Here is a 55,091-nt window from a genome sequence, read left to right as displayed (position 1 = left end):
TCAATGACCTGACACGGGATCTAAACCTATCAAAGGAATCAGCACAGCTTCTGGGTTCTCGTCTTCGTGAGAAAAATTTGCTAGCACCTGAGACAACATTCTTTTGGTACCGAGAGCGTGAAAGATAATTTAGACAGTTCTTCACAACCCAGAAGGACTCGTCATTAGTTTACTGCAACAACATTGCTGGTTTGATTCAATCAATGGGGCTGGACTATATTGCTACTGAATGGAGACTGTTCATCGACTCTTCCAGCAGAAGTCTCAAGGCAGTCCTCCTTCGCAACGGAAATAAATACTCTTCAATTCCAATCGGTCATTCGGTGCAAATGAAAGAAACTCATGACAACATGGATCAGCTACTGTCTGCTCTGAACTACAATGACCATGGTTGGTTGATCTGTGGAGATCTTAAGGTAGTTGGATTGGTTTTGGGACTACAGGGTGGGTACACAAAGTATCCATGCTTTTTGTGTTTGTGGGATAGTCGGGCTGATGATCAACATTTTGTCAGACAAGAATGGCCACCACGACAATGTTTGGAACCTGGTTCACACAATGTTCAGGCTCGTTCTCTTGTTGAACCAAACAAGGTCTTACTCCCACCTTTACATATCAAACTGGGACTGATGAAGAACTTTGTGAAGGCAATGGACAAGGACGGCATGGGATTTACTTTTCTTCAGCAGAAGTTTCCTCGGATCAGTCTGGAAAAGCTTAAGGCTGGCATCTTTGATGGGCCTCAGATAAGGGAACTTATGAAGGACTTAATGTTTGACGATGCACTGAATGCAGCTGAGCTGTCCGTTTGGTGGTCGCTTAAGTCAGTGATAAGAAACTTTCTAGGAAATAACCGAAGTGCAGAATACGAGAAAGAAGTCGATGAGCTCTTGAACAGCTATAAAAAATTATGGGCTCGCATGTCAGTCAAAATGCACTTTCTACGGTCCCACTTAGACTATTTCCCTCAGAACTGTGGTGACTTCAGTGAGGAACAGGGAGAACGTTTCCACCAGGATATTCGTGTCATGGAAGAACGCTACCAAGGCCGGTGGGATGTGAACTTTCTTGCGGACTACTGTTGGTGTTTGAAACGAGACGTGGTGGCTGCCCAACACAGGAGAAAGTCACTGAAAAGGCCCTTCATCCATGATTAGATTTTCTGTAATATATCCTCTTTATCTTCTGAACTATGCAAGAAAAAATTATTTCTTTTGTCAAGAATTTTTTTTCCAAAATTAAAGGGAATAAATAGCACTAAATGGCGTTTTTAATTATATTTACCGCCTCGTATCTCAAAAACGTGACCTGGTTGAACAAAATAAGTGTGATTTTTAGATTCTGCATAGCAAATTACCCTAGAATCAGTTATCAGGTGCTTTACCTTTGAAACTTCGCAGGCCAGTGTAATCAGGCTGTCAACATCCGTAACGACGACGACGACCATGATGATCTTAAAATTTGAGGTACCGAATTACTAAATATAGATTAGGTTACATAGGTTAGGTTAGAATAGACTAATTTATCACCCTTTCATTTCTTCGACCTCGGCATCTATCAAAACAAACATTGCGTATCATTCAGCCGCCGCGACTTCGTTCGTTAATAAATATGTTTAGTAACTTTTTTGTTATTGATTTCCGCCAAGAAAATAGTATATTACGTTGATCTATTATAATTTACAAAATTAATACTTTTCTATTGCTATAGACGATGTGTGCTCTCTGTCGCCAGTACATAAACTTGTGTCATTTAATCTGGCTTTGGCGCTTAATAGAAGACAAGTTAAAGAAATTACTTTTCGCTCTACAAGGAATATGGACTGTGACACCTTATTATTATTAATTTGTGATAAGATTATGGAGCAACAAAGTGATTTGTGTAGTCATAGTTCAAGAAAAAGATAGGAGTGTCATGAATGTTTATACACTATATACAATAGTGTGATGAGGGAGGAATATGAAAAGATGTGTCCTTTGACATCGAAGAAAATAGTAGTGAAAGAAGATTCTCCATGGTTTAATGATGAAATTAGAAGGGCAAAAAATGACAAGAAAAAGGAGAGATTGTGGCGCAGGAAACATACTGATCAGCGTAGAGTGGCTTATACTCAGGCACGCAATTATGAAATGAAACTTATCAGTAGGCGTAAACATGATTTTTATAAAGGTAAAATTGAACAGGCTGGGCCCAATATGCATAAACTTTATGAGGTGCTAGACAATCTGACGGGCAATAAAAAGAAACACAAGTTGCCTGAGGGATATTCTGATAGTGAATTGGCAAATTAATTGTTATACTTTTTTGACAACAAGATAACGAGAATTATTTCGGCGATCAGTAATAATAATTCGGTTGTGTTGGAGAGTGAACAGACTTCAGAAATAAAATTAACTGCGTTTCAAACAGTGAGCGAGTCAACGGTCAAGGATGTAATCAAGAAAGCAAAGTTTACTTACTCTGCTAATGATCCCATGCGAATTAGCTTGCTTCATGGTAGTGTGAATTTTGATAGACTAACGACTGTGATTACGAACATGGTGAACTCAAGTATTTTGGAGGGAGTATTCCCGAATTCTGAAAAGCAGGCCATTGTTAAACCGATATTAAAAGGAAATATTTATCCCCAATCACTCAGTTCGTTCCGTCCAGTATCGAATTTGACGTTTCAATCCAAAGTACTGGAAAGTGTTCTGTTAATACAACTAAATGAACACTTGAATGAGGTTGGGGCGATTCATGACAATCAGTCGGCATATCGTTTTCTGTATTCTACTGAAACTGCTTTGTGTTCTGTAGTGAGTGACATGCGAGGAATTCTGGATAGAGGAGAGTGTGGACTATTGATTTTGTTGGACCTAAGTGCAGCTTTTGATACGATAGTGCACGATGTATTGCTTCGAGATTGTGAACACATTGGCATTGAAGGTGCTGCTCTCTCGTATCTAAAGAGTTACCTGGAAGGTAGAACCTACTGTGTACAAATAGGTAATGATTTTTCTAACTCGATACCTTTGACTAGGGGAGTGCCTCAAGGTAGTGTGCTGGGGCCGGTACTTTTTTGTATATACACTGCTGACTTATCTATAGTACTTAAGAAGCATGGAGTTAAGTTCAAACTGTTTGCTGATGACACTCGGTTTTATATGTCTATAACAAATATACATGATGCCGAAGATCATCTTACTGCTATACTGGTTGACATTAAACATTGGATGGACTCTAGAAAACTGAAATTGAACGAAGATAAAACTGAGTGTTTGTTTATTGGCCGTGAAATTGACTTCCAACGTCTGGGTGTTCGAGTATTGAATGTGAACAATTCAGACATCACAGTGAGCAAATGTGTGAAGAGTCTTGGGGTGCTGTTAGACAGCGAGCTTATGATGAGAGAACAGATAAATCAGACGATGCAAGTAGCTGGTTATCATTTGAGAAACTTAGCGTTTGTAAGGAAATACCTTGATGAGAATTCTATAAGGAAGCTTATTTATAACCATGTGTTGGGTAAATTGGACTACTGCAACTCTTTATATTATGGTCTTCCTAACTACTTATTGAAGAAACTTCAATTAATTACGAATAGAGCTGCGAGACTGATATAGGGTCAGTCTAGAAGGGAATGGATAACTCCAGTGTTAATACAGCTGCATTGGCTCCCAGTCAAAGCACGCACCATGTATAAACAGTGTGTTATGGTGTATCAGGCATTGAAGTTTAGGAGGCCTAATTATTTGTGTGATATGCTCGTGGACTTCCGAATAGATAGTGATATAGCCTTGCGACACAGTATTGAAGTGAATAGACTATTAGAGACAAGGTTTTATAGATAATCTGGGCGTAGAGCGTTTGTTAATAGTGCTCCCCGTTTCTATAATAGACTTCCTGAAAATGTTAAAATGGCTGAAACTACGACCATCTTCAAGAAGAGACTGAAGACACACTTCTTCACTGCTTCGTATGACTTGGAGAATGCAGTGATGAAATCAGATTCTGGACTTTAGATATTCTACGTGGGGGGCTTGGAGAGCCGTCATCGGCTGAAAGCCCCTAGAAGCCATCACCTAAATAACCTAAGTAAGATGTGCACAACTAAAATTTTACCTTTGAATTGACGGAAAGTGTGTAGTATCATGTCGTGGATTTGTGCTGACTGATTCACCTGTGCTATACCTGAAATTATTTATATGGCGCCTACGCATGTATGATTTCTGGCATCAATGGTTATTGATATTTCTAGTGATGTGAATGGGTAGTTTATTATATTTACATTGTATACTTGCCAGTTTGTGCTGCCTTGATTTATCAATATATGTGGTCAAGGAGAATTGCGTTTTTCTGTTCACTCCCACCATCTTGTCATTGCTGCTGAGCTTTGCGAATCCTGGAGTTTATGTATAACTTGAGTGGGTACCAACAGGAAATGTTAATCAATTTACTGCATAAAAATAAATAGGCACATGGCAAATATAAACTCACCAGTGATAAAAAACTGGCTACAGACATGTAATCTTATTTAGGTTATCACAGTTTTCCTTGATGCACTGACCCACTCGACTTCAGTACACACCTGTTGATAGCGTTTAGCCACTTACTATGTCTATTTCCACTTAGTGGCAATTTTAATTTTCAAGTGACTGTCCTTGACACTGGAGGTATATCCTATGATCCTACTACACAACAACTTTTGGACATGTTTACATAACATGGGACTTAAGATCTAATTGAGCGCACCTCTCACGTTTGTTGTTTGTCCCCCCCCCCCAATCAAATATGGCGGCCCGGTTCCCAAGGCCGGAGATCTGAATATCCGACCGCGAGGATGGAGTTAAACCAAAATAGGAATTACAGAATGAACAAAAATAAATCCTTTAATTTTGGAAAAGGGCAATTCACCGTTGTCACAGACGATGACTTCACTATCAACACAACTACCTCGCACAGAAAGCGCCTATTGAGAGAAAACACCGTATTAGGTTGACTGTTGTATACAAATTATTTGCTAACTTCAATTTTTCACTGATTTATCAAAGTGAATATTTCATCAATTACAAACAGCTCTTACCCTTCCCTTCTTGTTCTTGTTCCTCTTGTCTGTTGTCTCTCTTTGCATTTACATTTACTGGGATGCTTAACAGGTTCATATTTCTATGTTTATCGTTTACGTTTCTTTGTTCTCTGTGTGTACCTTGCGTGCTTTCTTCATTGTGGTAAATTGAGATTAATTGTCTTATTATTATTTTTATATACATGAAAATGGTGTTAAAGAATTGTATACTGGTGCTGTAGATTCCTTATATATGTGATTCTCATATGTTTTATACTTTGTAATAGGTTTAGATCCTATACAGCACTTTTAGTCATGTGTATCTAATTGAATCCTATGTAGACATCTTTTGTTTTTGTTAAGTTACTGATACGAAGACGTTCTAGACGTCGCTTGTTTGTTGACATCCGGCTTGCAATTAAACTTCGTAAGCGAAACCCCGTTTTTCAACTTTCCTCACCGACACACTGCTACAGTGGCGACGAGGATTTGTGGATTTAGTGAGCCAAAGGACTGATTTCAGTTTTAGAAGACAGAAATAGCTGCCTTTCCCTCTGATGGTGGAGAAATCGAAGGATGAAGATATACTCACCCATCGGAACCGTCCTGGCCACTCTGGATTCGTAAATAGGCTTTGTGTAGCAGGCTACGAATCAATTGTTTCAATAGGAAACTGGATTTAATACAAGTAGAATTACAATGGCAAATAACTTAGGTAAGATTGACTGTTTTGACCCCAATAAGATTAAGTGGGAGATATGGCTTAGTATGCTGCAAGCTCATTTTGCATACAATGGAGTCACTTTTGATAACAAGAAGAAAAATTCTTTATTAGTATCATTAGGAAGTGAAACGTACAGCACGCTAGCTTCGCTCACTTCACCTAATTTGCCACATGAGAAAGACTATAATGATTTAGTGAAGCTTTTAGAAGCACATTACAAGGTTAAACCGAGCTATCATCGGAGTTTGATTAAATTTCAAAACAGAGAGAAAAAATCTGTTGAAAGTTTAAGAGACTTGTATGCAGACTTGAAAAGTCTAGCCAAAGATTGCAACTTTGGGACTTTATTCGACGCCCGAGTGAGAGACCAACTGTTTATGGCTATTGAAACTGAAGTGTATTTCCCGAACTTAGTTGCAGAGAATTTGGATTTACAAACTATGTCTTCAACGGACACCTTAGAGAAAATTTTAAATTTGGAAAAAGCTTTCGTTGGAGAAAAGCTCCCGACCACTGAAGTGAGGAAAGTGGGGATTAGTTCTGAATATTCTAATAGTCAGAAAAAAGAAAGTTGTAAGCATTGCGGGTATCCACATAAAAGTGAGAACTGTAGGTTTAAGCACCTAACTTGTTCAGTTTGTAACACGAGAGGACACCTAAAACGAGTGTGCCGTTTTGATAAGACTGTGTCTGGTAAGCCACACAGTGCCCAGAAAGGATCTTTTGAAAAATTTACCAACAAGAAGACGTTTGGAAAAAAGAAAACTAATATGGTTTTCGAGGGAATTTCTCAGGAAGAGAGAGATACTGGTAGTGATGATAACCAATTGTTACATTTAGTGGATCGACCTTGCCTTCCAGATGTGGTTTGTGTTGTTATTTCTCATGAACCTATAAACAGTGTTGTAGGTAAGGTTTTGCCAGTGAGAAACAAGGTTGATATAAATATTGAAGGTCATAATGTGCCGTATGAAATTGACTGTGGTGCCAGTGTGTCGACTCTAACCTTACATTGGGTTAAGAAATTAAATTTATCTCTAGAGCCTAGTGATAAAATTTTGAAGGCTTATGGTAATAATGATTTGCATGTTTTGGGTAAGGTTTATGCAAATATATTTTATAATGGTCACAATGTAATTCAAAGTTTGTATGTAGTTGAATCTAATAACTCTAACTTATGTGGAAGAGATTTAATGCCTAAAATTGGTATTGCACTCACAGGTATAGAGGAAGGAGTTAATGTTTTGGATTCCAAGGTACAATTAGATAATTTTTCAGCTGATTCTAGATTGCCAATTTCATGTGTTGTAGCAAAGGTACACCTAAAGAGCGGTGCTGTACCTAGTTGGAAAAAAGCAAGGCCTGTGCCCTACCACTACAGAAAATTGGTAGAAGATGCTTTAGAAGAGTTAGTTGATAACAATATCATTGAACCAGTACATTCTAGTACTTGGGCAGCTCCAATTGTACCAGTGTTAAAAGCTGACAAAAAGTCCATGCGTATCTGTGTAGATTTCAAGGCATTGAACAAATGTATTTCATGTGACCAGTACCCTTTGCCTAAAGTTGATGAAATCCTTGCTGTTGTTGGGAAAAGCAAGATATTCTCAAAGATTGATTTAAAAGATGCTTACTTACAGGTGCCAGTAGATGATGAGAGTCAAGAATTGCTAGTAATTAATACTCATAAAGGTCTTTTTAAATATAAAAGATTACCCTTTGGACTTGCATCATCTCCTGCCATCTTCCAAAGATTGATATCCCAATTATTGATGAATATAGATGGAGTAGTTGCCTTCTTAGATGACATATTAGTCGGAGGAGAGACTAAAGAGGAACATGATATGAGATTAGATAAAGTGTTGAAGGTATTTCAGAAACATAATGTTGCTATTAACAAAAAGAAAACTGTTCTGAATACCAATTCCTTAGAATACTTAGGATATGTCATTTCAGGTGATGGCATAAAACCTTCACCAAGGAAACTTGCTGCTATTTTAGAAGCACCTATACCAAAGTCTGTAGGTGAAGTTCAATCATTTTTGGGTCTAGTTACTTATTATTGTAGGTTTGTAAGAAATTTTTCAAGTGTATTAGCACCTCTGTGTGATTTACTGAAGAAAAATGCAAAATTTAAGTGGTCTTCTGTTGAAGCAAAAGCATTTATGACTGTTAAGGAAGAGTTAGTCAACTCTGATTTACTAGCCAATTTTGATGGTGAACATGATGTTATTGTTGAAGTAGATGCTTCACCAGTAGGAGTAGGATGTGTGTTAATTCAAGAAATGAATGGTAGTCCAAGACCAGTTTACTTTGCAAGTAAAAAGCTGTCTGCTGCTGAGCTAAATTATTCTCAGTTGGACAAAGAAGCTCTAGCATTAGTGTACGCGGTAACTAAGTTTAAATATTTTTTGCTTGGACGTAAGTTTGTGCTCCGTACAGATCACAAACCTCTACTTGGTTTATTTGGTAGTGAGAAACAGATTCCTGTCAATGCAAACGCAAGAGTACAGCGTTGGGCATTATTGTTATCCCAGTATGATTACCAATTGTGTTTTAAATCAGGCAAACAAAACATTGTAGCAGATACCCTGAGCCGTTTGCCTGTATCAGATTCTGTTTTAGACTCACATACACCTGCTGAATATGTGAATTTAGTTAAAAATTTGGAAGATCAAAATATTTCCTATGAAAGGGTTAAGGTTATGACAAAGAGTGATCCTGTTTTGAGGAAGGTTTTCCAATGTGTTAAATTTGGGTGGATTGATAATCCTGTTATTTCTGAATATGCAGCAGTTAAAGCAGATTTAAGTATATATGAAGATGTGTTGCTATTTAGGAATAGAGTAGTTATACCAGCTGAATTAAGAAGTAGTGTACTTTCACAGCTGCATGTAGGTCATAATGGTATCAGTGCTATGAAGGCTGAAGCCAGGAATTGGATATGGTGGCCTAAGTTAGATCAAGATATATCTGAGGTTACTAAAGCTTGTTCAATTTGTTTTAAAAAATTTCAAGGTTCTCAGGAAGTTACCTTATCATGGCCTGAGACGGGTAAGTCTTGGTGTAGACTATGCAGGTCCAATCAATGAAAGTTATTTCTTAGTGATTGTGGATTCACACTCAAAATTTATGGATGTTCATGTAACAAAGTCAACAACATCTACAGTAACAATTTCTATGCTGAGAAAAACTTTTTGTAATTTTGGGTTACCTGACATTGTAGTTTCAGATAATGCCTCATCATTTGTATCTGAGGAAATGGAGACTTTCTTTGAAAAGAATGGAATAAAACATATGACACCAGCCCCATATAACCCATCATCTAATGGTTTAGCTGAGAGAGCTGTAAAAACTTTCAAGGAAGGATTAAGTAAATTTAAGGAAGGTGATATCAGAACCAGAATTTGTAGATTTTTGTATAACTACAGACGTTCAATTCATTGTTCCACAGGTAAAGCTCCAGCTGAGCTAATGTTTAACAGAAACTTCAGAGGTATAATTGAGAAAATTAAACCACAAAATAAGAAGGAAAAAGTTTTGGAAAAAGAGTGTAAGTTTGAGAAGTCTGAATATAAGATTGATGATGCTGTTTTTGTAAAGAATTATGGCAAAGGTCATTCATGGTTGGAAGGGAAAGTAATTGAAGTTCTAGGTGTGAGAAACTACAAAGTGATGTTAAAAGATTTTGGAAACATTGTTTGGAAAAGACATTCTGATCAACTTATGCCTAGATATACACCAACTGTTCCCAGTAGTGACACTGTACGTAAAGATAACTCAGGTAGCAGTAAACCTTTTGTGACTATGTATTCTTCAGGTCAAGGACACTGTCCTAATAGTTCAGAAGTAATCGATAAGGCTGATGAAAATTCCTCTGTAAATGTTGATAATGATGATAATGCAGTGAATGTACCAAGTCCACAACCAGTTAGAGGATCTAACAGAGTTGTGAAACCACCTGATAGATTGAATCTATAATTGTGGTGTTATAAAGATAAATGTTTCAGTCATATTCATATGGATACTCCTTTTTCAATAAGGGAAAAGGGATGTGGTAAATTGAGATTAATTGTCTTATTATTATTTTTATATACATGAAAATGGTGTTAAAGAATTGTATACTGGTGCTGTAGATTCCTTATATATGTGATTCTCATATGTTTTATACTTTGTAATAGGTTTAGATCCTATACAGCACTTTTAGTCATGTGTATCTAATTGAATCCTATGTAGACATCTTTTGTTTTTGTTAAGTTACTGATACGAAGACGTTCTAGACGTCGCTTGTTTGTTGACATCCGGCTTGAAATTAAACTTCGTAAGCGAAACCCCGTTTTTCAACTTTCCTCACCGACACACTGCTACATTCATGTATGATCTTTTTATTTTTATTATAAAATAAAAAAGACCACATCGGATAATTTATAGTCAAACTGTGTTAACAAATCATTGCTATCCAGTTCTTGGGAATTCTTGATACACTGTAATACAATAAGACCGCTATCAAACAACTGAAGATAAGTGAATGAAAAGAAAACACGATTGTTTTTATTAATTTTAATTTTCCTCTGCGTGCTGTATCATGACACGTCAGCAGGAACATACAGCATGACAAGCAGGAGAAAATGCAATAAACTTAGAACGAATGCATGTGAGAGGAATAGTTACACATATAATCAACCCATCACTACAAAGAAAACTTGAACACTGTATTATCACAGGATATTATGATTTATTCTCGTTTGTGTATAAAATAGATTGAAGCAAATCAATCAGTAAATTGAAATTCATCTTCTTGAGAAAATAGTCGTTCTCCATTATGAAATTTACCTTAAATCAACATCTAAACAGAATATATAAGGCTACTCCAATATGTCGTAGGACGCAGCACGGAGCGTCATTTTTTCCCCCAAGTAGCACTTTTGAACGTATCCAGTATTATGACCAAAATATTGGCAATGATTTCACACCTCGAGTCTTTCGATATGGATTCCAGGGTTGAGGTCACGCTTTATTGTGTTATCTTCGCAATTCTATACATTGTATACTTATGCCTGTGTATCTTATTGCCAAAGTATCCGAACCAAATCACACACACACACACACACACATATATATATATATGTGTGTGTGTGTATATATATATATATGTATATATATATATACACACACACACATTTTTGACAGGTTCTTCAAACACTGTTATACTCCTTGGTGGTACGTTTTGACTCGTTTTCTTGGAGGCATACCACCAGAGTCCTTTATCAAAGCTGTTGATATAAAAAACTTGATCCTTTCTAATACTTTCATTGGTCGTCCAGATTGTTGTGTGGTTACGGCCCACAAACTCATGGAAAGAAAAAATCCAACTCTTACATAGGTTGTTGGTGCAACTCTCATTATCTATGGTTGCCTGATGGCCATTCCATAACAGTGGCGGAAACTTTGGAATTGCAGAAATAGTATTGATCACTGCACATTCAAAATCAATCATCACATTGATGGGATCTGGACTGAATTGCAGATGATTACATTTATCCAAGATTGCCATGATTGTGACTTGGCAGGTAAAAAGGCATACACATATGTTACAGCAGAAATGGCAAGGGGATCTCGGATGTTGTATAATTGCTGGAACATTCTTGGAGTCGTTGCAAAAGTCCTACCTATGAACCACGTGGTATAACGGGGCTCAACGTTTAAGTGCCTGGTTGGTTGCAAATAGTATCACTCTCTCTCTCTCTCTCTCTCTCTCGATTCCTCACCCATTGTCTTAGATGAGGAAATCCTCATACCATAGAGCTCCTGTAGGTCTCCACTCACCACTAATTTGCTCAAATTCTCGTAGGGGATTTTGGATCTTTTTGTAATGCTCCATTCTGCAGACGTCGAGGCTTAAGTTTTAAAGAGTCATTTCTACAAATGGTACAACGAACTTGAAGTGGTCTATATGAGCACAACCTTTATAAGAAAATGCATTCCTCTGAGAACATTAATGAACTTACTCGTGTACTATGTGAGCTCATTTTGGTGTGTAAGTTGCCTTCTGCACACAGTTTAGAACATCTTTTATTGCTCTTGATTATCTCTATAGTGGTTGAAGAAGGACGGATTTTTCAGATTACTCAGAGAATATATATATTGTTTGTAAATACAAAAAAAAAAAAATCATCAGTATATCCCAACAACATAGTGGCTGAAGTGGAACTGATGCATCACTAGATCCAACAACCTCTCTCTCTCTCTCACACACACACACACACATACACACACAAACACGCACACGCTGCGGGTTGTTACTCTAACTCTCGTGGGCGGGGAGTTGGGGTGTGTGTGTGCGTGTAAGGTCACAGCATTACCCACGGATCGGTCATATACGAGCTTTGAGCTCTCTTCTGGGAGGGAAATAGCTGTTGATCACGAGTCCAGCACGTGATCCAAAGACCATGGTGAATCACACACACACACACACACACACTCACGCAAACAGAAAAGTATAATTGAGGGAATTTTGTCCTATTTCGCATTTATTTTATTTTATTTATTTATTTATTTGTTTATTTATTTATTTTAATTGTTTTATCCTAGGGTTTTTGTCCGGACCCCTGTGCGAAAACATTGTCACACTTCCGTCTCATCCTACGGCTATGTCTTAAACGGAGGCGTCTCCTCGGCAAACGTTTCTTGGAGGAAAGCGAGCGTCGCCCCTCGAGTTTCAGGAACCCATTTCCACGTTACGATTCCAATAGCCGCATGAACGACAGCGAAAATAAGAAAGGTGTAGGCCAACCCAATGCTATCTTTTAAGGAAGGGAACTCGAGCTCAAGCACGAAGCGAACCAACATATGTCCCGAAAGGGCCCACGAACTCGACAGAGACCGAACTGGGTTCGGGAGGAGTTCCCCAAGATACAGCCAAGGTATGGGGCCTACGCCGATGCTGTGGAAGGCTATATAAAGCAAGACAAAACCCAGGACGAGCTCATTCGGGGCTGTAGGAATCAGAACCACGACGGACACAGCCGCCAGGGCCAGCGTTCCGGTCAGGGCGGACCCGATTAGGAGTGGCCGGCGTCCCACGAAGTCCGTAATGACCGCAGAGATTAATGAGAAGAACAAGGCCAAGGCTCCCAGGATGCAGGAGCAGATTCTGGGGTCGAGGTCGATGCCCGAGTCTTGGAAGATGTCCACCGAGTAGGCAAGGATCACCGTGTAGCCGTTTAAACCTTTAAGGGTGAATATTATGAAGACAAGAAGGGCAGGCCTGTAGTTACTGGGATCCTTTATCTGAGCGTACTGTAAAAATAACATGTAAATATGTAAATATATAGGTACATGTGCATGCATATATATATATATGTATATATATATATATATATGTATGTATATATATATATATATATATATATATATATATATATATATATATATATATATATATATATATATATATATATATATATATATAGAAATGTAGTAGCACATTTGTAAATAACACACAGGAACCCACAGTCGGAGAAGGAATCAACTTCGGAAAAAAAGAAGGAATAATCCTATATTTCGGCTATCAACTGTAGCCCTCTTCAGGAAAGTACATAAGATAGAGAACAGAGGGGACTTATAAACTACAGTAAGAAGAGATGTGGACAGTTGACCTCACTCAGGCGCGGGGCAAACTGGGGTGGCGGAGGAGGGAGGGGGTGAGGATGTAACGTCCGCACCAGCTTATTTACTGCTGCGCGTGAGATTATGTCAGGTGTCCACTGCCCTTTAGAAATATTAATATTAGGGCATTCCTCAATTAATGCTGATTCGACTATTTTCCTCCTAAAACCACAGTGGGACTTGAACACTAATCTGGCCTTACCCCAGTCGAAAGAATGATTCTTATTTTTGACATGAAGAAATACAGCCGAATTTTCTTGCCCATACCTAATTGACCTTTTATGTTCTGCCAATCTAGTGTTCAAGTCTCTCCCGGTTTGACCCAAGTAAACCAAATCACAATCTTTGCAGGGCAAACAATAAACACCAGGTGACTCAACTTCCTTCGGTTTTTGTTGAACGTTCACAATTTGCTTACGCACGGTGTTAGGATAGTGATAGGCAATAGTGAGACGTTCACGAGGAAACAATTTAGTAGAAGAACTGATGGTATTATTGAAAGGAAATTTTAAAATGTCCTTAAAGGAGCGGTGAAAACTTGAGGGGACGGAAGTTTTAAAATGGTTGGCCCTAGCCTTACTGAGGGCTTGGTCCAGAAACCAAGGTGGATAAGCCAACTTCTCAAGTTGACATTTGATCACCTCAATCTCATGGTCCAGAAATTGAGGACTGCAAATCCTGAAAGCCCTCAAGAAAAGGCCAGAGGCAACACTTTTCTTGACATTGTCAGGGTGATTGCTAAAAAGTGGAGACAACTGCCTGAATGGGTGGGCTTACGGTATACTGTAAAGAATAAATTATCATCAGTTCTTCTTAACAAAATATCCAAGAAAGAGATTTGGTGTCCTTCTTCCCATTCAACCGGGAGAGACTTGAACACTAGATTGGCAGAACATAAAAGGTCAATTAGGTATGGGCAAGAAAATTCGGCTGTATTTCTTCATGCCAAAAATAAGAATCATTCTTTCGACTGGGGTAAGGCCAGATTAGTGTTCAAGTCCCACTGTGGTTTCAGGAGGAAAATAGTCGAATCAGCATTAATTGAGGAATGCCCTAATATTAATATTTCTAAAGGGCAGTGGACACCTGACATAATCTCACGCGCAGCAGTAAATAAGCTGGTGCGGACGTTACATCCTCACCCCCTCCCTCCTCCGCCACCCCAGTTTGCCCCGCGCCTGAGTGAGGTCAACTGTCCACATCTCTTCTTACTGTAGTTTATAAGTCCCCTCTGTTCTCTATCTTATGTACTTTCCTGAAGAGGGCTACAGTTGATAGCCGAAATATAGGATTATTCCTTTTTTTTTCGAAGTTTATTCTTTCTCCGACTGTGGGTTCCTGTGTGATATATATATATATATATATATATATATATATATATATATATATATATATATATGTATAATATATTTATATATATATATATGTACATATATACGTGTATATATATACATATGTATATATATGTATATATTTCTATAAATCTTCTGGGCCACAGGTTCTCTCTAAGGCAATTCTGGTTGAAATCAACTTCACTAGTTGCTTTAACAATCTTCAAGACTGTATTCTTTAATTTGGAGAATACTTTCCTATTAGCAACTGAGAGGGACTGGAAGTAGTCATTCATGACTCTCAAAAGAATATACGCAGTGTATGCCAACTGGTATATTTTTGCATAGTAATAGTATTCAATAACTATTGACTCCACCGAAACTATAGTTTTTCGCCTCGTCGTGAGGCGTCTTCAGGGTGAGGACTGCTTTGTAGGATGCTCTGTTATCTTGAAAGGTCTTGTAACGAATAATGACCGCTGGTTGGATGGATTGCTTATAAGGCTCAGCCTGCCTAGCTCAGACGGAATACTGGCTCCTCATTGGCCGAGAGGGGCAGCATGAGATTCTGTCCGGGAGCCAAGGGGGTGGGATTTTGTCTGGGAGTCAAGAGGGTGGGATTTTGTCTGGGAGCCAAGGGTGGGATTTTGTCACATCCAACCGGCAGTCCTCACCCTGATGACGCATCACGACGAGGCGAAAAACTATAGTTTCGGTGGAGTCAATAGTTATTGAATACTATTACTATGCAAAAATATACCAGTTGGCATACACTGCGTATATTCTTTTGAGAGTCATGAATGACTACTTCCAGTCCCTCTCAGTTGCTAATAGGAAAGTATTCTCCAGTTGATTTCAACCAATATATATATATATATATATATAAATCTATATAATACATATATATATATATATATATATATATATATATATATGTGTGTGTGTGTGTGTGTGTGTGTGTGTGTGTGTGTGTGTGTGTGTGTGTGTGTATATGTATATGGATATATATATATATATAATATGTATATATATATATATATATAATATATGTGTGTGTGTGTGTGTGTGTGTGTGTGTGTGTGTGTGTGTGTGTGTGTGTGTGTGTGTGTGTGTGTGTGTACACACACTTCATTGAAAGTGATGGTTAATTGTGCATTTATTATTTCTAAATGTATTGTCCATATGTCTTTCTATGGATTTATGTTCCTTTGAAAGGAGTTTTATGACCTTACTGTAGGTGGTCATGTTTGCTATGTCGCGATTTCGGGTTCAAGACTCTTCTTCAGTGGCTCTTAGGAATATTCTATCTGGTCAAAATAAGAACTATTCCACTGAGAAGTCCATGACACAACATTAACAAGAAGCATCCTCAAAGAAAACTCCGCGATTTTAGAAATATGTACAGACGACAGACGCCTCCCAATTTTAGAAGCACTATACATTAAAGAGCTGAACCCAAATCTAAATATACAAGCAGATGACCTTAGGGCCCTCCCAAGCATGAGACAAATCGCCACAAATCCAAACATGAGACACAACCCCACAAATCAAAGCCGAGACAAAACGCCACAATCCTAAACACAGGACATTTTGTCACAACACGAAGCCGGAGGCTTCCCCTAGTACGTGACATTTCATCACTGCCTGAGTTACCAGGTAACCTCTTCCAGGTGACCGGTGGCCTCCCCCATTGAAGAATAAGTACAGAATTTTAATATATATAGTAAAATAATTAAACATAACACTGGAATAATTCTTATCCTGACCAGATAGAATATTCCTAAGAGCTACTGAAGAAGAGTCTTGAACCCGAAATCGCGATATAGCAAACATGACCACCTACAGTGAAGTCATAAACCTCCTTTCAAAGGAACATAAATCCATAGTAAGACATATGGAAAATACATTTAGAAATAATAAATGCACAATCAACCATCACTTTCAATGAAGTATTTATAAGAGAAAATCTCCTGCCCGTATAAACTATTAATATATATACATATATATATATATATATATATATATATACATATATATATATATATATATAAATATATACGGTATAGGAGCCATGGTACTGATTTACTATCCCATTCATAATGAAATTATCTAGTTTAAATAAATCTAAACTCAAGTTGACATTATTATCAAATTGTATATGGAGTTCTTTGAAAGGGAATTGTTACCTTGTATTCTCCCCCGTAAAGTCATCTGGTATTGATATGTCGATGATATTTTATGTATTTGGCCCACTGATATTAATTTGGATTTTTTTTTATTAAAGTAAATGATTTAGTGCCTTCTATTGAATTTAAAACTGAGGTAGAACAAGATAACAAATTGCCCTTTTTAGATGTTTCTATTATTAGAAAAGATAGATTTTTAGGTTTGACATTTTTAAGAAACCAACCAATGTTTTGTCACATGTCCATTTCTATTCTGCACATCATATTAATACTAAGGTTTCTGTTTTTTCATCCATGTTTTTTAGAGCTTATAGAATTTGCAGTCCAGAATTTTTAGACCAAGAAATAAGAAAAATATATGACATTGCTTCGGGCTTGAAATATCCTAAATATGTTATAGATAAAGCACAATATAGGGCCAGGAAGTCTTTTTGCAAGAATTTTTTTTTTAGTTCTTCCCTTTCATGAAAATCTTGTAAGACTTCCTCGCATCCTTAAGGAGTTCAATATTAATGTTATTTTCAAAAACAGTACCATCAAAGAACTCCTCATTAAAAATTCCCCTTACAATAATGTAGGATGTGTCTATAATATTCCCTGTAAACACTTTAGCTCCTGTTACATTGGACAAACTGGTAAAGAACTAAATATAAGGATGAATCAACACAGATGTAGTATAAGAACGGGCCGAATGTCTAGTGTTTTTTTTTTTTTGTCCATGTAAGGGACACGGGGTACGGACAAAACCCCAATGGACCAAAACCCAGCCCAAAACTTCCATAATAAGAGAAGCGGACAAAACTCCAGGAAAGACTTTCCCCTGTGAGCTCATAGTTAGTGTTTGCCTATAAAGCAGCGATCAAATGTTGCTGTGTCACTAGATCATCATGGAGATCATACGTAACAACAAGGGTGGACAAAAGTTATGCTACCTTGGCCATATGTATACCAAGAAGGCTACCAGCTCCAAGACTATACGATGGGAATGTTCTAAAAGAACATCGGAGTCATGCCAAGGAAAAGCCACCACTGACTTGGAAATCCAAACAATGATTTCATCAGCTGATCATTGCCATCCACCTAGTGATTTTAATGTAGAAGTTGCTTGTATCCGGCAGACCATCCTGACCAATTCAGCAACCAACAGGGCAAGTACTAGTCAGGTTCTGATTGACCACATGAGTGGAATAAGTGCTGGGGGAAGACAGGCTCTTGCTCAGTTAGAACCCCAGAGAAGTGGAATGTCCACAGAGCTACCATAGAAAATGAAGACCGCACAAACAATTTATGTGAAAGTTGGGATCGCGCATTCAGTTAGTTGGATACTCCCATCCAACCATATGGGATGCAATCGAGTCTGCGGAAGGATGTGTGCATCGTTTCTACACATTTGACAAATGATGCAGTTGGACAGAGACTGAAGAAGCAAGTGCGGCGGACCACAAAAGGCCTGCAAGAGAGACTACGCAATCTTTGTGTAGACTTAGACAGCGGTCGGAAGACACTAGAAGAAACAATGAGAGGCCTTGTGTACAACATCAGGCTCTGTTAAAGTATAGAGAACGATGTAGAAGAAAATGTATGTCACAAAACAACTGCTGTGAACATATTTGTGCTACATGTAAATATTCATAAAACAATAAAACATGTATTTTAGTTTTCTTTTTGTTTTTGGGTTTTTGACCGACTGGGTTTTGTCGGTTGGGTTTTTATCCGTTGGGGTTTTCTCCACTGGGGTTTTGTCCTAGACCCATGGTCTAGAGTCGAATATCCGCTCCTAAAGCCTGCCTGTTCTTTCGGTTGATTTCCATCTAAAACTTTACTTAGTCTATTTATAAGGATCTTGGAGAATACTTTATATACATTTGATAGCAAGCTAATCGGTCGATAGTTACTAAGGTCCTTTTGGCCTCCTTTTTTATGAAGCAAAATTACTATAGCATTGCACCACGCATCAGGAACGCTTTCTTGACGTAAGCACTGGGTGTACAATTCAGCTAATTTAATATGAAGTAATTTACCTGCGTCTTTCAACAGATGTATTGATATACCATAGAGCAAATTTTACTTCTTCCTTTGTAATCTCTGGTACACTACTAACAACTACACATGAATTTACTGACTCAACTACGGTCTTCGACGAGTAAAGCTCTTGGTAAAATTCTTCTACTCTTTTTACCATTTTGTCTTTACTACTTTTACCTTTCCAAATAGTTTCCTCTGTTTCATCCATGTTTCTCTTTCTTTCCACGTATCCGAGAGCTGACACCTTGACGTAGTGGATAGGCTTGAGAATCTTAGTGATTACAAAAGCTATGTCGATAGAGAGAAAATCTCTGCAGGGTCACCCATATCGAACAGGTTTTGTAGGAAAGACCAGACAAAGAGCAGCTCAAACACACAGTCGCAGGACCCACTGCTAACCGGCACGTCCCTGATGGCAAACAGGGAAATTCTTCATACATATATGGGGTACCGTCATAATGACGGTGTAGACCATTGGGCACCCTATAGATACAGGGCTTCACTGAATATAATGAATAAGATGACACCAGAGAAATATCTCACCAGAAACCTGTTGGCACGGAGGTGAGATTACTGCCAACCCCCCTTCATAGCTAATATGAATAGCACAACCAAAGGAAAACCGGGCGTTCCTGTTGGATTATCGTCTCCTAAAGGCCCAACCCCATTGCCTCGTATGCTTAGGGGCAGTATGCCACCGAATGTGGGTAAGCATTGTCCAAGCAGATCCAAGTCTTGGACATTAAACAACATGAAGAAAATGAAGATCTACACTTACAACGTAAGAAGTCTCTCAGAAGACCACAGACTGGAGAGATTAATGGAAGAATTAGACAACATCAAGTGGGACATCGTAGGACTGAGCGAAGTCCGAAGAACTGAAGAAAAGCTGATACAATTACAAAATGGTCACTACCTGTTCTACTATAGAGGTAAGGACAAAGAAAGATCTAGTGGAGTAGGATTCTTGATAAACCGAGAGGTTGCTGGTAACGTAGTCAAATTCAGTAGTTTATCGGACAGGGTAGCTTGGATTGATAATAGGCTGTGTAAAAGATACACTCTAAAAATAGTTTAGGTTTATGCGCCAACTTCACAGAGTTCAGACGATCAAATTGAGTTGTTCTATGATGATTTAAGTCAAGTAATGGATCAAGAAAAAGTAAGTATACTTTGATAATAGGCGACTTTAATGCTAAAGTGGGGAAAAAGATGGAGATGAGACGTACATTAGGAAATTTGGAGTAGGTCAAAGAAATGACAGAGGCGAGATGTTAGTAAATTTTGCAGGGAACTACAATATGAGGATAATGAGCACTTTCTCTCAAAAGCGTGTAGCTCGTAAATGGACGTGGAGAAGTCCAAATGGAACAACAAAGAACGAAATAGACTTCATATTAGGAGATGAGAGCAAAAGCGTTAGCAATGTTACGGTGATAAATAAAGTCAACATAGGTAGTAGTGACCATAGAATGGTAGGTTGCACAGCTAAATTCAATTTCAGAGCCGAGAGAAATAAACTAGTTTTAAAAATAAAATAAGCCTTGCAAAGGTTAAAATTTTCAGTTCGAAATTGAAAATAGATTCGAAGCTCTAAGAACTAACGAGGACACCGTGGAAGATATTAATTTGAATTTAGTGAATATCATTAAGGAATCAGCAGAGAAAGTAGGAAGTACAAAAACATTAGAGAAAAGAAATACTCCAAAGCTACAAATGACCTAATTAAAAGAAGAAGGACCATGCAGATTAAAAATAGGAGAGACGAAATAGAAAGAGTAGAACTAAACAAGCTTATCAACAAAAGGCAGAGATTAGAGAAAAGAAAGAGAAACATGTATATATATATATATATATATATATTTATATATATATATATATATATATATATATATATATATATATATATATTCGTCTTAGTAGTGTTTTTATTTCTTCTGACAGGTTATAGATATTTCCATAAGATATTATCATTCTTAGGAATCTTAGGTGATAATGGACAGGCTACCAAGAAAAGACCACTAGCTCACACGGAAATGAAAAAACACCGGGCGATTCTATTGTATGATGCCGTGGCTCAGAAGGGATAAGCAGGAGACTTGGAGTTGGAGGTTGACATCAATATCTGTGAGGGGGCTTTTGGGAATATTTATTCAACAATAACTGCAACCAACAAAGTTAAAGGAGCATGAGGCTTAGTCGTAGGGACAGACAAAAAATTGGAAAGACTTTTGGTGGTAGGTAAACTGAAATGAGAAGATACAGTAGGAAAGAAATTTAGAAATTAATTTAATTCTAATAGGAGAAAAGGCTTATGTAGATGTTCGTGCGTGCAGTAGTATTTTTGTTTGCGATATGCGTGTGTGTATATGCTACGCATGGAAGGTTGTTGCCTCTATGCGGGTGTACATTCAACGGGATACATAAGGGACGAGTCATATTTTGATTCCGGCAGACGAAACAGACTTCCTGAGGTAGCGGAGCCATTTTGCCGGCGAGAGGAGAACAGGTAATGGTATATATATTCGGTTGAAATGTGAATATATATTATATATGCATATGAATATGTATAGAAATATAAAGGTAAATTTATAACCAGCGAGGACTGAACCCTGCCAGCCATAGCACGTCTACTGAGAATCTGCTACCTTTCCTCACACTTGCCGCTGGATGCAGACGGACTCATTTCCGTGGTACTTAGACAGAATCCAGCACATTGCGGGACGTCTGGTCACGATCAAAGCTAGTGAAAAGATACGTTGTATATATGCGTGGCTATACACGATTTTTCGTGTACATCGTCCGAGGGAGAGGTGCAGCTGAAAAATAGTCTTACGGTGTGGTCTAATTGTGATGTGTCGTATCAGATGTTTGTGCTTGGCGTACAGACTTTCTAGGTGTCTCATGTGAAGTTTGTGTTTGTGTTAGTTGAGTGGACGCATATTGGCATCTTGGTGTAGGGACTCTGCGTTTCTGAAGTCTCTCCATCGCAACCCTATGATGAATATGGCTGGGGCATTCTGAACCTTCTGATGGTCGTAGTTGTTAGTGGGACATATCAGCTGGCTCAGTCCCGGAGACGGGCACAGAATCGGTCTGACTAGGGCTAGGTACAATCGACGTTTTGTGGACAGTATTACGGTTTTGAAGCGTTTTAGCCTTCCCAACACAGCCTTAGCTCTCGCTCCCTGTCTGTGGAAGTGTGGGGTTCATGTAAGGCCACTATCCAATGTACCACCCAGCACAACAGGCATGGTCTTTCACTGGGACGTTTGTGCTGTTTATCTTAAGAGTGTTCGTGGTTGTTCTGTTGGTGTTCTTGCAGCGGAAGTATACAGTTTTGCATTTCGACGCACCGGTCTTAATGTGCCACCGTTGCTTCCATTCGTGTGCCCCGTCTAGTATGCTATGTATTACGTTCTGAGTCTGCTAATGCGATTAGTGTCGTCCGCATACGAGAGGGTAAGAGCCTAGTTGCGTGGGTAAGCCGGCTCTGACAGGTCATTCGTAAATAGATTGTACAGAGTGGGGGGGGGGGCAAAGACTGACCCTTGCGGTACTCCAGCCTTCAGCACAAAAGGTAGGGGCAGACAGCCCCGCCACTTTATTCTTATTGGCCTATCGTCTAGGTATTGAACAACCGTGAGAACGGTGGGGCAAAGTCGAAGTTGTGGTACAATTTGTACTTAAGGTTCCCAAGCCAAACAGTATCGAATGCCTTCTCCACATCCTTACAAACCCAAGTTGCCTTACTAAGGCGACCGTCTAGCGGCCTTTGAACACATAGAGTGATCATGGAAATAACGTCGTCTGCACCGCGCTCCGGCTGAAAACCAAACTGGCAATCTCTCATCATGTTCTCCGCCTCCAGGTACCCGGTTAGGTGGCGGCAGAGGATGCGCTCAAACACCTTACCAAAGTAATCCAGAAGGGGGCCAGAGATGAGTTTCTGGGGCCTGGGAATAAGATATGGGAGGCCTTGAAAAGCTGTGAAAAGTACCCAGAGGCTTGCGAGCTATTGTATAATGTGGTCATGTGCGTCACCCGGGCCGAGCAGGCTCGTAGTCAATGTTGATTGGTCAGTCTTAGTCGAGGCTTGATTTTCGTATGTTAGGTAACACTTTTAGGTCCTAAGCTTGTACGTTGAGACAAGGATATAAGTCTTTGATATATAATGCGCCTAATAAAGGTAGACGTACATTTTTACATTCATATAATCTTTCTGTGTTTTCTTCCAACATTTTCATGGTGAGAGCGGTTCTGCAATACAGAACTGCTAACCCCAGTCCCCTTCAGTACTTGCGACTTGCGAGGTAAGACCACCCGCTTGAGAGGGATCGGTTTTTGTGGGAGGGGAAGAATGTATGTAAGAAAATGAAAAGATAGTAGTGTATAAAAGAGGGCTATTGCCACCGGGCGATTAAGCGAGCGATGAGGGGTGGTTGGTGGTCGTGGCTCAGGAGAAATGGGTAGGGAACTTGGACGACGGCGCCGATGCCTGGGATTAGAATCACCAAAAGTTGAGAAAATGGTAGGAACCGTAGTAGTAGAGAAAGGTGGAAAAACGGAAAAATCTTTAGTGGGAGGTAAACTGAAATGAGAAGATGTAGTATAAGAGAAAGTTAGAAAGGAAGTGAATTTTAGTCGAAGAAAAAGTACGTGTAGATGTTTGTGCGTGGGGCATGGCTATGTTCGTGAGAGGTGTGCGTATGTATCTTACGGGAAGTGAGCAGAGTTCACTTCCCGCGTGTAGAGAGCGCGTTCCTGATTAGCCCCAGGTTGGGTGTGAGCGTTCCTGTTTATCCCCAGGTTGGGTATGAGCGTTCCTGTTTATCCCCAGGTTGGGCTTGAGAGTCAGGAGAGTGGATTCAATGGCAGTGCGAGGGGGTGCGGGCGGGCGAGTGTTGTACTATCTTTCTCCCTCCAAGCACAACTCTGAAAGCAGAAAATTATGTGATTTGGGAATTGTGTGTAAATGTCAGAAGTGTAAACCCGTTCGCCAGCGTCAGTGAAGAGGCCAGGGCTCTGAATCAGAGAGGCTCCCCAATTTCTCTCTCGCAACCAGCCGGGGAAGAGTTAAGGGCTCTGAATCAGAGTTGAATTGTGGGCCCCTGCTAAGCCAGCGAGCAAGTGTGCATGTATCTCTCTTCTTCCAAGCACAACTCTGAAAACAGAGAATTACGTGACTTGGGAAATGTGCGTATTTGTCTTTTGGTGTAAACCCGCCTGCCGACGTCAACGAAGAGGTTGGCTTGTACCAGACCGGCAACAACAAAGGAGAAAAGTCTCTTCACCGCCATCGGCCGGCGAAGATTCCTGAACGCTTGTGGAGTGTACTGGAGCGGAGAGCGACGTTCGACCTCTGCGAGTGCTGTGTTGGTTATGTTAGTTAGAGGGCAGGATAGATAAGATGGGGGAGAGGGAGGGAGGGAGGGATTTAGGGGTCTTAGTGTAAGGAAAGAATGAAATGGAAGGAAGTTAGAGTTATGATAGGTGTGGGGCAGACCAATTTCTTGGTTATTTTTATAGTCTCGTGGACTGTTGTTGGTTATGTGGAGGGGGGTGTTGTGTTTATATAGCACCCTCTTACGAAAAGGGAGAGACAAGGAGAGGAGCACAGAAAGAAGCTCTCCTAATCACTGATGACCTGGTTTATTTCGCTGCGTGTGGTCAGAAGGGAATATTTTTATGAGTTTGATGATAGCTAGTCTGGGCATAATGTCCGGAGACCGTTGGTTCTTCGAAATGCTCATACTAAGAGAATAGTCAATTGGTGTTGATGCAATCATATTCTTTATGAGTCCACAACCGGTTTTATAAAATATTATGGATTTTTTTTCAGTGTGGCTAAATGGTAGCGTGCGGGGTTCACGCTCAGTGGGACCTGCGATCGAGGCTCACGATAGTCGGGTTTGATTATTACAATGTATGTAGTTAAAACATGTTTTGTTATCAAGTTGGATAATAGGATAGAACTACAATATGACAGGGCCATGTTTCACCAAGTCTAGATAATTATTGTTTACTTATGGCGCCCAACTAAGGTCTGTAAAATAAACATGCTGTAAAAAAAATCAGGGGAAGTTTACGAGGCACTTTGAAACTTAAAGAACTTTGATTACCCTGGATGATATAAGCTATTAAAATATTCCTTGATAAGAAGCACAGATAGATTTACGGAAAATGGAAAATCCCGAAGAGAAAAGTTCCAAGCCTCATAAACACAATAAGCTCAACCTTCTCAGACCACAGAAGTCGTAACCAAGATGTCAGTACCAAGAAAAAGAGCTAGAGCACTATAATAGCCTCAGATACGAGGATGTAAGAATATTCAACTGCATCCCCTCGGAGAAAACAACAGAGGAATAATAGTTCTACAGAATACTTCAAGCATCAGTTTGTGGGCTCCTGCAAAGCTGGACGACATCCGAGGACGTGCAGACTAGTAGAGACATGAAGCCGGACACTTTATGACGGCCGGCCGGAGTGAGACCTCTGTCGAACTCTACAGGATGTGCGAAAGGAATGAAAATGAGAATACAGTGACAGTGGGCGAGAGATAGGGTATCTCCAGAATGGACCAGGTCATGAAAATATGAATGAATGTTGTATGGGAGAGGATCAGAACAGGCAACGAACAATAACCGAAAATGAAGTAAGAACACAATTTCCAATTTTCAGGCATTTGTTGCTTTCACATATAAGGAGGAATTACCCACACTAGAAAATCAAAAGCAGGTGATACGATAGCCACTTATGGAAGGATGAAGGAAGTGGGGAAAATCTAAAAGGATTATTATTATTTTTTTCACCATTAAGTGAAAGGGTAGTAAGATGGCGAAGGAATAAAATCTAAAGAAGACACTGTTTGACGGATGTTACAAGGTAACCACCAAACCTAGGTACAATTTCGCATTTTCTCTTTTGTAATGTTACTTATTTTCCAGGGAATAATGTTTAAAACAAATATCTTACCTCAAAAGCATTATTTGAGGGGCTTTCTGATTGATATATTCGTCGTTTGCTAACTTACATTCTAAAACACAGCATACAACGCCATCTCTTTGTATATTATGAACTGTGTAGGAACCCAAGCGTCCGGTAACGAAGCAGACGATATTCAGTGATAATGACAGTTTTTAGTCGTCTTTTGAGAGTAGCCTCAAATCCCTAAACGTCTCTGACAACAACCGAGATGTGTAGATACGACATATTCATGGGCTATCAATCTGAACCGAAATATATCTGAAAAAGCTCCCATATTGGTGCATCATTGTATATTCTGGTTCTGCAATGCTGTCTGTAGCACTTGATAAATCAAAGGTTGTATACGTGACGCATTCAGTATTTTTTGCAGTGTTCTCCTACACAAAATACTGCATCACGTTCACACTACACCTCCCAGATGCCACAAACTTTGTAAACAATGATTTCTACAAAGTAATACGGATTTTTTTTATCTTTTTTTTTTTTTTATCTCGGTCCTTGTGTACCAGTAAAAAGGTCAATTATGGTGGCTTATTACTCCTAGATGAAATTAATTATTCTTTACACGGCAAGTTTTATTCGTTGTTTTGGGTTGTTTACATTGTATAAAAACGAAAGCTTCACTAAGTATTGCTAAGAACATACCAATTCGTCCCAGCAAATCATAATTGTCTTTTACATCTATTCCTATACCGTACACCCTAATTTAGGCAGCTACACTTTGATAATATTGAACATATCATAAAACTTAAATTAAGTTCCAGTATAGGTCTAATAAAAAAAAAATCATATATTGTTTAGTCTATTGTTTCTCTGAATTCAGGAAAAAATTCATAATATAAAAATAAACGAATTAATAAATAGAATAAATGAAGAGTTAAACTGCATCTGCCTATTCGAGAACGTGGTTTTATGTAATTTGAATTACATAATTATCAGTGATATCTATGATGTCGATGACTTCGTGTGTCGGCCCCGTTATTTCTCCTGTTTTTACTTTTCTAAGCTTATCTAACTGATAACTCTGATAAAAGTTTACAAGCACAAAATATTAAAAAAAAAACGCCTTTTAGTACTATTTTATGAGAATGTAGTTCTTCGTGTATGTTCTGTACGTGAATAACATCATCTGCAATTCTCTCTGAGTTCTAAATGTTATTGATATATTACTCCCTGCCTCTTTTCTTCCCAATCGTGTATTTTCTCAGTAGTTCTTTCTTCATTTTTACAATTCCAATATTTGACATCAAATAACCTGCGGTACTCGACACGATCACTATTCATCAAATATATAAAGAGGAAAGAGAGGAAGAGAAAACAAAAAGACTAGAAGCTAAGGAAAAAAAGGAGAACAGAACAGAGTCAGACAAAGACAAATTCTATTGGAGAGTAGTGGATATGAAAGTGAGGAAATGGTTCATAGGAGAGAACAGAAGGGAGACAGAAAACAGGATGGAGGTAACAGAAAATTAAAAGTGTCTTACACAAATATAAATGGCTTAATAACAGGCTTGAATGAACTGAATGATTACCTGAAAGAAAAAGAACCGGACATAATGGGAATTGTAAAGACAAAATTGAAAGCTCCGTTACCACCCAACAGTGTAGGACGTGGCGCATATAATTACTGGATTAGAAACAGAGAAGTAAAACAAGGTGGTGGAGTTATGTTCCTGACTAAGAAGGATATAAATGTGAGGAACGTTACATATGGAGAGAATAGAGTGGAGGTGATTATGATAGAAATAGAGGACAGGGACAAGAAGAGCAGGAAGTTTGTGGTAAATCATATGCCTCCTAAAATGGCTTCGCGGGAAGAGAGAGAACACAAGAATATGTTAGAAGACACAAGGATAACACTAAATAAGATAATGGAAGATGGAGGACGAATAGTTATAATGGGTGACTTCAACTGTAAAGAAATCTGCTGGAAAGAGATGACAGTGAAGGGCGGAGACGACATATGGGGAAATGTACTACTTGATATAATTATAGAACATACAATGACACAATGTATACAAGAGAATACTATGGATAGAAATGAGGAAGAACCATCGAGACTAGACCTAATAATCACATCAGAACCTGAAATAGTGAACAAGATTGAATGTAAGACACCACTAAGTAAAAGTGGCCACATATTAGTAGAACTGGAACTAAATGAAGAAAAATACATGAAAAACGAACAACATAGAAAGGGAAGAATGGTGTATGAAAAAATTGATAAAATGAGATTTTTTTAAGCAGAGTGGAAAAGGATACACAAGGAGGAAACAACAGTAGAAGAGAAATGAGAAAAATTGACAAAAATTTATAAGGAAGGAATGGAAAAGTATGTTCCAAGACAAAAACAAGAAAAAGGATATGCAAAATGTCGGTACAACAAAAGATGTAGCAAGTTAAAAGATAAAAGGGATAAAGCTTGGATAAAATGGAGGAAATACAAAAGACCCGAAAAATGGAAAATATATACTGGTTATAGAAGTGAACATGTACAAGTGCGCAAAGAAAAGAGAAAATACGAAAAGGATGTCATAAAAAGATGTAAAGATCAACCAAAACTATTTTATAGATTTGTCAACAACAAACTGAAAAACAAACAAGAATTAGTGAAACTACGACAAAGAGGAATGAAATACACAGAGGAAATAGAAATAGTAGAAATTAAGAACAAACATTTTACATCAGTGTTTACGAGGGAGAATATACAACTTAGAGATTTCGAGTGGGAGGGGAAAGTCCCCCTATGAAAGATATAGAGGTAAAAAGGAATTAAATAATGAATCACTTGAGTAATCTCGATGTTAGAAAATCGCATGGTCCAGATGAAATGGCAAACTGAATTTTGAGAGAATGTAGGAACGAACTAACAAAGTACATAGTCTAATAAGTTCCAGAAGATTAGAAAAGAGCAAATGTAGTATCAATATACAAGGGGGGAAACAAAGAAGACCCTACAAACTATAGACCGGTCTCTCTTAAAAGTACGGTAGCTAAAATTTGGGAAAGAATTATCAAAATTAGATGGGTAAAGTATTAGGGAAAAAAACAATGTACTAAATCCAAGGCAGTTTGGATTTAGACAAGGAAGATCATGTGTCACAAACTTGATGTGTTTCTATTCAAGACTAATAGATATAATACAAGAAAGAGATGGATGGGCTGATTGTGCATTTCTAGACCTGAAAAAAATGATAATGTGCCACATAAGAAATTGCTAAAGAAATTAGAAACTGCAGGAGGAATACAGGGCAAACTACTTAAGTGGATGGAAGACTTCTTGCATGAAAGGAAAATGAGAGAGACAAACATTCCAATTGGGATGAGGTGATTAGTAGAGTTCCACAAAGAACAGTTCTGGCCCCAATAATGTTTGCTATATATACTAATGATATGGATGAATGAATTGAAAGTTATATGAGCTTCTTCGCAGACGATGTAAAAATGTTGAAAAAATTGAACACCGAAGAAGATTGTGAGTCGCTGCAGAGTGATTTCATTAAAGTATGGGAATGAAGTAGGAAGTGGGAGATGGAATTCAACATTAAGAAGTGTAGTATAATGGAATTTGAAAGAAGCAAAAGAATAGAATAGTGGGATCATATACATTGGGAGAGGAAGAAATTTAAAAAAGTGGAAAAAGAGAAGGACATAGGAGTCATTATTATGAATAATATGTCCCCTGAGAAACCTATAAACAAAATTTTTGGAGAAACTTATAATTCAATAAGATCAAAGTGGCACTTACATACTTGAACGAAGAAATGGCGAAGAAAATGCTAGTCACTTTGATAAGACCAAAATTAGAGTATGCAGCGACGACGTGGTCACCTAGTACAAAAAAAAATGTATAACAAAACTTGAAAGAATACAAAGAGCAATTACGAAGTTGGCACCAATGCTATCAGAATTACCATATGAGGAAAGGCTGACAAAACTTGAGTTACAGGCATTGGAACAGAGAAGAGAGAGAGGAGACTTGATAACTATTTATAGAATCATGAAAGGCATGGAAATTATTGATAGAGAGGGTCTAATAAAATGTGATGGAAGAAATACAAGAGGATACGGAAAGAAAACAAGAAAAAGACAATTATAGAAGAGAACTGAAAAAGAACAGCTTTCCGCACAGGATAATAGACGTATGGAACAAGTTGGATGTAAATGTGGTGAGTGAAAACGATACACGAATTTAAGAACAGGCTAAACAAAATGAGATATGGAGACGGGACACCACGAGCATAGCTCCCCTTCCCGTAAAATACAACTAGGTAAATACAATCACATTGTATGAATAAATGAAACAACTCTCATGACATTGCTGTGGAGTAGATGGCGCCGCGGATAGATGAGAATTGCCGAAGCAGACGACGTTTTGGGAATAGAATGAGTAATTTCGAATTGCAAAAGATAAATAAAGGACAGAGTTTTTGCGTAATATATTTAGCTGTTGTTGACTTTGGGAAGTAATACAAACTAATTCCCGTAAAATTAGACTCCTTTAATTTTCAAATTGGTTACTTTAAGAGGCACAATTCTCCACATAGATGCATCAATTTGTAGAACAAATTAAAATAAACAATTCAGGCGAGCAACATTATTAATCTTGAGTAAATTTTGATTAATGAAGATATAAAGCCGGGATTCCTTGAACATAGACCACGTAGTATTATACAGGGTAGTTAGGTGACATGCAATGTGTGTGTCTACGGAAGGGAAGTATACCAATAGACTGGAGGAATGCATGTATATTTCCACTATACGAAGAGGAAGGGAGGGGGGCAGGTATGGAAGTACTAGTTTTAGATTTAGAAGGATCTGTTTGGTGAGTGCAGTCGCCGGTAAGTTGCAGTTGTTGAGTGAGAGGATTTGGGAGGGAACGGAGGAGAGCATTGTGGGTTTAGGAGAGGAGCGCAAATGATAAATGGTTAAATGAAGGAGATTGTGAAAGGACGAAAGATTGACGTAGCACGAAGGGCTGTTTTTCTGATCTGTTTTTTAAATAATTTTGTGTGGATGTGGACAGGGGATACCATTTACAGTAATGAAGCGGCGAGGATAAACTATCTCCAGCTGTTGGTCCTTGCTGTAGAAATAATGTGTCTAGCTAGGGAACAAGGACGACTTTTCGTCTACAAAGGGCTGAGTTGAGAGGGGAGTAGTTTAGTAGGGGAGTTGAGTAGTTGAGATGAGAGGTGAGTAGAATTGGCTTTGATATGTATGAAGTCGGTATGTATTTTGAGTCGACCACAACCGATATAAGGGTTTTTGGTATGTATATACAATCAAGTAAATACATAACAGGAGTTGCACAAGTACAGTGAGCCATAGTTACAGGAAATGCACCTGAAACAGTTCCGCGCAGTTGTAACAGGTTCTAATCCTGCAACTGTACACTCACACACAAAAGTCGCTATCGTTAAGGATAGAATCGATGGTAAACAATTCCATAACAAGAACAGCAGGTCTGAACAACAACCCACGGTAACAAACACGTGCGTTCAACTCGGTCGATGACCTATACAAGAGTTCACTGTGGCGCGGTTCGACAGACACGTGTTTAAAGTGATGTGTGAACGGGGTATTTGGTTGTCGAACACGTTGGTTAAACCCCAAATACCCCGTCCACACATCACTTTAAACACGTGTCTGTCGAACTGCGTTCGACGAACCGTTAGATCGTTAGATTTCGTCTGTCCCCATTCCCTAACATATTTTACGGCGGATCTTTTTATTCTGACTGGCGCCGGTCTATCTAATTCATCTCCCAGGCACCCAGGAAAAGCCATCACCCACTTGCTAAGAAAGAGAAGAATTTCCTTCACTCTTCACCAACTATTATTGCGCCTTGATGGAGATATATTCGCTATCAGTGAAATCGTAAAGATAATTTTACATGGAATATGACGTCGGCGCCAACGCATAAACTATACATGTAATAGCACTTTTTATCTATTCATTTGTTTTCTATTTTATTATTATTATTATTATTATTATTATTATTATTACTATTATTATTATTATTATTATTATTATTATTATTATTATTATTATTATTATTATTATTATTATTATTATTATTATCATTATTATCATTATTATTATTATTATTATTATTATTATTATTATTATTATTATTATTATTATTATTATTATTATTATTATTATTATTATTACTATTATTATTATTACTATTATTATTATTACTATTATTATTATTATTATTGTTATTATCATTATTGTTATTATTATTATTATTATTATTATTATTATTATTATTATTATTATTATTATTATAATTATTATTATTATAATTATTATTATTATTATTAATTATTATTATTATTATTATTATTATTATTATTATTATCATCATCTTCATTATCATTATTAGTACTATTATCATCATTATTATTAAGAGCATTCAAGAGTTTTTACGAGGTTAGTAGAGCGAGTGGCTTGAGATAAAGGTGGGACTTCGCCAGCGATGTGTCATGTCGCCTTGGCTGTTCAATTTATACTTGGAGTGGTACCAGAGGTAAATGCAAAGGTAATGTGTCGGGGATTGGAGATGGATAAAGAAAATGAAAAAAACGGAGATAAGCCATATGCTGTTTGGTGACGACACTGCGCTTGTAGCAGCATCAAATGAGGGATTATTGAAGTTATTTATGGACTTTGGTAAGGTAAATGTGGGTGGAAATAAGGTGATGAGATGTACAAGGGAGAGGATGCAGGAAATTGGAAGTATTAAGAGAGAGAGGCTGGAAGACACACGTGGCGGAAAAATGGAGGTGGAGGTAGAATGTAGATTGAGAGAAGCAAATAAATGCATTGGGGGATTAAAAAGTGTAATGAGAAATAGACATTTGAGAATGAATGATAAGAGGAGATTGTATGAAGGGGTGATTGTGCCGACAGCACTGTATGGTGCAGAAACATGGAATATAAGAGAGGAAGAATTTAAATATGTTTGAGAAGAGGGAAAGAGTTTAATTGTATCTGAGAAGTATGGTAGGGGTTATTAGGCTGGATAGAGAGAAACAAGGAGGTGAGGAGGAGAGCGGGGGTGGAAAAGAAATTGGAAGATGGGGTTGGTGAAAGAGTGTTAGGATGGTTTAGACACATGGAAAAATTAGGGAAGATAGATTAGTAAAATAAGTGTGGAAGACAGAGTTGGATGGAGTGAACAGGAGGGGGCGACCGAGGATGAGGTGGATAGATGGGATACAAGGGCGTTGAGAAAGATGGGGATGTCTGTCGAAGAAGGAAGGGGGAAGACATGGGATAGGAGTGAATGAAGAATGGTTGGGTGTTAATGATGCTGTGATACATTAAGATCTAGTCGGATTGGCACCTAAATGATATCAACATTATCACAAGATATCTGTAAGTCATCAGTTTACTCGTTTACTTTACTGTTTATATGTTTATTTGATTCATTTGTTCTGCATCCAACATCATCAAGGACTGAAAGGTCTCCTGTCGTATACTTTGCCACTGTAGTTAATTGGGCTTCATATGATGGCCCTAGATGACCCTACATTGTAAAAGAAAATCTCCTTTTACATTAAGAATATTGATGTTCTCAAAATAGACATTGTATCCCATGGCAGAATACTCGTAAGAAACAACCACTGACTTTGACCCCGTCTAACACGTCAACTGAGGACCCCCATCGAGGTACGTAGGATATTTTTTTGTCCCCCTATTTCTGTATAAAGTGATATACTTTAGCATTATGTGACAAAAGGTGTTAGTGAAACACCTTTTGTCACATATTTTCTCAATGCATGTTTGAAAAATAGAAATTATATTTGTGCAGTCATCGTTTCGATCTATGGTTGCACAACAGATGAGCATTCATCTACAAATGGACTAAGAGACTTCCGAAAACTTAAATAATGAATACAGGCCATATTGATATCACAATTAAAGATAGCTTACGCCGTCACCTTTTCCCTATGTCCTCAGAGAGCCAGGGTAATCGGCAATCACCGATAGACGTTGCGAGATCGAACTTAGGTGGGGATTTACGAGGGAAGCGAGTTCGTGGATAAACATCGGAACACTACATCATCAGTAATGAATATTTTACATGCCTGAAAAGGGATCTAGAAGTAACTACCGCAAGAGTATGGAGCAGGCAACAGACGGCACACAAACAAACAAACAAACAAACAAAGGGAAGAGAGTCGGGACTGAAGACTTGTGGGAAAACCCCAGTCCCTGACAAGAAAGGCCAGAAAAAGACCCCCCACCAAAAAAAAAAAAAAAAAAAAAAAAAATGTCATGGCAAAAGCTTGCTAATTCACTTTGCCATGGAATATTAGCCACTTACTCAACAATAAATTCGTGACCGATATCCATGTTCTTATTTGAGTTTCGGTGTATATAAAATAATTCTACTGCCTACTGACAGGTGGTTTGGTTTAAATAAGGGAAGAACTCATAACAAAGTGATAACTGACCTGTTCTTTGAAGGTACTTGATGGCCTGTGGCTCAGCGCTTCTTTTATCTCGTCGATATCGTTACTGATATCTGCATTACGACCTCGAAGTATTTGCATGGCTTTTCTGGCCCTCTCTTCTTTGCCCTTTCTCATCAACCAATAGGGTGACTGCAACAGGAGAGAAGACAGACTGAGTCGTGGAAGCTGCAATACTTCTGCGTCTAAGGACTGTTGCAAATGATGACCCCATACACATTCAGAAAAAAAATCCACTGAGCAGCAGATAACAATTATTAGCACAGTTCTATGCAAGATTCCTCACCCCGACTACCACTACCAGAACTACCTATCATATTACATTACACAAACACAACCTTATCTCACATCTCCCATAATCTACCCACGAATACTCCACAATACCTTACATAACACACACACAGATCACAACAATTTCAGTACTAAATCAAAATCTCCCCTTTTTATTTACTTATTTGATTATTAGTTATATCATTTCTATTTATTTATTTACTTACCATTATTATTATTTTGTCGCATCCGACCTAGTTATGGACCAAAAGGTCTCCTGTCGGCATGCTCCTCTTTTGTAATCCTTTTTGTAATCCATAATAGGAAATACTCCCTAGATACACTAAAACAACATTAGCTAGTCTTGGCTCAGGTGATCACTCAACAATTAAACAATACCAAAATTGAAATAACTTGGAAATAAATACCATAACCCCCATAAGCTCTCGGCACACAGAACATAACATGTGATCTTACACTACCACACCAGTTGCATCCCGGACAATTGCGTACCTGGGCAATTACGCGCCTGGACAATTGCGCCCCAGAAAACTACGTAACTGTTCAACTGCGAAAAATTATAAGGAATAGAGGATTTAAATGTTGAATACGCTTATGTTTAACGGCCCTGACATTTGTGTCCCTGGATAAATGTGCACACCAGGTATCATCTAGAAAATTAAAAGGAATAAAAGGATAAAAAGTATTCCAGTTCTCATATTTCTTAATGATTCACTGATAAAGTAACATCATTTGTAATATTCTAAAGCTATAATTATAACTTTAAAATATCTATTCTTTCGAACAGCGTTAATCCATTATAGTGTATTAGACAATCAAATCCCACATTCCTTAAATTTTTCGTAATAAACCAGTTATTACAAATAAAAAAACGTGTTTTTTATTTGTAATATTTCCATTGCATCAGTTATAACTTTTATTTTTTTCGAACAGTAAATACAATACTGTATCAAATATTCAAATATTTTATTCCTTGTCATTTTCGCAATTAACCAGTTACGCAGTTATTAAAAAAAAACATGTTTTTTTATCTATAATATTTCTAAAGCTACGATTATAATCTTAGATTATTTATTTTTAAACCAGCATTAATCCATTAATCCTTATATTATCGCAATTAAATAGTTACGCTATTATTGGAAAAAAAAATATTTCTAATATTTCTGAAACTACAATTATTTTTTTTTTCGAACAGTGTTAATTCATTAATGTACTAAATATGTGAACATTGTGACGAATGTGGATAGGAGGTAAAGGGAACACAGGCTGAGGGAAATACTTCTATTCCTCTGACGAAGCCACTCAGGCGAAACTAGTCAGTAATAAAAGTATTTCCCTCAGCCCGTGTTCCCTTTACCTCCTATCCACATGTACTGAATATATAAATCCCTCATTCCCAATGATTTTCGCAATTAAATAGTGACGCAATTATCTCGAATAAAAAACAAACGTAGTTTTTTATGTGTAATATTTCAAATGCTACAATCATAATTTCAAATTACTTATTTTCGAACAGCTTTAACCCATAGTGTAGTGAATATCTAAATCCCTTATTTCTTATCCTTTTCGCAATTAACCAAGTATGCAATTATTTAGTACACATTTGTCCAGGATGCAACTGGCTGGGACAACTACTACAAGACAGATCTGAGGCTATGGACTGACTGACCTATTCGTATACTTATTTACTAACATTTTTACATTTTTACCTCGGGAACGGTGATCATGAGAACTAAAACAAGGGCTATTGGGGCAGCACAAGCTGCTGTGGCGATCTCCGGTGAAGAAAACATCGTCAGGAGGTACATCATGAAGACGCCAAAGGTCATGAACGTTTCCGGCAGTGACGTCATCAAGCCTCGCAGCTCCGGGGAGGCCAGTTCAGCCGTGTAGGGCTGCACTACAGTGCCTGGCACGGCCTCTACTATTCCAAGCCCGCACCGGCCCACGTACAGGATCACTCTCGACGGAATGAGTCCCATTATCAGCCAGAGAGCGATTATAGGTACAAAGCTGACGGCGAGCAGCCGAGAGGGACCCAATATTTCCACGAGGTAGCCGACGCCCAAAGGTGTTAAGGCATAGCAAAGGCATGGAAGTGAGGCTGTAAAAATATTCAGTGAGCTATACTAAATATATTCATGAATATATATATGTATATATATATATATATTTATATATATATATATATATATATATATATATATATATATATATATATATATTTTATAGAAAGCATACACTGGACTCGTCGTTTGAAATTTATTCCTACGTTTCGGACCCTATATGGGGTTCGTCTTCTGGGTAATACAATGTTACCAATAGAAAATATATAAAAAGGAGCGTACCTGGTCCACTGGGTTAGGTAGCCCCATTAACTCTGTCACCGGAAATACATATCACCAGGACTAAACATAGCACAACCAAAAATATCAGAAAATACTTCCAGGTGGAAACTATATAGCATAATTCACACATCAATACTGGCACCAAAGGAAATGGCAAATGTAATCTCTAGGTTACAATAAATGTGACCAAAATATGCGACAAAACCCCTGAAGTCCAAATGTAATTAAACTACCCATCGTCTGGAATACGAGGGGATAAAACGTAAAAAAAAATTATGACAAAAGAAACAATATAGATTTAATATATCTAGACTTTGCCAAAGACTATTTACTAAATTAGCTTCACACAGAATAAGTGGTAGCCTATTAAGTTGGACTAGTAATTGGTTGGATGATCGAAATCAGAGAGTTGTTTTAAATGGAAAAACTTCTAGATGGAAAAATGTTACAAGTGGAGTTCCTCAGGGTTCCGTTCTTGGACCACTTCTATTCATAGTATATATAAATGATATAGACCATGGACTAAAATCTACTGTTTCCAAATTTGCTGATGATACAAAAATGTGCGGAATGGCAAATGATCACTTAAACCAATTAGATATTTAAGAAGATTTAGATAAATTACAGCAATGGTCTGAAAAGTGGCTAATGAAATTTAACACAAGTAAATGCAAGGTAATGCACATAGGTAAAAATAACAGTAAGTACGATTACAAGTTATTTGGAAATTCGTTAACAAAAGTGAATAGTGAAAAAGATCTCGGCGTAATTATCAGTGGCGATCTCAAATCGTCCAAGCATTGTATTTCAGCCTCTGAGAAAGCAAACAAGATTCTAGGCCTGATTGCGCGATCTTTTGACTCAAAAGTTTCTCATTAACAAGCTATATAAATCGTTAGTTCGTCCACATTTGGAATATGTTGTTTCTGTATGGTAACCGAATCTCATTAAAGACATTGACAGGCTGGAAAAAGTACAACGGCGAGCCACAAAACTGATTCCAAATATCAAAAATAAATCATACGAAAATCAACTAAAACATATGGATCTGTTTTCCCTAAAAAGCGTAGACTTAGAGGTGACTTGATACAGGTCTTTCAAATTCTAAAGGGAATTGACAACATCAAAAGTGACAAAATTTTCATACTGAATGAGAATCCGACAAGAAACAATGGTCTCAAACTGTCCGGAAATAGATTCAATTTGGAAGTGGGTAGAAACAACTTCGCCAACCGTGTAGTTAATGAATGGAATAAACTTCCTGCAGAGGCAGTGCAATGTAGTTCAGTTCGAAGCTTTAAGAATCATTTAGATAAACACCTAAGCAAGATGCTGTAATGATTATCATTTATTTTATATTGTTTTTGTTTTGTTATCATTTGTCTGTTTGATTCTCATTAATTATTAGTTATATGTCAATTTATTATTATTTACTATTTATCTGTTTGTTTATTATTTAACTATACCTATGCATTTATTTATGTATTTTATTTGTTATTTACATTATTATAGTTTTTATTTATTCATTTATTATTATTTTGATTTTTTTCGCATCCGACCTAGATATGGACCAAAAGGTCTCCTGTCGATATGCTCCGCTTTTGCCTTTGTAATATAAGAGTGTGGCCTACAAAAGATGGACCAAAAGTCTGTAAGTCAGGACTCACAATACATTCATTACCGTAAAGCTGGTACGTACATCGTGTATTGGCATCGCATCTGCGATATTCAACACAACCAAATCTTATAATCGCATCGCATCTGCGATATACAACACAACAAAATCTTATAGTATAAATACATAATAACATAATATAAATAATACAATGAATAACAAAACAACAAAATACAATTCTACACCACACCAACACAATCGTAGGATGAAGTAAACACCGATTAAGGACAGAATCCCAAATATCAAAAAACCAATTGCACCGCTCACTCACAAAAAGACAGATATGACTTAAAAAAAAGAACGAAAATAATTCCTGATGGGCACCATATCACACAGTCCACAAATCCATATTGGTATAAACATGAAATGGAATAACAAATGACATCTTTAGACTAAAGCATTATCCATAAAAAAAATCACAAAAGAGATGGAATAAACATAGGAGTTTTTTATATACATTTCCTATTGCTGCCACTGTATTTCCCTGAAGACGAACCCCGGACAGGTTTCGAAACGTTGGAATAAAATTCCAACGACGAGTCCAGTGTATGCTTTCTTTCAAAATATGGTTCCTGGACTCCTGCTCTTTAAGAATATATATATATATATATATATATATATATATATATATATACATACATACATATACCAAGGCTTTTTCCCCCTTACAAGGGGGGGTAGCCAAAAAGGAAAAGGCATAAAATCATTCCCACCCATGCCATCTCTGAACACACTCCACCCTCCCTCTTATATATATATACATATATATATATATATATATATATATATATATATATATATATATATATATACATATATATATATATATACATATTGAAGTATGGAAGACAAATGAGTGGAAGGGTGGTAAGTTAAACACAGAGAACAGTTGGAGATTTATTCACTGACGTTTCGTCCTTAGCAGGACATTCTCAAAGTACATACAGTTTCAGAAAATTAACAGCTTATATATCCCATCCTTGCCGTGTTCCCCTCCCTCTATCATCCGTCCTCTACCCTTTTTTCATGTAACTCCGACCATGTCACTTCTCCCTCCGTTCTCAATTGTCCTTTTAGAGACAGATTATTTCATAAAGATAATGGGTAAAGACACGCTTTGGCTGAGATATGTGGACAACGTCCTTGTCATCGCTCCGAAAGAGGTACAATTAGATGACAAGTTGAGTAGATTGAATCATGTCGAACCGAACATCCAGTTTACTATCGAACACGAGACGGGTAACAGACTAGCTTTCTTGAATACGGTGATTTGGAGGAGAGGTAGTAAGATATCATTCTCTGTCTACAGAAAAAGCACCAATAAAGACGATTTGATTAATTTCTACTCAGCGCATAGCAACAAAATTGAAAACGGAGTGGTTATAGGATTTTTCTTTGTAGCTAAGAATTTTTAGAGGATGAAATCAAATATATTTTCAAAGTATTCACTAAACTCAGATACCCGGAAGGACTACTGCACAGATTGAGGAAGAAAGCAACGGTAATAATGAGAAGGAAGAAGGACGACTGGTCCGGAGAAGGCAGGGCGGGGTTTTTGTCCGTCCCCAACCCGAAGTACGTGGAGGAGTTAGGACATATTCTCACAAAAGCGGGTGTGAGCGTTGCTTTCTCCACGGGTAGAAAATTAGGAGAAGTTATCAAGAATAGAAATAAATCAGAAAAGGATGTAGAAAAGGGCGCAATTTACAATATACCATGTGGTGGTTGTCCGTTAGGATATTATAGAGAGACAGGAAGATCAGTGGAGCTACGGACATATGAGCACAAAAATGACGTCAGAGCTCACAGAACCTCCAACTCGCTAGTAGTTCATTTAGACCAATGTGGTCATCTTCCAGATTGGAACAAGATAGAGGTGCTCCACAATGGTCTAGAGAAAAAGAAAATAAAAATAGTGGAGGCAGCCTACATTACTTCCCACCCCTGCATCAACCATAGGGAAGGGTTTATAAAATTAGCAGGAGCGGTAAGTACTCTGATTATCATGGAGGTAAAAAGGACAATTGAGAACGGAGGGAGAAGTGACATGGTCGGAGTCACATGAAAAAGGGTAGAGGACGGATGATAGAGGGAGGGGAACACGACAAGGATGGGTTATATAAGCTGTTAATTTTCTGAAACTCTATGTACTTTGAGAATGTCCTGGTAAGGACGAAACGTCAGTGAATAAATCTCCAACTGTTCTCTGTGTTTAACTCACCACCCTTCCACCCATATATACATATATATATATAATATATATATATATATATATATATATATATATATATATATATATATATATATGCGTGTGTATACGTGTGTGCACATGTGTGTGTGTGTGTGTGTGTGTGTGTGTGTGTGTGTGTGTGTGTGTGTGTGTGTGTTTGTGTTGCATTACCTTAATTTCTTATCATAAACCCTGTACTATTTAACTTACTAAGCCACTTGATATCTTCTTCATAGAATTGTAATGTGCTGTTGGCTTCCAGCTGCAGTACGGTGGGCCAAGACATAAAATTCCCAATGGATGTTATACTCGTCGATAAAATCAGGACACAACATACCTTCAACACAAGTTGTAAAATAAGAAAAGAAATCGTCATTAGTATACATAGATATATTTAGTCATAGCCAACTACAATGCTTTAACCAGCCAACTACATGGCCAACAAGCTCTTCGTATTTCTTCTTTAAGGATCAAGCGTCTAAGTTCAAAATGACTTGAAATGTTGCCTAATTATTATCATTTTACGAAAGACAGGTCATTTGATTTTTTTTTTCTTTACAGAAACACATTTCATGAATCATTTTACAAATATTATCAGTCTGGCCATAATGAGAGGGTAGGAACACAGGATATTATGACTAAGTAAGAATAAAGTAAATTAATTAAACAAATGTTAAGTAAAAATCAGCCTTATTAGAGAAAGACTCCAGAATAATAGCTTTGATCTGCAACTCCAGATGAAACCTACCTACAAATCACACACACACATCGTCTACCACCCTGGGGTTTCTCCAAAAATAAATTCTCATTCCAACTTTAGGAACTATATTGAATTTGGATGGTACCTAGTGTAGGGTGTATGGGCCAGTGGCTCGAAATGCAGAGATCTAATATAATCGTTCACTTTTTCTAAGGAAACATGTCACCAAACGTAAATTAAAAATTGGAACCAAGAAACATAACAGGAGAATTATGAAGAAAAGTAATGAGATCTACTATAAAAGATTGCACGGACAATTATGAATAAGATATGCCGCGATATAACAAGAATCATAGATCCTCAGTTTCGAAAAGTGAATGGACTACCCTGTGGGCAGGTCTTCTGACCATACCCTGGTTCTATATGTGAATGGACAAAGATGGATTCCGCAGTGTCGAAAGGTCCTCTTGAATTGAGCAATGAATCACCATCCCAGAGGATAACCATACTCTAAGTCAATGGTTCTTAACCTTTTTCAGTGTCCGTACCCCTTGATATTTCAGAAGAAAAATTCTCGTACCCCCATCCAATACAAATACAATTAAAACATATGAAAAGGATAGTGATACAAACCTTACTTTGGTTTCTCATTGTAGATATACAGTACCCCCAGGCTTAAGGTTTCGAACCCCTTGGGGGTACAGGTACCCTAGGTTAAGAACCACTGAGTCTAAGCCCAAGAACCACCGAGCTTAACCTCTGCACGAAAGCAACCCATGATAATCAAATTCAGCATTCGCGAAGCCTCGATTCCGTCTTCTTCTGATCATGAGTCCCGATCAGAGGGACCCGAGATCGAAGCTTCGGACTGCCGGATTTGATCATTTGAAATATATCAATGCAAATAATGGTTTGTTCCATAATGAAACCCACAGTTAAAATAAACTTATGAAAATAAATGTGGACATCATGGAATCGTCTAAAACTGGATTTAGATTTCATATGCTGGGCAAATTCGCAAACTTCAAATACAGAAATTGCGGAAGTGTGTTGTCGTTTGAGGACCTGGTTTTACTGCAAAATTTTTGTGCGGCCTAGCTCACTAGTGCTACTACTAGCCACCAGGCAGCATCAGGGTGAATATACTATTCCTCCGGTCACCCCTCCCACCTCACACCAAACCATTCAGTTTGGAATGAACAGCCATAGAAATAGTACATCTTCCAAAACTCCAGCAAAATAGTGTTTTGTTTCTTGAAGATGTAGCACCATCTTTTAGTTATACCTGGTGTCATTGTGTAATTTGTATTGAAATTATTATATACATTTGCGGATTATAGGTTGCGGAATACATGGATTTTAGTCCGTAAACATGAACTTGTGCCGCAATGGCCAATTCTGTCAGTGGCGGACTACTATTAGGAGGTAGAACATATTGAATGGAAAGGGCAAGAAAGATGGACAGAAAATGTAATGGCGGTGATGACGATTCCCGGTCCTATAGAAGAAATATGCTCACCCTCCCTCCTCAAACACACACATATTATTTCTATCCCTGGAAGGACAGCCATTGCCAATCACATCAACCAAATTTACTGACGATCTATTCAAATTCTATCAACGACCCAAAAAGTGGCGAAGATAACTGGATTGAGGGAAAAGCTAAAGTCCCCCCTCCTTAGTATCTTTTGTGCCAACCCTTTGTCCTTGGTAATGGAGTGACCTCCCATTGGATCCTCTAGTACCGCCCCAGATCACAACGTCGAGACTGTACAAACTCACACCAGGCTTATTAACTACCTTATGAGTCGATAGCCTTAAAAGAAAAAAAAAAGAAAAAAGAAAAAAAAAACACTCCAACATTTGCCTTCAGCAGTTTGCCAGGAGACAGACTCATGGAGTCGTGTCGTTCCACACCATCTCTTAGCTGGTCTTCCTGTGGGAGTTCTGGAGTACATAGGTTGCCGCACCTGAGACCTGGTCGAGGTTGTTGCTGGAGGAGTAACATAGGGAGAGAGGCAGGCAGGAAAATTGTAGGAATACTATGCGCCTTCCATACCTGTCTAGCCACACTTGTAGTCGTCGTGTTCTTCAAGGTTGTTTCGCCACATGTTGACTCTCTGTAAACAAAAATAAATAAATAAATAAATAGAAATGAATAAATAAATAAATAAATAAATAAATAAATAAATAAATAAATAAATAAATAAATAAATAAATAAAACGTATATCCATCTTCCTATCTATTCTTGTTTATCCATGTGTTTGTTTAAACTATTTTTATATGATGTTTATTTATTATTAATTCAATCTATTTGCTAATATAAATGTTCATCTATCTATTCACGCATATTCTATCTACTTATCTATCTAATTATTCATTCTTATATTCATTTACTTATGTATTTACTTATCCATTCATTTATCTATTCATCTACTTATTCACATACTTATTGGCTTATCTATTTATCTATTTCATAAATGATTTATTCATCTGCCCATCCATTTATTCATATATTCATTTGCTTGTTTATATACTAATTTGTCTACATATCTATTCATTAATATAACGAAAAGAAGAAATGTATACGAAAGAATCATAAATGTTGGAAAGATTAGATATTTTGAAGAGACAAGCATTTTGATAGAAGAGCAATTCTCTTCTAGAAATGAAAGGTCATGACTGTTTGTGCGTGCGCGCATGTGAGATTCTCCATCTTTGACCACGTGTTGCACTCGTTATCGACAACTATTACCCTCCCGGATAAGAGTTCAGAGCTCATATATGGCTCGACCTATGGTTATTGCTGTGACCTTACACACACATATCGCATGGTCGGGTTTTGTCTCGAGAGGTTCTAAGCCAATCACGCCGTTGACAAAGGCTGACAACGTGAGGCAGGTACCAAATGTAATGTGTCTTTTTATTTCATTATCATGATCTTTCGTCACTTTCACCATCTGGCCTAAATAATTATACTCTTCAACTTCTTCAAGACTCTCACCATCGATTATAATCTCTTTACTTTGAACTTTCGTGTTGAACATTACTTTGGTTTTACTCTTATTCATTTTTAAACCTACCTTGAGACTTTTCTTGTTCAGATCACTCAGCATATCGTACAAGTCTTCTGCTTTTTCTGAAATAAGAATAATGACAACTGCAAATCTTGGTGGTTCAAATATTCGCCATTAATCTCCAAATCTTTCTCTTCCCAACTCAACCTTCTGAAAAACTCTTCCAAGCAAGCTGTAGATAATTTGAGTGAAATTATTTCACCTTGCCGTACATCCTTTCTCGATCTTGATCTTTTCTGTATCTTTATGTAGTCGAATTACAGTTGTACCTTTCGTATAAATCTTTTCTATGTCCCTTACGATCTGTTTGTACCCTGCTTGCGTAGCGATTTTAGTATTGTTATTTGTTCTACCGAGTCAAAGGCCTTCTCGTAATCTACAACAAAAGCTAAAAACAGAGGTATATTCTATTCTGTTGTTTTCTTGATTAGTTGGTTCGTTGCCTGCAAGTGATCTAGAGTCGAATATCCGTTCCTAAAGCCTGCCTGTTCACTCGGTTGGTTTTCATCTAAAACTTGACTTGTAAGAATCTTGGAGAATATTCTATATATATTTGATAACAAGATAATCGGTCGATAGTTACTAAGGTCCTTCTGGTCACCTTTTTTATGAAGCAAAACCACTATAGCATTACGCTAGAATTCAGGGACACTTTCTTGACGTATGCACTGGGTATACAAGTAACTTAAAATGAACTTCTTTCCCTGTGTCTTTCCTCGTTTCATATTTTTTAGAGCAAATTCTACTTCGTCCTTTGTATAACTGCAGAAAAGCTGTATAAAGATATCAAACAATGGATCTAAGGAAGACAGATCACCTTCTTCAAGGTTATAGTGAAAATAAAGCAATTAGTCCATATGTGATGACAGTGGAATGCAACAACAGAAACTAGGAACTCTAGAAATTATTACAGAAACAGATGATCTGAACATAGAGTTAGAAATACATCAAGGAATGCTAGAGTTAAATGTTGCAATTGTAATAAATAGGGACATAGAGCACAAGAGTATTATTATGAACACTATTTGTAGAAACTGCAAACATGAGGGACATAATGAGTATAATTGTAAATATTCACCATCCTCTTTGTATCACCAGAGAATAGGACATAGAACAAAGGATTATAGAACAATGCCAAAGTTTCGTATTCACCCAGAAACAAGAGGAAAATCCCCAGGCACAAAATGAAACAACACTACAGAGCTAACCATAGAAATACAAATAGATATTATTGTGTTAGGGACAAGAGTGGTAGAACGGTGGAAGAAAACACCAACATCAAAGACAATTATAAACTGGCTATAACAATTGGAAGTACCTTTATAGGACCTCTCATTTCAATAAACCTATTCATATACTTATTGATACAAGATCTGTAGTTAATGTTATAACTAGCAACATTTTAAACTAATTAAGATCAGGAGTAAAAATCTTGGAACCAATCCTTTACTCATTGCAAGGAGTAACTGGAAGTAAGGTTGAATTAGAGGTAATCTTATATAAAAATTAGCATTTGCTCATTCCGGTGATAGTTGTAGAAGAATCTGTTTTCCCAGGAGATTTATTGATACGATTGGCAACTATGAGAAAAGAGAGCATGATCGTATGTCCGGCTGAGTTAGGGATCTTAGTAAAAACACAGTTAATCCCATTTTTAAATCAACCGGACTTAGAGTCAGTATGAGTAATAAGAGAATCTCTTGAAATAGATAGGGAAGGTAACAATGCTAGATTGGATGAGAGCGGGGCAGAGAGGTCTGGCCAAAGAGAAAATAAAGTCTTACATAGTGAACCCAACTCAGATGTTCAAGAAATCCCAGAAATTACTCATTCATCAACTACAAAAGAGTCTTTCCTAATTGTAGAAGGTGGCGTAATAAAGTCAATGTTATTACTCTCCAGAGCAATTAACAGTGTAGAGGTGCAGTTGAAAGGAGTCACTGTAGACTCTGAAATTTTAACCATCCCAGAATCAATAAGGATAAAAGGCTTGAAATTGGATTCAGGGATTTATAAGACAAACAAAAACATGGTAGAAATATTAGTGATTATGTAGTAATTCTTCTCTTTACTTATACTTACTTATAGTTTGTATGTGTCATTCTTCTCCTTATTGTAATATTCCTTTATTGTATATGTAGTACTTAATCTCAATATATAGTAAGTGTTTTATGTAAGTAGTTTACGTAGTCATTACATTACGTAATTGTCAGACCATACGCATACGCTATGAACTCTGGCGCTCTTGTCATGCCTATATTCCATAGCATTCATGTATTTAGTATACTGTTAGCCCTAATCGTTTTGCATGCAAACTCCTTATCATATGTATGTATTTTTCTTACTTTATGTTTTTATGTTATAAAAGAGGGGAAGAGGGGAATGTTTGTTGAGGAAGGAAGGGAGAGGACGGAAGACAGAGGTGAGTGGAGAATGGTTGTATATGGATGATGTTGTGACTGCATGAGGAGGAATGGGCGGGGAAGTGGGGGGTGGGTTAGTATGTGTGAGTAAATTTTGACGCAGCCCGAAGGGATTTCTCCCCGTCCTCGCCTTATATGCAAAGGGGGACGGAGAGGGGGGGTCGCCGATTAAATGAAGCGGCCTCGCTGTGGATGTACTGTGTCTTGCGACACTGCTTCTGACCCAGGGCGGTGGGCAGGGTGCAGGGATGACCCGTCATCCAGGAGGTGCTCAGATGAGAGGAAGGGTGGGAGGGGTGTGGAGTGTATTTAGGGATGAAATGGGTGGGAGTGTTTTTATGCCTTTCCCTTTTTGGCTACCTCCCTTGGAAGGGGGAAAAAGCCTTGGTATATGTATGTATGTTATACATACATACACACACACACACACACACACACACACACACACACACACACACACACATATATATATATATATATATATATATATATATATATATGTATATGTATATGTACTGTTCTACCTACAAGTTCCACCTGGCAACAGGGTGTCAGATGTCATGCCCCTAGCCTGTGCCAGGCCCCCAGTTTATGCCCGAGGGCAAAATGTTCTTGGCTCTGGTAGTGCGTAGATCTACGAAATAAACTCCGTGATATTGCAGCAAACGATGTTTCACTTAACCACAATTAATACTTTGAATACAGACATAGTCTTAAGAAAAGGAACACAAATAGGATTTTTTCAAGTTTGTACAAAACCCATCAAGATTTTAAATGAGAGTAACCTACTGAGGAGGTGGGATCATCAATTTCGTAAATCTGTTTAATTCAGGAAGAAACAGATTTAGGAGAGAAATATAAGTATGAACTAGAACCTATTAGTTGTCCTGTGTTGGATGAAAGTTTGGTTGCATTGCTCTTGAAGCACAATAAAGTAATTGATTTACTGGGAGACACCTTGGTCAAAACAACTGTTTAAAAACATCAAACCAAAGTAAAACCAGGGTCTCAACCTATATATATATATATATATATATATATATATATATATATATATATATATATATATATATATATATATATATATATATATATATATATACATGCCTATAGATTACCACATTCCAAACTAGCTATTGTAGATAAATTGATCACTGCAATGTTATCGCTGGATATTATTCAACATAATGTTCTATTGTTATTAATAATTTTCTTCGGAAACTAACCTTTTTCTCAGGTTGTGGTAATTAAATTGATCTTGCTTGTCTTTTATTCTTTTCTATTTTCTTAATAACAACAATACATTCTTATAAAAGTTCTCCAACAATCATCTCCAACACACTGGTATTTAACAAAAGATAATTTTCCTTGACTATGACAAATCATGAATAAAGTTCTTATAATATTTTAGTCTATTAATAGTTCACTAAAGACCAAATGATAAATAAAGTAGATGTACGACATTACAACTGAAATAGTTTTGGAACGTCTTCATTCCCACTTCTAAATAACGAAACCTGATGTGACTTGAGAACCCAAGTAAAGTGTTTCATTAAAATAGACCCAGGCAACCTTGACCATACAATCTTTAACATTCTCCCCACCATAAAGGGGGAAGCAACTTATTTCCACCAGTTATCTACAATTCAATAATAGGATATCACCAACAAGTTAAAAGGTAGATGGGGTAGACCATGTACCCACTATGTCAAGGTGTAAATTCTTGGATATACTGTATATATATATATATATATATATATATATATATATATATATATATATACAGTATATATATATATATATATATGTATGTATATATATATATATATCTATATATACATATATATATTAAGAAACATACACAACTTGTCGGAAGGCTCGCCTAATACGGGATTAGATGAAATTGAGATTAGATCTTCCAATGTTACGTGAAGCCTGGTCGGGGACTAGTACAGTCCTTTTGAACCATCACCGTGGCATGGTTGCTAACGTCTTGACCTCGTGATTTTCGACGCACGGGTCAGGGTTCGTATCCCATGCGGAGCTTCTAAAAATGTTCAATCTGTCTTAAGAAACATACACAACTTGTCGGAAGGCTCGCCTAATACGGGATTAGATGAAATTGAGATTAGATCTTCCAATGTTACGTGAAGGGTGGTCGGGGACTAGTACAGTCCTTTTGAATCATCACCGTGGCATGGTTGCTGACGTCTTGACCTCGTGATTTTCGACGCACGGGTCAGGGTTCGTATCCCATGGCGGAGCTTCTAAAAATGTTCAATCTGTCTTAAGAAACATACACAACTTGTCGGAAGGCTCGCCTAATACGGGATTAGATGAAATTGAGATTAGATCTTCCAATGTTACGTGAAGGGTGGTCGGGGACTAGTACAGTCCTTTTGAATCATCACCGTGGCATGGTTGCTAACGTCTTGACCTCGTGATTTTCGACGCACGGGTCAGGGTTCGTATCCCATGGCGGAGCTTCTAAAAATGTTCAATCTGTCTTAAGAAACATACACATATATATATATATATATATGACCATGACTGCCACCTTATTGAAAATAAATCACAACACCAAAACTACATACGCCTTTCGTAAAGGACATTAGATAGCTAAGTGATTTTAAATACATCATTAAGGTTCTTATCATCAGGAATATTTCTTCTTGGTGGAAAAAAAAATCATAATAGGATATCATTAGGACTGCTGAATATTAGTTCCTTTATCACGACTAAACTCTACATATGCAGCCTACTCGGGATCACACTAAACGCTTTTATTCAACTGACCTTGATATGAAGTGTTTTGTTAACCATCTATCAGACGTCACTTCTACAAACTTCTCTATCTCGTCTCTCCACATTCTGTCTGGTCTCCCTCTTGCACGCTTCCTATCTCGCGGCGTCCACTCAGTAACACACTTGATTTATCGCTCATCATTCGCTCGCGCTAATTTTACCTGCCCAATTTCACTTCCTCTCTTTTACTGCCTCCACAATATTTTTCACTCTAGTCTGCCCTCTCGCCCAACTTGCCCTCTGTCTCTCCTTCAGCGTTATTTCTATCATTCTTCTTTGTGCACTCCCTAGCTTTGTCTCCATCACTTTCGTTAGTTTCTGCATTGATTGTACACTTTGCGTCCCAAACATAAAAGTCTCGTGACCTTATACAAAACGTCTATAAGAGTTTTTATTTCATTATCGTGATCTTTAGTCACTTTTACCATTTGACCTAAATAATTATACTCTTCAGTGTCTTCAAAACTCTCAGCCTCGATCAATTTCTTTATTTTGGAGTTCCATTTTACTTTTATTAATTTTTAAACCTACTTTGAGACTTTCCTTGTTTAGATCACTCAGCATATCTTGCAAGTCTTCTACTCTCACTGAAATGAGAATAATGTCGTCCGCAAATCTTAGGTGATTAAATTCATTGTCTCACATAGTTTCTGGGCCTTTCTCTCATTCGAATAATCATCCTACATCTTACATCCGCCTAGTTTCCCCATCATCATGAAATCCTGTTCCCACAATTTCTCAACACTTCCCTGTCTATGTATATCTGTTTACTCTCCATTGTATGTGCCAGAAGAAAATATTAAGAATATGCAACGAACAGTATGAGATCGGTTTGTCTACCTTGGTGAGTTCGCAGACATCTGTGATGTGCGAAGTCCTCGACTGTCGAGGAAGAACTGACTTCAACCTGCACGCGACAAGCCGTGTTATACGATAAGCTTCATATTGTAAAATATTGCTATAAATTTTACTCCACATAAAAGGCGAGTAGGATTAAGGTTACAGACTTTGAAATTCAGACCTGGTTGTGGTGTGGTGTGTGGTGGTGTGGGTATAATTTTTCTACAGTTAAACCTGAGTTAGTTCTCTCAGTATCTATCTAGCCGTCTTTCAAAACTTTAACAGTAATAGCAAAGACTATATAGGAAAGACGGGAAAGCTCACGGAGAGCCGCATCGTCCACATACATTTTAGTGTGCGGCTCTCTCACTAGATGGCGTTTACGTCAATCACCAGTTTTAATTAACTGCATCGTCTGTTTGTTTACAATTAAGCGGGACATTCAATCATGGAGTGTGGGCGGAACTATCACCCATGTGTGGTGTGCTAAAAGAAAAAAAATGCCTTTCCCCATCTAATATTTCAGGTTTTTCCTAAAGATAGAGAAAGGTAAGAGATTCAACATACACAGTACATGGAAACTTTAACAGAAAATGGAGGAATAAAATAGAACATAGTTAAAATCTTCTTTACCTTTATGACTATGTCAGACTCAGTGCAGTGTCACTTAGCTTGGAAATGAAAATTATAGATGAATACCTTACAAATATCTAGAAATATGAATTGATCATGTCAAATTCATACCATATCTTTATGGCAGTCCCAGGCAGGCACAGCAACTTTGATATAGTTATGTCATGTTCTTAGCTTAAGTGGTAAAGTTATAAACTTTTACCTTAATTTTGAATAAATGGCCAAATGCACAGCAAAAAAAAAAAGTTGAATCGCATGTATGTTTCTTCTCTTTTTTTTTTTTTTGGCAGGTTGTGACTGCTTCTTTGGTAGTTTTGAAATTTAACGGTTTTTGTTGAATGATTTCTCTGCGTTATGCTTGTTCTTTTACGGTCTCACTAAACGTCGACCAACGCCGACCAAACCCAAATAATGACGGCTTTTGCTCAAATGCACAATTTTATATAGAAATTAGCATATGGTTGCATTATTTGACCAATTTTCTTTTTAAATGTGTGATTTTCATGTAATTTGATCATGGAGAAGTTACGTTTTCATCGTCTGCAAAATTACCTAAGTCGACCAACGCCGACCAAACCCAAACAATGACGGCTTTTGCTCAAATGCATAATTTTATATAAAAATTAGCATATGGTTACATTATTTGACCTATTTTCTTTAAAATGTGTGATTTTCATGCAATTTGATCAAAGAAAATTTACGCTTTTATCTTCTGCAAAATTACCAACCACAGCTACGAATGCCGTCCGACTCACTAATAGCCGACCAACGCCGAACAAGGACGGTTTATACTCAAATGCACGATTTTGTATAAAAAACTAACATATGGTTGCATTATTTGACTTATTTTCTTTAAAATGTGTGATTTCCATGTAATTTGATCAAAGATAAATTACGTTTTTATCCTCTGCAAAATTACCAACCGCAGCTACGAATGCCGTCCGACTCACTCAAAGCCGACCAAATCTCAAACGAGGACGGTTTTTGCTCAAATGCATAATTTCATATAAAAAACTAGCATGTGGTTGCATTATTTTACCTATTATCTGTAAAATGTGTGATTTCCATGTAATTTGATCAAAGAAGTTACGCTTTTATCCTCTGCAATTTTTTTTTTATGTATGATTGCAAATCTTGTTTGCTTGATTTTGTGACTTGTTTCTTACATGTTCATCCTTTTATTTTTGTCTATGTTTTTTACAATGCAGTACCTGTCTTGCTACATATGTATATATTTTTGTTTGTTTGCTTTTGGAATTTTCCTTTGTTCTGTTAACATTTTTTGCTTTATTTTTGCTTATGCATGTTATGTCTGCTTCTTTGTTTATTTTTGTTTCATATTATTGTTTTTGATTACTGATTTTCCAATGTTTTGTTTGGTATTTAATATCTGATTGCATGTTTTGGTTGCCTGATGTATGGTTCATTTTTGAAGTTGCATAATGTTATTTCTTTTAGTTTGTTTGGTATATGTTCTTTACAAGACAGTATTGCTTTGTTGCAAATAAAAGAATCTCATGTATACCAAACTTTTACTATCCTTGTTTGTATAATTTGTGTACAGACACTTGAATAAGTATACAAAGCTCAAACATAAGCACAAGCACAAACAAGAAAAACATGATATTACAGAAATAATAAAATAAATATAACTAAAATAATCTTTTAAATTTTAACTGTTTACTCAATTTCAAATATTTAGTAAAGAATGATGCATTGTGCAGAGGTATTTTACCAACTTGATTTTATAAATATGATCATGTGTGTAAAGCATACAGTATATTAAATAGTCTTGTTTGCATGCAAAAGTCATAAAATTACTACTCATTATTTTATAAAGAGAAAATAAAACTTTTTCGAGATGTTGATTATTTTAGCGAAAGGATCAGTTTTAAAATTTCCATAAACACTATATATAATACAAGTTAAGTATGATTTGAAAGCCGCGCTACGCCACTTCCGATTTATAGTTTGCGGCTCTGTCGATAGATGGCGCGCATTCACGCTGGATGGATGACGTTTTCTTATTAGTAAAATATAGAATCTTTCCTATATAGTCTTTGGTAATAGCTTCAATTCTCGGCAACACTCCACTTGAGCATTTCATGAAATAAAAAAAACCTCTCGAACTCGAACGCCTTATTAATCAATTTATTGACTAATTAATCATTTGGTTCACTATTTTATTCATTTACCTAGTTTATTTTTGAGAATTGGAAAAAGGTGACGAAAAGTGAAAAATGAAGAGGGACAATTATCGACATCCCCCACTCAAGGAAAAAAAAAGTACTTTACGTAACATAGCAATGCTTATTTACTCACGGAACAGTCTGGAAGGAAATATTTGCATTAAAATGTAACGTTAATCTGCATTCCCTCCTGGTAAAGATGAACGGTCAACGAATCTATCAAACTTTTCTCTTATATCGTCACAGTGACACGTTGTCCTAACAACTGACTTGGCAAATGTGTACATGTTGCATTTCCACCTGATTTTCCTCTGTACTGCAGATATTTCCAATTCCATTCAATTTGGTAGTGTTTTACATGACATTAATATTTTGCGAAATTGGACAAAAATTATCAAATTTATTGCTTTTATAGGTTACTTTTGTTAGAATCGAAATTCTATAAAAACAACTATTTTATAAACAGTTAAGTGGTTATGAATATTTTGCAAAACTTTGACAACTGAATTCATTTATAGCAGCATGAGTGTTAAGAACCGTATCTTCATAAACTAATTACTTCATGAAGGTTTAAGTGGTCACGCCACATATATGCGGTTTAAGGCAAAAGAGCATTTAATTAATTACCATCCGTTACCGACCAGAGCCGTCCGCATACCGTCCGGTACCGCTAGGACACCATTCAGAGCTGTCAGGACATCGTCTCGACACCATAATATTGTCTAGATAGGGTCATACAAAATGCATGGAGCGACAAGTAATTCAAAATTACCTACAAGCAGCATATAAATTAACATAACGTTTGTTTTTGTGGTGAAAATGATATAATATGTCGGTTTTGAGTTATTTGTCGGTTATGTTACACGTCGGTCGACTGGTAAGCGTCGGCGGTTCAGGACAGGGCTCGTCGGCAGAGAAAAAACTTATATATACATACATATATTATATATATGTATATATATATATATATATTATATATATATATATATATATATATATATATATATGATATAATAGAAATAATTTTCACCTCAAAAAACAAGCATTATGTTAATATATATGCTACTTGTCCTGACGGTACCGGACAGTGTACATCCGCACGGCTCTGGACCGTACAGGTCGGTAATTAGCACGACCCGTTGTCCATCTAAGGATGGACCTATCTTGAATGTTTAGTAGTAGGAATAGTACTAGGATTAAATAAATCGTGTTATGTGAGTACATTTTAATCTTACCGAAAAAACCTGAGCTACAAGGCAATTCTGTACGGTTTACTTTCATCATATGCATTTTTTTTAATACTGTGCTATATTTTGTCACATCTGCAAGTTTAAAAGCATGTGGTCACGTCTACATCGAAATATCAATTAAGATTTCCTACATGCCATGGATATGCTGACTTGACCGACAACACGAGCTACG

The 55,091-nt window shown here is 37.3% G+C and overlaps 1 protein-coding gene across 1 annotated transcript; it reads right to left on the bottom strand.

The window, feature by feature from the left end:
- Positions 1-10,330: 10,330 nt before the first annotated feature.
- Positions 10,331-50,922, bottom strand: LOC143029605 (facilitated trehalose transporter Tret1-like). The gene is made up of 6 exons (XM_076192331.1): positions 50,848-50,922; positions 43,761-43,821; positions 41,212-41,338; positions 36,458-36,852; positions 34,440-34,589; positions 10,331-13,070 (listed from the first exon to the last, which is right to left on the bottom strand). The coding sequence occupies exons 1-6, from the start codon at positions 50,865-50,867 to the stop codon at positions 12,420-12,422; spliced, it is 1,404 nt and encodes a 467-aa protein (XP_076048446.1). The 5' UTR covers positions 50,868-50,922; the 3' UTR covers positions 10,331-12,419.
- Positions 50,923-55,091: the final 4,169 nt, after the last annotated feature.

The sequence above is a fragment of the Oratosquilla oratoria genome, chromosome 11 (assembly GCF_046742065.1).
Source record: "Oratosquilla oratoria isolate Oo_2021 chromosome 11, ASM4674206v1, whole genome shotgun sequence".
NCBI lineage: Eukaryota > Metazoa > Arthropoda > Malacostraca > Stomatopoda > Squillidae > Oratosquilla > Oratosquilla oratoria.
Note: the sequence above shows the minus strand (reverse complement) of the source record. Positions and strands in the feature narration are given on the sequence as shown.

Coding starts and splice junctions, on each gene's coding strand:
- LOC143029605 (XM_076192331.1), bottom strand. CDS start 50,867: ATGTCTGCGAACTCACCAAG. Junction 43,822..50,847: donor ATGTCTGCGAACTCACCAAG/GTAGACAAACCG, acceptor TTTTGTTTACAG/AGAGTCAACATGTGGCGAAA. Junction 34,590..36,457: donor TCATGATCACCGTTCCCGAG/GTAAAAATGTAA, acceptor CTCCTGTTGCAG/TCACCCTATTGGTTGATGAG.